Below are 72,089 nucleotides of genomic sequence, written 5' to 3'. Positions count from 1 at the left end.
GCAGGGGTGGGGCACCCCCACCCTGCCCACAGGATGAGGAGCACATTGCAGAGCTTGTGGGTGGGCAGCTTCTCCCCCAGGAGTGACCAGTCACATGCTGGGGACAGGGAGGAGGCGAACACTGATGTTTCAGAGGAAGGGTCATTGTACTTGGCAGTGGGTGGGGACAAGGCTGAGGCCACACGGGCCACTACATCCCCCCAAGTGTCTGGGCCAGTCTGGGGGGGCCCTCTGACCCCCATATTTGTGCAGGGCAAGGGACTGGAGCAGTCCATCCATCATGGTTAGTCTTGTTAATACATTGATCCGTGAGGTCAGCTTTTGAGAGGATACAACACACCAGAGACATTATGATTATTCTAAGCGGGATAATTCCCAATTATTTGAAGCGTACTCCAGGCCATGGTCCCCAAGACCCAAACCAATAAAAATCAAGTAAGTCAAAGAAAGACCTGTTGGAGGAGTTATCCTTTTAAGCCAAGACGCTTGGTCAGTGATATATGTAACTGAGTTTCGACTTCCCCGGAAGTATTAATCCAGATGTAGCAGGTGGAGTTGCCCACAGCACAGACACTTCTTTGCTCAGCTAAAAGATATCCAAGGGATATTCTGTTGTCAAGAACAACATTGGAAGCAGAATCAGGCCTATAAATACAGAGAGCAAACTAATAATTGCCAGTGGTGAGGGGGTGGGGTAACGAGTAAAATAGGTGAAGGGGAATGGGTGGTAAAAGCTTCCAGTTATGGAATGAAAAGTTATGGGAATAAAAGGTATAGTATAGGGAATATAGTCAGTGCCATTGTAATAGCATTATATGGCGATAGACGATAGCTACATTTGTGATGAGCATAGCATATCATATAGGGTTGTTGAATTCTAAAGTTGTACGCTTGAAACTAGAGTAACATTGTGCGTTAACTACACCCAAATAAAAATAAGATAAAATAAAATGTTAACATCTGCTTTAAAAAAACAGACAACAAACAAACTTTGGCCAGAGAATCTATTTGTTAGGCAGCTATCACCTTAGCAGTGGATCCCACAATACTTTTAAGAGTTAAGGAGAGGTTTCTTTCTCCCTTTTTAAAAAATATTTTATTTATTTGTTTGAGAGAGAGAGCAAGAGTGGTGAGGAGGAGCAGAGGGATAGGTAGGGTAAAGCAGACTCCCTGCTCAACAGGGAGCCCATATGGAGCTGGATCCCAGGACTCTAGGATCATGACCTGAGCTGAAGGCAGACGCTTAACCTACTGAGCCACCCAGGCACCCAAGAAGAGGTTTTTAATCATAAGGTCATTTACATTTATTTCTAAACAGGGAAGTAGAATCCTGCTCAAGGAAGTGAATCCTGAATCATGAATGCCTCCTGGTAATTCTTATCTGGATTTGTCTCAAGACTGGAGGTGATAGCCATGTAGGCCAATAAAAATTTCAAGGGTCTGTAGACCACACAAGCAGTTTCATTGTGGTTACCCTTGCCTGTGCCCTTTTTTTGCACAGAGCCTGGGGGCAAAGTTCCCCAACTTTGGGGTTGTTAAATGGACCAGGGACATCTCTGGCACCATGGACAGATCAGTATTTTTTAATGACAGTTCAGCAGTCTGAAAGATTATCCCCCTCAACAATAGCCTGGGAATTGTAGATTCCATTATCTACATTATCTTTCCAGGCCAGTGTAAAGGAAAGAAAGAGAAGAAGAAAGGGTTTCATGTTTAGTTGAATTTTGAAGTCTTGAACCAATGTCTTGGGAGGAAGCAGTCTCTACTCAGGTGGGTGACTTCTCTTCCTTGTCAATTTGGGCTGTAAATTGTGTAACGTTTGAGTTCCTAAAGTTTGGCTGTCATCTGGGTAGTAAGGAGGACCTGATATAGTCCTTTCCAGGGAGAATCAAGGGTGGTCCTGCTCTTAGTGATTCCAAATCAGAAGGGTGAGAGAAAATTGGAAATGTTAGTTTGGAGACTCATAACCAAGTATTTGAGGAAACTAGAAGTATTCAGGATCCAGTCCAATTTACAGATATACAGTAAATCACCAAAGACAATTAATAGGACTAGAATTTAATATCAAAAAAGGTTCAAACTTAATTTTTCTGTCTACAACTGCCCCCATTTTTTACCAAAGATGGTAACAGCACAACTAATTTGTTTGCATACAATTTGGCCTAATTATTTATTTGAGTGCAGCAAGAATACTGATTAACCACATAAGTTCTTCTAAAGACTGCTTTGCTGAAAACTAAAAAGCAAGGTACCAGGTCAATTTTTCCATGAGGCTTTATTGGCTTCATATAAAATCAACCTAGGGGCACTGGGGTGGCTCAGTCTATTAAGCGTCCAACTCTGGGTTTCAGCTCAGATCATGATCTCATGGGTCGTGGAAAATTTATCAGGGTCCCTTTCCATGAGTCTTCTTGAAGATGAAGCAATTGGTTGGAACGCTTCAAAAGCATCAAGGTAAAACAATAACTCTGTAAATGACAAAGACTTAAAAATAACTGTGGTTAAAAATCTGGTGAGAATTCATTGTAATGCAATTGACAAATTTGGTTATTTCTTTGACACATGACATGTCAAGATGACCACTAGAATTACAAGTGATAACATGCCAGGACATATTTGTTTCATACAATTTCTGCAATATTTAAGTAAATAACATGTATCCACACAAATATAATTAAAGAGGGTTTAGCACCACTTATTTGACAATGCTTCTCGTGTCATTTAAGATACCAAATAAATCTGATTAGTGTAATACTTGGTTTTTTATAAAGATAGAGAACAAATCTTTTGAGGTGTTCCAAGGACCCTTTGGAAAATCCCTAAAGTTGTTTGAGGTCAAAAAGACTTTAGAAGTGATTTGGGGGAGGCACGCCAGGGTGGCCCAGTGGTTGAGCATCTGCCTTCCGTTCAGGGTGTGATTCTGGAGTCTCAGGATCGAGTCCCACGTCGGGTTCCCTGTGGGGAATCTGCTTCTCCCTTGGCCGGTGTCTCTGCCTCTCTCTCTGTATCTCCCATGAATAAGAAAATAAAATCTTTTTTTTTTTTTTTTAAAGTGATCTGGGGGAAGTTTGTAGAAAATAGGCAAATGTTTTAAAACACTTGGTCAAATAGGATTATAGATCATTGTGAGACAATATTTAGTTATCCATTTAATCATAGTGGCAATTCACAGGCAGGGACACCTAGGTGATTCAGTCAGTTAAGCATCTGCCTTTGGCTCAGGTAATGATCTCAGGGTCCTGGGAATGAGCCCTACGTGGAACCCCATGCAGAGCCGCACATCAGGCTCCCTACTCGATGAGGAGTCTGCTTCTCCCTCTGCCTCTCCCCCTACTCCCCTTCATGCCCACTGTCTCTCTCTCTGTCAAGTAAATAAACTTTTTAAAAAAATAAAATAAAAAATAAACACTTCACAGGCAAATACAGAAAATTGAAAACTTATAAAAAACAAAACAACCTTAGCTCTTTTAATAGAGAAGACTCTCAGCTTGGTTAAATAATCTAAGATTTGTAAAAAATAAAAAATAAATAAATAAAAATAAATAAATAAATAATCTAAGATTTGATAAAGACAGAGGAAATTATTTGGATAATACACAAAATCTTTCTTTGTTAAGCAGATTACTTAAATGGTAAAGAAAACTTTTGATAATCTCTTATCAAAGGCAGACCAATAGTCCAAGAAAACTTTGTCCTTTTAGAACAGAGGGAAAACCAAATTCTAATTTGTGTCAGCTTACTTTTGATATTAAAATTTATTTAACTTAATGAAATTCATTCCAGTCTTAGCCAGCCCTGACCACACTCATAATATCCCTTTTCGAAGATTCCAGTTCCCTAAACCTTCTACAACCTTTTTCTCTCAACATAAATTGCATTTCCATTTCTCATACCTTTTTTTTTCCCCAAAAAACATGCACCCTATTTTTCTTGGATATGGAGATGTTTCTAAAGATTATTACTTTTTAGTGGCTTTAGTTATATATTAGAATCTTTAACCTAAAATCCTTGGTTTCTAGTGACACTAAAGAGGTAAACAATTATGAACTGTTTTTTTTTTTTTTTTTTTTTTTTTGCATTAGCATTCTGTAGCTTGGCTAATTCATAAATATTTTTATGATTTCCAGAAACCTTTTTTTATGTAAAATTTTTTAGTTTGGCACAGGGCATGTTGATTAATGGGCCCAAATATCTTTAGTTTCTCTGTAAAAGGAAGCTTATGTTTAGTAATTAATGTTCTAATGTTTTATCTTATTCGGAAATTATCTAGATGTTAAATGTCATCTATCATTTAATTTATCTTAGCAAAACTTAAAGGTTTCAGTTTATCAAAAATATTTGGGGAGTTCATCTAAAACATTTTTGTCATACTCACATCCATTTAATGTACTGCTTCTTAACAATGGTGTTTAGATCACGTACTGTCAAGAGCACGCTATGAAGGCACACACACGAGTTGTCTCTCTCTACAATGTCAGCTTTATTCAGTCATAGAGCAAAATGAAATTACATTTATAAAGCAGGTTCAGGATTCCAAACTCACTGACATCTCACCGTGTGATTAGACTTGGCTTCTTACACGGCACACAGAGCAGGACACAAGACAAACCACACGACAAATAAGATAACAGAAAAGTATGGAAGTGAAGGAACCAAACGTGAAGTCAGCCTGTGGGTGCACAGTTGAGGTAAGGCCTCGGCCTGGTCCAGGTCGGCCCTTGGCACCGTTTACTATGTTCAAGCCCTGAAGGATCTCGCTTCTGTTCAGAGATCAGTTGGGCAGAGCCTTCAGCAGCAGTTGCCTTTCTTAAGGGGTCAGACGTAGAGGGGTCAGGTCGAGAGAGTCTGACGGTTTGCTGCCAAAATCCTCCTCTTTTTAAAGGGATTTAATCAGTTTGGGGCCCTCACAGACCTCCTCTGGTCCCTCGTTATCCCCTCTGGGATGTCAGCTGACGCTGGTCCTGGTGCTCTATCCCCACCGCAGTACCTTCACTGCTTGACACAGGCTCCTGCTTGACAGGAGGGACTGCGTTACGCTCTTTACACTACAAAGTCTTTATGAGACATTAGACAAAGCCAACCATCATCTTAACCTATTCTTTTTTTTTTTCTTTCTGACAAAATTTGTAACAGATATCTTCTTGAACTTACTGGACTAGCAAACCTACATTGAAATTGTAGGTCTGCATTATGTCTAATGCTGGTAGCTTCGGAGACATGCTTATTTTAATTCAATCAAGCTTAAACTAGCTTTTATTTTGCTCAAGACTATTCCAGATCATGTGAACATGAGAAATAGTTGGATTCAGTTTTACTGTTTGTTTTTTTTTTAAGATTTTATTTATTCATGAAAGTCAGAGAGAGAGAGAGAGACAGGCAGAGGGAGAAGCAGGCTTCCCATAGGGAGCCCAATGTGGGACTCGATCCTGGATCCTGGGATCACACCCTGAGCCGAAGGCAGATGCTCAACCACTGAGCCACCCAGGCATCCCAGCTTTTACTGTTTTTGAAGATTTTTATGAATACTTAATTTATATGAGGGTTTGATTTTCTTTAGACTAATTAAATAGAGGAGAGCCTGGGTGGCTCAGTGGGCTGAGTGTCCAACTCTTTGTTTTGGCTCAGGTCATGATCTCATGGGTTGGAGACTGAGCTGAGTATCTTCATCACAGAGTCGGCTGGAGGTTCTCTCCCTCTACAACCCCCCCCCCCATTCACACTCTTTCTCTCTCTCTCAACTAAATAAATAAATCTTTAAGAAATACATATAAACTAATTAAATAGAGCTCTTTTATAAATTAATTTTGGCAATACCATTCAGAGGTAGGAAATACCACACATCTACAACACACACACGATACATACGAACATACATACATACCCAGAGACTTTAACCGCTTCCATACACTTAAGATTTCCCATTTGTCCAAATTCCAAGTGACTTTTCCCTTTTTTTTTTCTCTCTCTCTCTTTTTTTTTTTGATAAGAATTATATCCCTGGAGTTTGTATTTTAGCATTTACATCTTAAAGGCATCAGGGAGAATAAGTCTTTTAAAATAACTAGGGCAAGTTTGGAGAATGATTTAAAAAAAAGAAAGAAACAAAAGATAAATTCCAAACTGCCTCTAGAGTTGCATGTCTAGTGTTATAAAGATCTGTAAGGTGAAGGCGATTGCTCTCATTTCCTCAAGGAATGGGGTTGCAACTTAAATGACCTCATAAGTTGATCCATCTACAAATCTTTTTACAAGGGCTTTAGAAAGTTTTTTTTTTTTTTTTTTCTCTGAGTATCTACTTTTATTTTAGCTTGGAAGGAAGGCCTCAAAAAGAAATTTTTCTATCAGGCTCTGTAATTTGACCAATTTTCTGAACACAGAGCTACTTTGTAGTTTTTAGCCAGAACAAATAATAAACATTTCTGACAGTATTGAAGAGGTGTTCTCAAAAAGGGTGCAGAAGATATTTTATTTTCCTCTTTCTACGGGGTACGCAGCAGAGATCCAGGAGAGGTGACTCGGTAAGGACTCTTACCCTTAATCCGCTTCTGCCAGTTTTCCTAGGATCCCATCTGTAGCTCCAGTATTTACCAGAATTTGGCAAGGTTTTTCATTATTTTTAGTTTTAGTTTTCCTTTTGCTGAGAGAATAACGCAGCAACTTATCAGAAAATCCCTGAGTCAGGTCAACTTTAGAAAGGACCCATATAGGGGCCCAGCTTTAAGGATATATTTGAAGGCATTGAGTTGATGTTGAAAAATCTGCATAGGTCTTTGGAGTACAATCTTTTTCCTAGTGTTCTAGCTAACCACAACTGAGATCTGGATCCCGGGCCAAGATTTTAACGATGGACCTCTAGGAGACTGTGATGTGAGGGGTGGAGGGGCAGATGTTATTTTATTTTAGGAGTCTGGCCTGGCACTGTTGTAGCTGTAAAGCTGATAATTTGACAGACTTTTGTTGATGATTTTGTGTCTTTAACTTTTCCTTAGTCTTTTGCGATGAATTTTTTTTTTTTTTTTGCAATGAATTTCTTAATTGGACTATTTTGGAATCTTGAAGTCTTTGGAAGCATCTATATATCAACAAAAATAGGTATCCCATTCCATTTGTTTGATATGGGAGCTCTTACTTTTAAGTGTACTTCTTAAGTAAACAATCTTATCTAATAGCAACATTCCCCATAATGGCCATTGTAATTCTAGATGGTCTTTAGTCTAAATTTTTATAGCTTCCAGGAACACGGTACTTAGACCTAAAAAAGCAGGTGTGCTAGAAGGTGGTGTGCTTAACTTGTTGAATTTTGAGAATACTATTATTGTTGTTGTTATTTTAGCTAAGACTTTGGATGTCTCAAGCCAAACTATTACCTAAGAGGATGTGCCAGGGCGTTGAGATTGTGTGGTGTTTCACAGTGCACCTCATCCCACACAAATCATCTTGAAGTTGGTGGGTGGCCCCTATCCATCTAACCCATTCTGTGTCCAACTAATCCCCACATGGGAGTCTGAGTTAGCTGGCAAGCATTCTAAGACAGGCTTTAAGTATTCAACTCTTGCCTGCCGATTTTTGTGGCTTTTTTCCTCCCAAGATTCCCATTAGCAACTAGCCTTTATCTACACAAAACAAGGCAAACAAACTAATTAGACTAGCAGAAACCAAGAGATGTTACCATTTCCTGGCCAAGAGAATAGCCTGTGTATACCAACAGTAAATCCCAGCATGGATTAAACTAGCAGACTTCAGTAAATGGAGACTACGGACTAGAACTGGAAAAGGGATCCAAACAATTGGGGGATTTTGGACTGAACCAAGGGCTAGAGACTCAGGGTCCAGATGGAACCATCTGACCCCTCAAGTTGTCTGCTAAGCACTGAAGTGGAAAACCAATTAGACCAGGAGCTCAATGTAAGACAGTGGAGCTCAGAACCAAGTGGACTTGCCCATGGCCCTCAAATATAGCAAGGAAGATGTGAACTCAAATGGGTTCACAGAGTACTATGCCTATGTTTTTCATTGTCCCTGAATGCCAAATGAAGTTTGCTTCAGCTCCACCTGCCATCACCAAATCCATTAAATAACAAAAATTCAACCAAGTAGATTTGAAGATCTAACTGGCTTTATTTAATGATTCATAGATCATGCATCATCACATCTAGCAAGCAGAGCTCTGAGGAGCTGTACAAGATGGAAAGCTGTTATAGGCAGAGGGAGAAGGAATAAGGAGAAGGCAATTTCATTCACCTTCCTTTAGGGAATGGAAAGGGTTTATGTGGCAGATTATCTCATTAGCGCTGACCAGAAAATCCTGGACTAACCGATTAAGACTACATTTCTGGAGAAGGTTAAAAGTAAAATTATGTTAGATATTAAGCTTTGGTTTGGTGACATGGGCTTAACACAAGTGATGCCATTTTGGGCCTGTTATTTCTTTTTAACACCTTGAGCCAAATTGGTGGCAGCCCTGCTCACAGCAATGTGTCCCTGGGTTCTGAGTTATTTGAGGTTAAGTAGTGATTCTGAAGCAATATTAGTCCAAGTGGTTTTGAGCTGTGTTGGTGGAATAAAGACACAACATTTGAAAGGGTCAAAAGTGTAAATAGGTATATAATAATGAATGCTAAGTCTGATGAGATAAGGCTACTAAAAATTATATAGAGTTCACCAGAAGAATAAAGAGTTAAATGAAGATTTAGAGTATAGGTTGAGTTTGAGTATACTCAACAGCGTACTCAACTATATTGAACTGTTTGAGCAGTTCAATGTGTCTCACACACCACTCCCTTTTTAGGAAAGCTTCTTTTAGGCTTATTTCTTATTTTTGTTTTTAATTATACTGATACATAGTTAGAGTTTTAATTTTTTTTAATAATCTCAGAATAGTTATAAGAATAATACAAAGAACTCGCATTGACTCTTCATCCAGCCTACCTAAAATAACATCACTATAATGGCACAATTCAAAATTGTGTCTTCTGATGTAAATTGCTGACAGAAACACAGCGTTGCCTTTGTGATATCCTTGCAAAATAAATATATCACATGAACCAAATAATGAGAAGACATCAGAGAAACCCTAGTTACAGGACATTCTTCAAAATAACTGCCCTGTTCTTTAAATAAACCGTTGATTATTCTGTACAATTGATAATTGTGTTTACACATTAAATGTCCTTTTTATAGGAAATATGTACGAAAATATTTAAGGGTAAAGAGGCATCAGAGCTGCCACTAACTTTCAAATGGGCTGTAATCTTAGAGACACATGCACAAACAGACACATATGTATATACATGAGGTGAAACTGATAATATATAGTGAGATGTTAACAATCTGAGACCCCTTTCAACCCGAAGCCCTGAACTTGCTGTGGAAATTGGCTTGCCAGGAGTGGTACAATCACTCCCTCTTCTCCTCTACCTTCTCCACCATAAAGAAGTGCCTGGTTTGGAGTGTGCTTGAGGAGGCTAGGGGCTCTAGCTACAGCCCATAATCTAGCCATGGACCAAAGCTGACTGTCAGGACTGGTTTGAGACAAAGGAATAAGGCCATATGGAAATGGAAGGCATAATAAAGAATGAAGAAAAATGAAATTAATATACAAAGTGAGGAGTTTTATGCAAGAAAGTGATGAGATTAATAACACTGGTTCTCTGGTATGGGCCAAGAACTTGGTTATTCACTTCGAGGTAGTTTTGTGACTCTCTTTGAATTCCCTTCCACTCTCAGCAAAGCATGTTTTTTTCTGGGAGATTTTGAGGGGTGTTTGACCTTGGCTATACAAGAGTACGGTACAGTGTGGGGGAGCTCTTCTACACTTGGAAAGGCAAATGGTTAGGAAAGTCTGGGGCTAAGACTATATATCTGGTAGTTTGAACACAACAGACTCAGGCAATATAATCGCCCCCAAAAAAAACCAAAAAACCAAAAAACAAAAAAACCTTTACTTCTTCCACTATCCCATTAAATCTGCCCAATGAGAGCAATCCTTCTGTTTGGGTGAAAACTCAATCCCTCGGACTTTTCTGATCACTGTGCTGCAAGAGAAAGTCCTATGGTCTTTCAACATGGCAAACAGAAATAACAATGTCTTTTACATAATAATCAAAATTCTAAATTTGATTTCAACATCAAATCTTCACACTTCCCTCGAGCTGAAGCCTTTTTTGAGCTGATTGCTGACAGTAGGAAGGGGGACATGGTGTTCCTTTTCTCTTTTATCCTGTCATACTATTTCGCCCCTTTCCAGCTTGTTGTCATTATGTTTTGGTCCTTCCTGTGTTGACGGGAAATGGCAGAGAGAAGAGGGAAGGTGGATGGAGCATGGGGGTGGGAATCACAATAATCCATCAACAGTCTCCTTCAAAACCACTTGATAAAATTCTTTGTCCATCCTTCTACTTTTTCATATTTCTATTGTGAATAAGGAAAATTTAAGGTTGTTACAAATGAGTGTAGGCTGGTTCCTTTGAAATCCTGCCTTCAAGGAAGTCTAGCACTTGCTTGAATGCAGCACCACCTATATTCTGCTGCTTTATTCAAAAGTTCCAATTTAATATCCTGTTAGAACTGTGCCGTGGAGTATTGGTATCTTAGTTTGGACTGCTAAAAAGAAGTATTGTGGATTTATTAACAACAAAAAAATTCCTTTCTCACAGTTCTGGAGGCTTGAAGTGAGATCGGGGTGCCAGCATGCTCAGGTTCTAATGAGAGCTCCCTTCCTGTTTGCAGGATGCCCACAGCTTTTTTTTTTTTTTTTTTTTTTTTTTTTTTTTTTTTGAAATCTCACGTGGCTAGAAAAGCAAAAGAATTCTTGCAGGTCTTTAATCCAGCTCGTGGGGGCTCTGACCTTATGACCTAATCACCTCCCAAAGTCTCCACCTCCTAATACTATCACATCAGGGATTAGGTTTCAACATAAGAATTTTGGGGGCACACAAACCTTTAGTCTATAGCAGCAGAAGGTTGACATGATTTCTGTCTCCAAGGAAAGAGGTAATCCTAGAATCACATCTAAAGGATTTGTTTCCCTGGAGACATTCTTCAAGGGCCTGATTTATATGGTCCATCTGGTTGTGCTGGTAGCAGTGAGCAATGGGAATGTATGTTTGTCTCAAGAGAGCTTTGAAGAGTATGAAAGACTGGCATCAACTGGCATTCTTAGATGCAGTGTGGTTTGGAGGACTTGAAAATAATAGCCATAAAAACAGGGTCAGCAGATGATCTAAAGCAATCAGCAGATGATCATTTTTAAGAGTCAAGAATAAGGTAAAAACAGGGGTGCCTGGGTGGCTCAGTTGGTTACGCATCTGCCTTTGGCTCAGGTCATGATCTCAGGGTCCTAGGATTGAGCGCCACACTGGGCTCCCCGCTCAGCAGGGAGTCTGCTTCTCCCTCTCCCTCTGCTGCTTCCCCTGCTTGTGTTCTCTCTCTCTCTGTCAAACAAATAAAATCTTTTTTAAAAAAGAACAAGATAAAAACAGAAGGGGAGGCAAACCATAATAGACTGTATAGTTAAGAGGAACAAACTGAGGGTTGCTGCAGGGGAGGTTGGTAGGGGGATACACTAAATGGGTGATGGGTATTAAAGAGTACACTGGTGATGAGCACTGGGTGTTATATGTGAGTGATGAATCACTAAATTCTACTCCTGAAATAAAACAAAACAAGTATATATGAATATATATATATATATATAAGAGAGAGTCTCTCCAAGGCAGTCTAAAATAAAGCCTATGGTTCCAAATCTCAAGGGCCCTCAAGCATTAGAAGATAAAATTCTGTATATTTTGACATCTCTGAGAGTAATATATTAAATGTAAAAATCACAAAATTTCCAGCCCAACATTTCCCTGTCTCCATGCTTTGCTTAAAATAGTCTCTGACAACACTGTCTTCATTCCCATCACCTCTTGGGTAGCTGATTTAAAAGTTTATATGTTCATGCCATATTTAGGAGCTTGCATTTATCTTAAAACAATGGTGAATTATTGAAAGATTTTAAACCAGAAAAATTATATGATCATACTTGCCTTTTAGACATCTTATTCTGGCAAGATTGTAGAGGATAGGTTAGAGACATGTGAGACTAACCAGTTCATCAACAGTTATGAGAAAATGGAGAAAAAGCCAACAGTAAAACTAAAAAAAATGAAAGTGGAAAGGGTATAAGAATGGTATCACAAATGCCACAAGTGGAGGCAGTGATAAACAGTGCTTCTAATCAGTATATGACATATATTAGAAAGTGTTATTTCTCTTTTCTTAAGCTTTTATTTATTTATTCATGAGAGACACACACACACACACAGAGAGGCAGAGACACAGGCAGAGGGAGAAGCAGGCTCCTCATGGGGACCCTGATGCGGGACCCGATCCCAGGACCCTGGGATCACGCCTTGAGCCGAAGGCAGATGCTCAACCACTGAGCCACCCAGGTGCCCTAGAAAATCTTATTTCTATTTAACAAGGGCATTACACACTCCTAACTGTACACGTATCTATTCATGTCTTTTTAAACATAGGAGCACATGGGGGCACCTTGGTGGCTTGGTCAGTTAAGCGTCTACCTTGGGCTCAGGTCATGATCCCAGGGTCTTGGGATCCAGCAGGGAGCCTGCGTCTCCCACTTCCCCTGGCCTCCACTCACGCTTACTCTGTCTCTCTGGTGCTCTCTCTCAAATAAATAAATAAAATCTAAAATAAGAAAAAGAAAACCCATAGAAATTCCTGAATTAAAAAAAAAACTTGAAAATGAAAAGCAAGGACCATATGATATCATAATTCGAGAGAAGGTCTTGGGTTTCAATTTTTGGTGCTTATGTTTTTTCATTTGCCACTCAATCTTTTCTTCAAATGAAATCTTACCTGAAACCCAACACGCATATGTGATCTGGAATGCTTATCTTCCCATTCCCTAACTCTCACATTGACTCCTGGTGCATTCTGAAGGGTCTGTTGATCTCTGTTCTTGTGACCATTCATCATTTAAAACTGAAATGTTATATTGTGAGTTCCATAAGCTGTAGGGAGCTTTTTTGTTTTGTTTACCACTGTATTCCCAATACCCAGTGCAGCACCTGGCACAAAGTTGGTGTCTAGTGAATATTTATTGAACGAATGAGTGAATAAATATTAGACAGAGAAAATTAAGTGACTTGGATGAAATTACCCAGAAAATTGATGAGGGTGGGACTTCATACATGGGGAGTGACTGGGTAGATATCGGTGGCATTATCAGAATAGGAGATAAAATAGAAGAAATATAGGAAAAAGGATGTTGAGTTCAGTTTTAGATATTAGACTTTGAGGCGCTTCAGGGGCATCCAGGTAGAGGCATCCACAGACAACAACAAACTGCTCAGCTTCTTTCTTTCTTTCTTTCTTTCTTTCTTTCTTTCTTTCTTTCTTTCTTTCTTTCTTTCTTTCGGAGGTGGGGGTTACACAGAGGGAAGAGGAGAAAGAGAATCCTAAGCAGGCTTCATGCCCAATGTGGCCATGGGGCTTGATCTCAGGAACCTGGGATCATGACCTGAGCCCAAATCAAGAGTTGGGTGCTTAATGGACTGAGCCGTCCAGGCGCCCCTGCTCTCAGTCTATTTAGCTTAGACTCAATGGTCTAGCACTTCAGCTCTTCTTGTAAAAGGCTTTCATTTTGCTTGTAAGCTCGACATTTGTCCAGGGATGTTTCCCGCCCTCACATAGCCACCAAGGCCGAGTTTCCTAAACTGTATTGTGCACGAAAATCACATGTGGAATCTAGTTAAAATGCAGATTCTGACTCAGAAGGTGGAGTCTGAGCTTTGGCAGTCTTTAACAAGCTTCCATGTAATGTCAAAGCTGCTTATCTACATTTTTGAGAAGCAAGACCCTGCAAATCAGCGAAAATGGCAGTGAGCTGGTTATCAGTTTTTTTGTTTTTGTGACATTCCACAATCTTTATAATAAGTAGAGATGGGTAGACTTGCAAAGTTTTGTTTGTCAAATGAATTTCTTCTCCTAAGCTTTGTTTTGGCTCTTCAAAGAATATGTTTAGGTGTTTTACAAGTTCACTTCGAAATATAATACGGCTTTTATTTCATAAATTAATTCAAGACAAACTTTCTTAATTTTAATGGCGATCCCATAAACCACTTATTCTTTCTAGGAGTTTTTTTTAGCTTTTAGCTTCAGGCTAAAGATTTTAGGCTAAGTTTAGCAGCTGTTGGAAGTAATGCAGCTAGAGAAGTAGGCTCTGTCAAGACATTTTGAAACATCAAGAGCTTAGAAAAAGTACCAATTGCAAAATAGTAACATGGGCTACATCTCCCAAGAGGTACAGCTATTCTTATCCTGAAACATGGAGACCATCCCACTGCAAAAACAAAAGGAGATTTTTATTCGCAACCAGTAGCCTGGTTTCTTAGATATCATTAGATTCATTTAAATTGAATGAATGACGTAGGTATCATCTGTACTTTTATCTAAGTCATTTCTCTTTTACTGTGAAGGTTTCATAAAATTTCATTATTTGTTTTCATTCTTCCATTCCAAAAGTCCTTTTAGGATATATTATGGTTCTGGACACTGAGAGACAGCTGTGAGTTAGACAAAGACCTCGAGGTCATCAGACTTGGTTTTGTAGGAAAACAGACAATCACGAAGTAAATAAATGTGATAGGTTTGGCGCAGCCGTTTAGCGCCTGCCTTTGGCCCAGGGCGCGATCCTGGAGACCCGGGATCGAATCCCACGTCGGGCTCCCGGTGCATGGAGCCTGCTTCTCCCTCTGCCTGTGTCTCTGCCTCTCTCTCTCTCTCTCTGTGTGACTATCATAAATAAATGAAAAAAAAAAAAAATAAAAATAAAAGAGCAATGAACCGGAGTGATTAGGTATCAGGTGGTATTCTTAGACTGGATGACCCGGAAAGCCCTACTTAGGGAGTAATGTCTGAGCAGAGAGAGGAGTAAAATGAGGGCATGAACCATATTAATACGAAGAGAAATAAGAAGAGCAGAGTGAAAATGCCATATATTAAAGAATCAGCTTGGTGTGTGGAAGGGAGATTAAGACCAGTGAGATGAGGGACACAAGGGAGCGGAAAGCAGGAGATGGAAACAGGAGAGAGAGCAGCAGCCAGATCAAGTGGGGCTGGGAGTCTGGATTTTATTCTAGGGTGACTGCAAATATTTAGGGTCTTAAACCGAACATTGCATATGGTTTCTCTGTCTTTAGCATTGCCATTCGTACATTCCCCCACTTCAGTACGTGCTTCTACTAGAATACATTTCCGAATGAATACCTGGGTATTTTAATTGTTCCCAAACCTATGTTTCTGTTGTAATCTTTCTCTTGGATTCCAGTCTGATACTTTGAAATGCCTACTGGTATTTTCAATGAACTCTCCAATTTTCCCCTCAAACTCAACACCACAAACTCATCATCTCATTCCAACGTCTCCACGTTTATTGGCCATACCAACTTCTCTCTAGTTTCCTAGGTCAGAAAGGATTCTTCTGACGTTGGGGATTTCCTTTACTCTATTACACTGACTCTAACCCTGGTTCGGCCTTTTCATCACTTAATTCCTGGAAGCACACAACAGATTTTTACCTGGCTGGAGAGACATTCTTTTTCTTTTCTTTCTTTTTTTCTTTTTTAATATTCTATGTCTTTATTTTCATGGGAGTTTAGCAGGCAGGGTCCATATTTTTTGGTCAGTTCTTCTTTCTGTCCTATCACATATATAGGAACGGTTCATTCATTTTTGTTTTTTAATTGGAGTTCAATTTGCCAACATATAGCGTAACACCCAGTGCTCATCCCGCCAAGTGCCCCCCTCAGTGTCCCTCACCCCAACCCCCCTGCCCACCTCCCCTTCCATTACCCCCTGTTGGTTTCCCAGAGTTAGGAGTCTCTCATGGTCTGTGTCCCTCACTGATATTTTCACTCATTTTCTCTCCTTTGCCCTTTATTCCCTTTCACTAATTTTTATATTCCCCAAATGAATGAGACCATATGATGTTTGTCCTTGGAGAGACATTCTGACTTGAATTTCTTCTTTCTTCACATTCATACTGCATAGCTCTCCAAGACCATTGCTGCTGAAGTTCATCATTTTGTTCATAAGTGTATTCCTTATTCTTTTTATTAATAATTTCTCACACTGTGTATGAAACATGCCATCTTCTTGTAGCAAACCTTAACTGGTGCTCATATGAACTAAGGGAGATAATATTTTTATCTCCATTTTATAGGTAAGGAAAAGGAGTGTTAGGTATGTTAGGCCATCTGCGGAAAATTACAAGGACACCAACAGGGAGACGGTAGGGCTTCGATTTGAACACAGGCCTATTCAGCTAGGAACACGGAGCTTTAGTTAATGATTGCATAAATAAATAAAAATCTTTTTTTTGAAAGATTTATTCATGAGAGAGACACAGAAAGAGAGAGGCAGAGACACAGGCAGAGGGAGAAGCAGGCTCCATGCAGGGAGCCTGACATGGGACTAGATCCCCGGGTCTCGGGGATCACACCCTGGGCTGAAAGTGGCGCTAAACCACTGAGCCACCTGGGCTGCCCTAAATAAATAAAAATCTTAAAAATAAATAAATAAATAAATAAATAAATAAATAAATAAATAAAGAATAAATTCCTGCCTCTCTTTGGAGGCTTTCCAGGATGCAGGCCTGCATGTCTTACCGAACTTGCAGGCTGTATTCCACATTTCAAATTTCTTTTTTATTTATTTATCTTATTCATGAAAGACACAGAGACAGAGAGGGAGAGAGAGACAAAGACAGAGACCCAGGCAGAGGGAGAAGCCGGCCCCACGCAGGGAGCCCCATGCGGGACTGGATCCCGGGACCCCGGGGTCACGCCCTGGGCTGAAGGCCGATGCTCTACCGCTGAGCCCCCCGGGGGTGAGGACCCCGTCACAGGTGTCTCTAGGTGTGTGCTGTGCATGACCTTTCTCCTGCAGCCGTGAGCTCCCTGCGATGCCATGCGTCACTCGGGGCTCCAGGAAGGGGGGCTGCTGGGGTGCGCGAGGCCTTCTCCCCGGGGGGGGGGGGGGGGTGCTGGGGCCTTGGGCACGGCCCTTGGCGCACCGCGTGCCTCGTGAAAGGTAAGGACCCGGGGATCCCCGGGGGGCCCAGCGGTTCGGCGCCGCCTGCAGCCCAGGGCGCGATCCTGGGGAGGGGATCCAGTCCCACGTGGAGGGAAGGGGAGGGCAGGGCAGGGCAGGGCAGGGCCCTTCTAGCTGTCCTGGCTGGAGGGGCGGGCGCACCGGCCTGAAGTCCTCAAGGGAGGCCCCGGGGTGCCGACCTCTGCCTGCAACGAGAACGGGTCACGTCCTTGACCCCGGGTCACGTCCCGGCTGAGCCTCCCGGACCCCGGGTCCCGCCCCCCGCGGGCAGCAGTAGCCCCGCTGGGTTCACGTGCCTGCCGCCCGGGGAGCCACCTTCACCGGCCCTGCGTGGGGCACCCGCAGCGTCTGCTGGAGCTCCCCGGGTCCGCGGGCCGCGCCCCGCCCCCCCCCGCCCCCCGAGCTCCGGGGAGGATCCGCGCACACGCCGTGGGGGAGTCGGGGCCGCAGCGGCAGCTCCGAGGGCGCGGCGGACCCGGCGGCCTTAGGACCGCGCGGCGCCCGGCGCCCCGAGGCCCCGCCCTCCCCCCGCGAGCGCGTGCGCGGCCGCCCGGTAGCCCCGCCCCCCGGAAGTGCCGCGGGCGGGCGGCGGGGCCCGCGTGTGGCGGTCGGGGACGGCGGCGGAGCCCCGCGCGGGAGCCATGGAGGTGGTGGAGGCCGCCGCGCAGCTGGAAACGCTCAAGTTCAACGGCGCCGGCCTGGCGGACGGCCCGGCCCTGCAGTCGGACGCGGCGGCGGCGGGCGGGAGGCGGGAGGCGGACGCTCAGCCCGCCGCCGCGCAGCCGCCTCGCTCGGCCCCGAGGCCGGAGCCGGGAGCGGGACGGAGCTGCGTCACCGGCCCGGGCGCCGCGCTGGGGGCCTCGGGGTCGGACTCGGACTCGGACTCGGACAGGTAGGGGCGCGGGGGGCGGGGGAGCCTGGGGGGGGGACCGGGGACCCGGGGGGGGGGGCCTGGGGCGGTCGGGGCCGTGGGGGCGGGGAGGGCGGGAGGGAGCCGGCGGCCGAGCGCGCACGTGCGGGACCCCTGCGCCCCGCCTCGCCCCTGCGCCCCGCCCCGCCTCGCCCCTGCGCCCCGCGCTGCCGTCGGCCTCTGCCGTCTTCAGCTTGGTCCTGGAGGATCCAACGTAGCATCGCAAAAAAAAAAAAAAAAAACAAAAAACAAAAACAAAACAAAACAAAAAAAAACCCCACCCCCCCAAACCCAAACAAACCCTGAGGATATTGGATTATTTCGACAACCACTCAGTATGGCGTGGCGTGGCCCTTTACGGTCCTAAACTTTGGGATTTTGTGTTAGATCTTCTTTTTTTTTTTTTTTTTTTAAATATTTATTTATTTATGATAGAGAGAGAGGCAGAGACACAGGCGGAGGGAGAAGCAGGCTCCATGCAGGGAGCCCGACGTGGGACTCGATCCCGTGCTCCAGGATCGCGCCCTGGGCCAAAGGCAGGTGCCAAACCGCTGCGCCACCCGGGGATCCCCCAGATCACCTTTTTATTAAAAAAAAAAAAAACAAAGGTCTAGAGCGTGGCCTTGGTGTTTGAACCAGTGAACTGGGGACCAGTTAGAGGATTCCGCACGCTTGTTCCCGCTTTGGCTAGAGGCGGTGAGGCTGGGGACGCCGCCTCCGCCTTGAGGTCTGGGGGAGGACCTGCCTGTAGGGTGTCCCTGGGTCACACGGACGGTGCCGCCCGGGATCCGAGTGTGTCACGTGGGCCGCTGAGCGGACGGACAGGTGTGCCCCTGCCCTCCATCCCAGGAGAAGGACGGAGGACGGAACTCCGAGCGTTGGTGTCGGAATGAGAGGCGGCGGGAACCACAAGGCCGACACCCGGAGAGGTCAAGGGAGAGCCCGGCTCTGGGGCCCCGGTAGCCCTGCGTCCCGGAGGATGCAGAGGAAGGGCGCGCCCCGGTTACCAGGGTGGTAAGCCTTGCTCTGTAGAGCCGGGCTGAGCAGGGTTCAAGGGTGAAAGCAGGGCCGCCTGCAGCCCAGGGCCTGACCCTGGAGACCCCGGATCGAGGCCCGCGTCGGGCTCCCTGCATGGAGCCTGCTTCTCCCTCGGCCTGGGTCTCTGCCTCTCTCTGTGTCTCTCATGAACGAATAAATAAAATCTTAAAAAAAAAAAAAAAAGTGAAAGCAGAGAAGCATGAGTGGGACGGGGATTGGTGTGGAAAGAGTCGGAAAGACATTGCGTGAGTTCAAGATGTGACCGTGGGTCTCTGGGTCAAGTGTCTGGAAGTCGTCCTAACAGATGGGGCGGTGGGCTAGACAAGGAGGCATCAACCGGGTGGAGGTGCCGGTGGTTGGTAAGATGGGGAGTAACCCATCTGGGACGGGGGCTGGAGACCAGCAGGTTTAACTTGGACGGTGAAGTCGAGGTCTGTTGTGCAGCTGATGGGACATTGAAGCAGCGGGTAATGACCTGAGAGTTCAGAGGCCAGCTCTGGACTGGAGACGTAAATGGAGACCTCAGTTTATGGAGAGGATTTGCTTTTTTTTTTTTTTTTTTTATTATAGATATTTTCAGATTTATTAAAGGTAGAGAGTAGTATAATGAACGTACATGTACTCATCACCACACTTACACGGTTTCCAGTATTTTGTTAATGTTGTATCTAGTATTTCTAAACATTTTTTTTTTAACCTCAGATTTTTAGAGCAAATATCAAACACTATGTCACCTTGTCCACGTCCTTTACTATACGTTTCTGACTGATAAAGTACTTGTCCTGTAACCACCATGTCCTGATCAAACAGGAAGAGTTAACCTTAATTCCTTAATACCACCTAATAGTATTCATATTTCTCTAGTTGTCTTTTGACAGTTGGTCTATTTGAATTGAAATTCAAACAAGATTCTCAGGGCATTTGGATGTGATGTCCGTTTAGTCTCTTTTAAGTGAAGGTCATGTTTAAAGCCACGAAGACGGGGATCCCTGGGTGGCTCAGCAGTTGAGCGTCTGCCTTCAGCCCAGGGCCTGATCCTGGAGTCCCAGGATTGAGCCCCAGGATCGAGTCCCACGGCGGGCTCCCTGCATGGAGCCTGCTTCTCCCTCTGCCTGTGTCTCTGCCTCTCTCTGTATCTCATGAATAAATAAAATCTTTTAAAAATAAAAAAAATAAATAAAGCCATGAAGACACAGGAAGGCACCTGAGGGTGGAATCCCACGGCAGCTTAGTGAATGCCAAAATGTGGAAGTTTTTTGAGGAAGTAAGTGGGAATCCTGTCAGATGTTGCTCAAAAGTTCAGGTGACAGATGTCTACTAGACGGAACACCTTGGATGTTGTCGATGACCTTGTAAAGGAGTGGTGACGGAAGCCACTTTGGGGTAAAGACGGAATGGGACGTGAGGGAAGAGATAGCACATGTTAATGACACTCAAGAAACTAAGGGGAAAATGAGGCCATAGCTGGAGGAATTGAACAAGTACTACAGGGTTTTGCTATGCTGATGAGAATGATCTGGGGTAGAATATAGTAGTAGCAGGAAAAAGTTCGCTTGTGAATGGGCTGCCCATTGCCCCTGTAACAAGGAAAGACTGTAGGTGCCAGAACTAATGCCTTTGTTTCAAAAACTTGATAACCCATCCGAGAAGACGTGTTTTTCATGTTTGCTGGAGAGTATGAGACAGGCTGTGCTCTAGGCATTGTTTAAAAAATTGCTGTGAGAGGAGATGGATTGTGGAGGTTAACTAGGAACCTGACTGTAAAGGGCTCTGAGATGGCCTTTGTCTTGTACACAATATAGGTTTATGAAGAAACTACTAAAGCTTTTCTCTATGTCTGATGTTTTCTTAATGAAAAATGGAAAGAATGGTACAAACAGAGCCATCAGCTTGATTTAATCCTTATTAACATTTCAGAACTTAGTTTCACATATGTATGCTATTACGACCTTCTAAAGTCGTTAAGTGTTTCAGCATGCATCTCTAGGGGACATTCTTTTACACAATCACAGTTGTTACACAACAGAATGGATAATTCCTACATATATAATGTCTAGCCATAGTTTTTTTTTTTTTTTTTCCTTTTAAGCAAGTATGTGAACTGATTAAGATGGAAGGTCATGAGAGGGTGAAGATAATAGTAGGAGGAAGGGTTGATTTTTGTGGGAAGACTGATGTCAGTGATACTACAGGAAAATAGGTGAGAAATGAGGGGAATCCCTCTCTCCCCTTACCAAACAAGGTCATAGTAACAGTGGAAATGGGATTGAGAAATTGAATGAGAACGATGTTTGCCTTCTGAAGGTAGGATTTTATCATTGGCTGTGAGATGGCGTTCATAAGTGCCAGATGGCTTAAAATGATTCCAAGGTTTCTGCCTATAGTGACTGAATTGAAGACTAAACAATGAAAATAAGAGGTTCCAGGAGAGGAGCAGGTTCTGTAAGGAGAATGTTTTTTTTTTTTTTTTTTAAACTTGTTGCTAGAATGAAGTAAGTCTACGTTACTCATACAGAGGTAGCCAGTATGTAGCTAGGGATTAGGGGTGAAGCTTAGAGTTACCAGTATCAAGGCTGACGATTTAGGAGTTATCTATACATGAGTGATCATTGAAATCATTTGAGTGGATGACAGTACCCATGCGAAGAGGACAGAGAAGAGAAAATGAGCTTGAACTTTTAAAAACAGCACATAAAATGGGCTAAGGGAGTTTGTAGAGTAGAGTTGACATGGTTGAAAGCTTTCAGGAGTTTCCAAGTTGTATGAAGATTGAAAGCATTTTATTGGCTATTAAGTGATCTGGTCATTGATAACTAATAAAGGGTACCTTGTCCAGAGCTCTCTTTTGTCAGTTATTTATCACATGCTTGATTATATTAAGACAAATGTGTGATGTGTGAGTCTATAGTAATAATAGGATTTAGGTCACAGCAGGGATTTTGAAAATGTTATCAGTGGATTGAAGACTACTTTCCAAATACCATAGCCAATCTCGAAATGCTAGGTTTTGAATTATATCAGCACCAGTAACTGTGTAGTAGATATTTCCTAGTTGAAAAATTGTAATTTAATACCATTAAAATTATACTTTACGACTAGGTTTTTTTACTTTTTCTTCCCTACAGTGACACAGATTCAGATAGTTCAAGCTCCTCCTCTTCCTCTTCCTCCTCATCTTCCTCATCGTCTTCCTCTTGTATATCACTTCCTCCACTGGTGTCAGATGGAGAAGATGATTTACAAACTGAGAAGGAAAACAAGAATTTTCCTCTTAAAACAAAAGATGAGTTACTCCTTAATGTAAGTACTTAGATTTGTTATTAAACCTAATTTGAATGTTAAAAATACGTTATGATACTAATACTGATCTCATTTGGCCTATATCCAGCTCTGTAAATTTGAAGACTTCTCAACCTCTTACTGGGCATATACATTTGCTGTGCCTTTTTTTTTTTTTTTTTTTTTTTTAAATAAAAGAGAAGATTGATCTGTTTGCTAAGGTTTTTTCTAAATCTAATGTTTGATTATTGTTCTTGATGGGCATCAACTTCAGTTTGCTATTTTTTGTTTTTTTATCTTTCCTACAAAGATTTCTTATATATATTTACCACTTTTGTTTTTTTGTTTTTGTCCACAAGTCAGAAAATTTTGCTCAGTAATAATTGAAATCTTTTTAATTGATTGCATTTAAGAGATGTAGAAAGTGAAATTAGATGGGTTGAGTTTCTTAGACTCCTCTTAGCTTGAAGTTTTGGGAGCATTTTTGTTACAGATGGAGGAAACTTACTTATGATAGGTTGGTATTTATTGGCACTTGACAGGTTTGGTTTGTACAGTTGATCCTTACATGGTTCTTTCCTCTTCTTTCCACCCTAGAAGGATGAAGGATAGTAGTTTGGTTGAAACCTCATGATCCAAAAGGAATGTCTCCTCAGAATTTCAAAATATAGGCTGTATTGCCACATTATTTATTCTCCCTACACCCACATGTACTTCAGGTACTACCGATGCTTTTTCAAAATTTAATGATCACTAATTACAATTATTATGTAATACTTAAATCTACGAAACAGTTTAATGCAGGGTTTGAAAACAGTTTGAGTCTCAAGGTAATTTTCTTTTCATGCCAATATTTTTCTTTTTCTCTACTTGTAATAAGAAATTTCCTACCTCACTCATGCTTTATGTATTGAAAACCCCTTGATTTTTATACAGTTTCATCGGTGGTTCTTGTTTTCATACTACAGACATTGCTATCCCTTCGTGGTCTTTTTACGCAAAGGCTCTCCCAACTTACAACTATTTTCTGAAAGCATTAGGAGACTTCTTTGGTCTTTCTCTTGTACCTTAATCACCTCTCTACTTAAGTTTTCTTAGAGTATAAAAATCAACAAATAAAGGACCCACAGTACTTGTTATATGTGTCATTTTCTTATGTCTCTTACTTGACCTGGAATTTTTACCTTGTGAATCTCTTGAAATTTAATTCAAAATCTTAGTCTATATATTTAAGTATTTTTCTTGGTTACAGTGCTCATATTTTCATTAGAAAACTAAAAACTAAAAAAGTTCCTCACACAGAGGCCAGGAACCACCTTCTGGAGGGCTGAAGGTGGTTCATATCTGCTCTTTTTAGCTCCCAGTGTCCAATAGGATGCTTGACAGATAGTGGGTTGTCAGTCAGCAGTAATGTATGATTATAGAATGAGTGAGGAAACGACAGGCATCTTACATTCATTCATTCTTAAACTGTTACAGCACACCATTCATATACAGGTGCTGTAAGCAAGACCCTCCAGTTCTGTTCTCATAGTGCCTGGTGGAAAGAGACAGTAAATAAAGCAGAGACAAATATAATTTTGGAAGTGCTGTTCAATTGTGAGAGTGTATGTTTGGCTCATAATCAGAAAATTAAATTTTTGCTGGAAAGGTATGTTAGCTTTTGAAAGTTGAACAGTGAGCCAATCTGTTCCTTTTTTGTGCCAGTTCCGAGGGATCTTTGGGAAGGATGGAAGAAGCAATTATAGTCTTTATTTTTCAACTTTGGATTCTTGAGTAGCTGTTCACTTTATTTTATATTGACATGATTAGGAAGTCAACTTACTGGAAGTTCCTAGTCCTTTAGACCACTGCTACTGGAGTTAGGTAGAGGAATGAGTTCCCTGGATTGCCACAGATCTTTGACTTAGGGCATATATGAGGACTCCTTCAGGACTTCAACTCTGAAGTTCACGGGAGGAGAATGACTTGGCCCTGCAGACCAAGAATGGTATGGCCGTGTATACTCAATGTCTTTAGGACTCTGCTGCTTTCTCCACGGGGCTGGCAGTTTGGTCATTGATGATAGTCCTATATGAAAGTCTTGGGGGATATGTGTACCGGTTTACCTGGGGCCTGGTACACAGCCCTGAACTCATCATTGAGGCTAGTGGGATTGTATTTAGGTTGCTTGGGCATGAGTCACATAATCACTCCTGTTTGCGTGGGAGGATATGTAGGAAAGTGAATGCTTTAGAGAACACACATGGGCAGGTGTGAGGGTGGGAACACGTAAAAGCCCGTTGACAGGAAGGGAGTCCAAATGTGTGTGTATTTTGAGGAAGGAGAGGTTTGGGTGGGTGGTACCAGCCCCTTGCAAACCACAAGGAATTGGTTCTCTGTCGCAGGAAAGAAGTCATCTTCTCTCCACTTCAGAAAGGGACGCTGTTCAGTCAGTAATAGTCATCCCATTTAGAGAGTAAAAGGGAAATACTTGGAAGAGTTTATCACATAAGAGTTTCCAACATGTGACTTGTGTTGGACTCTTGTGGTTGTCCAACCAAAAAAGACTCAACTTACCTCAAGAGAAGGGGGATGCATTGTAAACTGACTTGGATGGGGAAGCCAATGGGAACTAAGGCAGCTATTGAGGAGGAGATAGCCAGGCTCTTTCTTTTACAAGTCTTTGGATATTCTCATAGTTATCTTGAGTGTCTTTTTCTTGCTTTACTGACTGATTTCTGTTTACCTATAGATTAATCTTTTTAGGGATCCCTGGGTGGCGCAGCGGTTTGGCACCTGCCTTTGGCCCAGGGCGCGATCCTGGAAACCCGGGATCGAATCCCACGTCGGGCTCCTGGTGCATGGAGCCTGCTTCTCCCTCTGCCTGTGTCTCTGCCCCCCCCCTCTCTCTCTCTCTCTGTGACTATCATAAATAAATTAAAAAATTAAAAAAAAAGATTAATCTTTTTAAATTCTAGTTTGCATGTAGATTGCTGTGACCCTGGCTTCTACTTCGATTTTCCCCTTGAACCAACCAATTAATGCCAGATTTCTTTGCCGACTTTTGAGACAATCCTATTGGATTTGTTTTTTTTGTGTGTGTGTTTTGTTCCTTTCCTTTCCTTTCCCTTTCCCTTTCCCTTTCCCTTTCCCTTTCCCTTTCCCTTTCCCTTTCCCTTTCCCTTTCCCTTTCCCTTTCCCTTTCCCTTTCCCTTTCCTTTCCGACAATCCACTTTTCCTGGGAACTGTCCCTTGTTAAAACCAGCTCTAGCCAATGTCAAATATACCATTTTGTTCGGGTCATACTGGTATACCCTCTTAGCAGGGATTGTGCATGGAGGTTTGATCTATGTATTTTATTTAGTTTCCTAATGAAATGCTGAAGAAAATTAAGGAAACATTGTAACCATGTTGGACTTGCTAAGAGGTATACATAAATTAAAATGGGCCAAACAGTTTTATCAATTTCAGAGTTTGTGCTGGATCTTTAGAAGATCTCTAGAATAGACCTGCCCAATTTAACCCAATTTTATGTTCATCTCTTTATAAAATGTCTCATATTCTAGGTTGTTTCCTATTGCCATTCAGGCATGCTGACCTTAATTTTTACCTCCAGTTAGTCTGTCAAGCAGGAATGTCACCTCCGTGGATCTAGCTTTTTAAATCTTTTCCATCCTTGGCAAGTTAGATCCTGGTGATCTAACTACTAACTATCGCCGATCTTTAATTGTAAGTATATAGGAGCCACAGTGAAATAATCTCAAGATTGTTCTTTTAGAATTAAACCTTAGAGAGTTGTAACAGTCCCTTGGGATGACAAGATATGGTTGTATCTTGATTTTAAAGAAAGGGAATGGTTAGGTACAGAGGCATAGAAAAGGAAAGTAGTCTTAGTTGGCTCTTTTTATAATGTCATAGTTATGTAATATATGCTGTTAAATTTAACCAAGTGGAATTATTCTTTTGATCATAAACTCCTCTTTAATGCTGAGAAGATTTATATAACACCTACACAGTAAATAGCAGCGTACCTATTACAGCTTTGAAACTGTTTTAAACCACATAGGGTTTATTCAGTGTTTCAGTAAACTGGAAAATTAGGTCCTTTTCAAAAAATTTTCTCAGCAATTGATGTCCTGAACTCTTTATTTAAATAAATCACGTGTAATTAAAATCAAAAAAACATTTATGGGATTGTGACATTTCAGAACCTTAATCAGAAATGAATTTTATGGGACACCTGGGTGGGTCAGTGGGTTGAGTGTCTGCCTTTGGCTCTGGTCATGATTCCAGGGTCTTGGGGTGGAGCCTGCGTCAAGCTCCCTGGGGCTCTCTGCTCAGCGGGGAGGCTGCTTCTCCCACTCCTCTGCCCCTCACCCCCCCCTCATATGTGCGCATGCACCTGCGTGCTCTCTCAAATAAATACAAATCTTAAAAAAAAGAAATTAAGTTTTTAAATTAATGCCTATTATTTTCTTTTCTGAAAACTTGGAAGGCTTTACATAACATTTCAAAGTTATGGTTACCGTGCTTATGGTGATAAAAAACTGACAATACTGCAGTAGGCATATTAATGCATATTTATACACATAATATAGCATTTCTTGGAACCTTCATAGTTTGGAGATTGCCTATGTTATATTGTAAAACGAAGGCATTTTGTAGTTAGGTTGAGTACATAGATTTTCTTTCTGATTTTGGCAGCGCAGACAGATACCCTTAAACATCCTTACAGGATATAGAAGTATCTGGGCCACCTCAGGTGGTCAGAAGTTACAGCAGATTATTTCTTAATTTTTGATCTCATCATCCATGTATTTGCAGTGTACCATAGTCTTCACTTAATAATGATTGAGTTGAGTATGTTGTTTTTAAGGGCTAGCTTACTTTGTAAGCTTTGCCCTAAATACAGGCCTCTTTCAACTTAGCATTTTATGACTCTAAATGTATTTGAAGTTATTATGTATCATAGAATACTGATAAAACTTAACATTCTTTTCCAAATGTCTGATATTTAAGAAATGGCTCATATACTTGAGGTGTTTTTAAATTAATGCTTGGTGCTTTTTAAAAATAGTGCTCAGATTTTTAAAAAAATTTAAATTTTGTGCTTCATTATACAAAATTATTTTAGTAGAGCTTATAGCAAACAGAAATGATCCCTTAAGCTAAAAGAATATTTTCAGATATTCTTATGAAGATAGTGTTTTATTCGGTAAAGTAACCATGTATGTTCTGTGTATATATGTATTTATGGCTATTATATAAAAGTATTCCATTTTATTAGATTTCCCTATTCCTCAGTAGATTTTAATAAGTTCTGATTGCTTTAGAGGATAAAGACAAATGTCTGTTAAAAGGGAATCTAGCTAGAGAGTGAGCATACATACTTTTGCTAAAAGCAAAGTGACACCAGAAAGTTAATGATTGAATGCGGGATGAATGGTACTGGACATACAAAGTAGTAGGATTGAGTGGAAGAGGAGATAACTGGCAGTGCAGGGGTCAAGGAAGTCATCCTGAATTGTAAGACAGATCAGATGGGTATGGAAAGGTGACAGGTGAAGAGAATTTGAACTATCTCACTCATTAGATAGAGTCTGTGGCATGGCACTTGTATTCCAGTGTTGCTTACATAGTAGGGGCTCAGGGAGTGTTTCCTTGTTCATTGATTTATTATCCATATGCCTAATGTTGTTAATTAATGGGCATTTCTTTCATTTTGAAATTTGGGACTAAAAGTTGATGACATTACAGTTATTTGGCAGTGCTTATATCTTCGTGATATATAAAGTCAATGCCTTAGATTTGATGAAACATGGACTCCTCAGTTAACATAAAAAAAGATATTGCTTAGGGACACCTGGGTAGCTCAGCGGTTAAGCATCTGCCTTAACTTGGTGGCTCAGGGCATGGTTCTGGAGACCCGGGATCAAATCCCACATCAGGCTCCCTGCATGGAGCCTGCTTCTCCCTCTGCCTGTGTCTCTGCCTCTATCTCTGTGTCTCTCTCATGAATAAATAAATAAATCTTTTTTTTTTTTTTTTTTTTTATAAATAGTGCTTAGAGTTATATTGTTGAAGGTTGTTTCTTATTTAGATAGATTATATTTTTATGTGAGTCAGCTTTTGAAGATAATTTTTTTTTTAAGATTTTATTTATTTATTCATGAAAGACACAGGGAGAGAGAGAGAGTCAGAGACACGGGCAGAGGGGGAAGCAGGCTCCACTCAGGGAGCCCGACGCGGGACCCAATCCGGGGTCTCCAGGATCACACCCTGGGCTGAAGGCGGCACTAAACCGCTGAGCCACCCAGGCTGTCCTGAAGATAATCTTAGAAACTTTGTTTCTGGCAGTAATTTTAGAGAAAAACAGGGTAAGAACATTGTATTCATTTTAAAAGAAAAATACAAAGACACTGCAAAGAAGTGTTGAAAAGGTCAACCAGGAAATTAAGGAAGAATTAAAAAGATTCATGGAAACTAATGAGAATGAAGATACAACCATTCAAAATCTTTGGGATACAGCAAAAGCAGTCCTGAGGGGGAAATACATCGCAATACAAGCATCCCTCCAAAAACTGGAAAGAACTCAAATATAAAAGCTAACCTTAACAGCTAAAGGAGCTAGAGAAAAAACAGCAAATAGATCCTACACCCAGCAGAAGAAGAGAGTTAATGAAGATTCGAGCAGAACTCAATGAAATCGAGACCAAAGAACTGTGGAACAGAACAACAAAACCAGGAGTTGGTTCTTTGAAAGAATTAATAAGATAGATAAACCATTAGCCAGCCTTATTAAAAAGAAGAGAGAGAAGACTCAAATTAATAAAATCATGAAAAAAAAATAAAATCATGAATGAGAAAGGAGAGATCACTACCAACACCAAGGAAATACAAACGATTTAAAAAACCCATTATGAACAGCTATATGCCAATAAATTAGGCAATCTAGAAGAAATGGACTCATTTCTGGAAAGCCACAAACTACCAAAATTGGAACTGGAAGAAATAGAAAACCTGAACAGGCCAATAACCAGGGAGGAAATTGAAGCCTCCTGGTTCAAAAACCTCCCAAGACACAAAAGTCCAGGGCCAGATGGCTTCCCTGGGGAATTCTATCAAACGTTTAAAGAAACCATACCTATTCTACTAAAGCTGTTCGGAATGATAGAAAGAGATGGAGTCCTTCCAAACTTGTTCTATGAAGCCAGCATCACCTTAATTCCAAAACCAGAGAAAGACTCCACAAAAAAGGAGAATTATAGACCAATATCCCTGATGAACATGGATGCAAAAATTCTCAACAAGATACTAGCCAATAGGATACAACAATACATTAAGAAGATTATTCACCATGACCAAGTAGGATTTATCCCCAGGTTTCTTTTTTTTTTTTTAGGTTTCATTTTTTTAGGTGAAAATATTTAGGGAAGCCCGGGTGGCTCAGTGGTTTAGCGCCTGCCTTCAGCCCAGGGTGTGATCTGAGTCCCAAGATCAAGTCCCACGTCAGACTCCCTGCATAGAGCCTGCTTCTCCCTCTGCCTGTGTCTCTGCCTCTCTCTCTCTGTCTCTTTCTCTCTCTGTCTCATGAATAAATAAAACCTTTAAAAAAAGAAGAAAAAATTTGTGGGCTAGTCTGAATCTTAAGTTTAGTATACTCGATAGGGTAATTAATGAGGGCAATTAATGTGTATTGAGCTCTATGGAACATTATAAAAGGACTTTTGTAAAGTTGAAATATTGGACTAAACGTTATATGTGGTCTTAGCTACCACACAGTGTACAGATCTAATCCATTCTTTTTTCCAATATGTTTTACCAGCTATAGGGGAAAAAAAAAAAAAAAAAAAAGTTTTCAATCATGGCTCTCAGTACTCCAGGGATTGGATCCTACTTTCCAACCATATCTGAAAAGTGAAGGCTCACCTAATAGCATCAGGTAATTGGCTGCCACATGCATGTCCTCTATTTTTGGGTAATATAAGGAAAGTGGTCAGATAATTTTATTCCACTTTCCGCACTTTTAAGAAAAGTCTCCCCAGTCTAGCCAATTGAATTAGTTGTCATTTGGAATCTTTAATTCTTTTTCCCATTACTGCCTGCTGCCCTTTTTCTAGATTTATAAGTAAAAACCCCAATCAAGGTTCTTCAGATAATTTTGCCTCAGAAAATTATAAATTACTGACTTTTTTTTCCTTACTGATTTTTTTTCTTGCCCAATAGTAAATCTTAAGAGCTGGAAAATGCAAGGTCATTGTAATGCACAAATGTCACCATTTCAGAGGGCCATTTTTGACCCATTAGCTCCTTCCATTTTTGCACTGGACGTCTCACATCCATTTTTTAACTAACGTGTCTACAGTTTGTTTTAATAGGTTACATTTGAATGTTTTGCTTAACTGAACAACCTTGTAGGCCATACAGATGTTCAGAAATCAGAATATAATAATATTCTTGTAACATAAACAATAATTGCTCTTTCATGGATATTTCAGAAGTGTGGGTAGGACCATGCATTTCTTTAATGCCATAGTTATGGGAACCTTTTATCCAGAATTACAGTAATTGTGTTTGAGGCTGGAATATAATTTGTATCTAAATGTGCTGTCTCTTTGATTACATGCAGTTAAACATTTTTTTAAATTGTATTATTGGCCATTTGCATGAAATATTCAGAACTTTGCTCAGTTTTCCCACTGTTCAGAGAGAAGAAAACTGATTCCCAGAAAGAAAGTGATTTGCCCAAGATAGTGGGAGAGCAGATTCACAACTAGTAACAGGTAGATTTCGGTGTGCTGTGTTTTTAGTACTTGTGTAGACCTGCGTAAAAAGCAACATTAGAATTTGATCATTTGAGCTACCTGGTTATTTGGTTTCTGAATAATGTAGGATATTTTGTCTTGGTGATAGATGATTGTATCATAATGTAAGCTTTCTTAAATTGCATGTGCTTGGACCATATTATCTTTTAATAGAGCCTTTGACTTGGAACTGTGTATTTAGTATGTTGAATTTTAGTAGTTCATTTACCAAATGGCACTATGTATCTGGGGATTTTAATTTCCTTTTTTTTTAATATTATATTTATTTATTCATGAGAGACACACAGAGAGAAGAGGCAGAGACACAGGCAGAGGGAGAAGCAGGCTCCATGCAAGGAGCCTGATGCAGGACTTGATCCCGGGTCTCCAGGATCACACCCTGGGCTGAAGGCGGCGCTAAACCGCTGAGCCACTAGGGCTGCCCGGGATTTTAATTTCCATGTGGCTTTTTCTTTTGCTAATAATGTGAATGAAGTCTTTTTCTTTGTTTCCTTGCCTATTTTTTGTTCTTACAAATAACATTTGTTTTGAGTCCTTATACATAATATTAACTTTATTTAAGTGATAGCATGGATATTTATCTCTAGTTGTAGATATTGTACACTTAAGACAGGTTTTAGTTTTTTTTTAATTTAGGGAAATGACAGTGGTAAAAATAGAGATTTATCACAGATCTTCATTTCCCAGGCAAAGTATTCAGGTTATCATTAAGACTACATAGCAATATGTTGTATGTTGTTAAAATGTGGCCTAAAGTTGTATCTGTATTAATGGCCAAAAATAGAGTGGTGCTATTAATCCCTAGGTGTATGTTTTGTAATGGTGGGCTTTTTGTGTGTATGACAATGTAAAGCAGTGCTGTTCAGTAGAGCTTCCTGCAGTGGTGGAGATGTTCTATGTCCATGCTGTGTTAATACTTTAACAGTTGCGCATTTGAAATGTGGCTAGTCCAACCAAATATTGAGTTTTAAATTTTATTTAATTTTAATTAAATTTAAATAACCAAATGTAGTTAGTGTCTGGTATAAGCAGAATAACAAGAGCCTTTCTTACCCACTTATCCATCTTTCCATGAGGGTTGTAGGGTAATCCAGGCTCATACTTTAATCTTCTTACCTGAAGTAAACAGCCTTCTTTTATTTTCAGTATACCTAGCTTTTACTTAAATGGTGGAGAAGGTCTTTCTATCCCAAGTTTCCCTCATCACCTCTACCTTTGTTTTTTTAGTTTTTTTTTTTTTTTTTTTTTTTAAGATTTTACTTACTTATTCATGAGAGACGCAGGGAGAGAGGCAGAGACATAGGCAGAGGCAGAAGCAGGCTCCCTAAAGGGAGCCCGATTGGGGACTTGGGGACCCCGGGATCACGCCTTGAGCTGAAGACAGACGCTCAGCCACTGAGCCACCCAGGCGTCCCTGGTTTTTTAGTTTTATCACTATGCCTTTTACTTTTAATTCTTCATATCCTGTGTGTCCTATCAAGAGTGGTAGTGTCTGTCCAATGTGTGTTCTGGCTACTGTTTTTTTTTTTTTTTTTTCTTTATTGGAATTTGTGTGTTTTTCCTCTTTTCTGTGATACAAACACATTCTTCCCCTACTCATGGAAAAGTAAAGTGATGGATTTTTATTTCTTAAAAGGATATTATGCAACTGAGCAGATTTATTCATTATCTTACTGGGAACAGCTGCTGAACAGCTGCTATGTTAACAGGGAGCCAGATTTTAATCTAATGATTGTAATACTGTTTGCTGCTACAAACCGAGGTATCTATGGATCAGTTCTGGACAGTGAAGCTTCCTTAGAAACCTGCCTTTTTAATTTTCATTCCTTGGGGATTCTGTTGAATTCTGGGAATTATGTTTTCATTATCTGATTTTGCTCTGATTGAAAAAGACTGATTTCTTTTGAGAGTTTTGTTTAACTTAGACTGATGAGATCTAAGTCATTTCATTTAGTAAGTTTATGCTAAGCACCTACTGTATGCTGGTCATTGTCTTGGGTGTTACAGCAATGAACAAGGCTGGCCAAGTTCTGCTTATTGTTGGATTTATTACCTTGAAATGGCTTTAAGCAAGACAACACATAGGGTGTTAGACAGTAATGTGTTTACAAAAAAGAAAATTAACAGGATAATTTAATAAAGAGTAACTAGGCATGGTGGAGGTACAGTATTTCAGATTCCATGGTTAGGGCCGAGAAAGTAACATTTGACATACAGATATCAAGACAAGATCATGTACTGCCCATTCGGACACGATAGTCCCAGGAACTTTCCTTTCGAACCTTCTAAAGTTCTGCCTCTTGAAGCCTGACAAAAATCTTTATGGAAAGCATGCTTGTTTAAAAGGAACAAATACACATACTCTTTGATCCAATTCCCCAAATATCTGCCATTTTCAAAGCAACTATATTGCTTGGCTTGACTGGACTTTCAAAGGTAAACTCGGTAATAGGCCTTTGGTCTGGAGTTGTACTAGGCTGATTTCATTTATTATAGGTTTTATGTGTAATATTTAGTTCTTTATATACCTTTTATGTTCTGCAGAGTATTTGGGATAGAGATTTCATGCACATCACTTTTTCAGGTAGGTCTGTTAACTATCAAGAGGCAATTTAATGCCTTCATTGGTCTTTTTTTAGTAATATTAGGAATCTAATTGTATATACATTCCTATGTCATAAGATAGTGGGATCACTGAATTGGAATGAAAGGTATGGTGGTGATCACAGATAACAGTATTTCTCTGTTTTTTTTTTCTCTAAGTTTGGTTCTATATGAGACAGATCCTTCCCATTTGTAGGCAATTTCATCCTGTTAATACATGGGTAAGAAACAGGATAACAGGAAGTAAGGAATCCTGGCAGACTCTGCCTTTGGCCACAGGAGTGGATCCCTGCCTCACAACAAATATTCTTTGTATATCTTCACCTGTCTTCCTCATTGCTAGATGTGTCTCATAGACATCCTTAGAGAACATCGAGATTTCATCAGACCCTGGAGCTGACCTGCTCTTCTCAACTTAGAGTAAATTTTGTTTTATAATGATCTCAAAAGATGATGAAAAGGAATTAAAGTTCAGCAGTCTGGTTTTAAAAACACACAAATAAGAACACAGTAGGAATAGATGGTCACTTTTTGTTCACATTTTTATAATTTTTTTTATTTATTTATGATAGTCACACAGGGAGAGAGAGAGGCAGAGACATAGGCAGAGGGAGAAGCAGGCTCCATGCACCGGGAGCCCGACGTGGGATTCGATCCCGGGTCTCCAGGATCGCGCCCTGGGCCAAAGGCAGGCGCCAAACCGCTGCGCCACCCAGGGATCCCTGTTCACATTTTTAAAAAGAAATTTCAGTCAAGATGCATTGTTATGCTCAACATTTGAAACATTCCTAATAAATAGTCATACATCATGTCCACTATCATTACACTTTCTTGATGCCTGATATTCTGGACATACCAATCAATATTTGAAAAATGAAAAATATGATGTAATAATTGAAAATGAGGAGGAGGACTTACTTTTTTTGGAAATACACAAGAAAGTCATTAGACAAAAATTTCAGCATGATGCTTTCTTATGTTCAAATGATACTCTATAAAGGATACATTTATAATGGCAATAAAAGCTATTAAATAAATATACAATAGCAAATAAGGTATAAGATGGGTTCAGATAAACCTATGGACTATTTAGGACTTGAGACAATCTAATTAAATGTGATTTTAATCAATACTATATGATATGACAAAATGGTTCTAAAGTTTGCTTAGTGAAATAAGCATGAGAATAGTTAGAAGAATTCCAAGGGGAAAAATATGGATGGAATGGATAGAGGACCTAGCCTTATTCCCAAATATTAAAGCATACAATGAAAGGTACAGTTGTTGAAATAGTTTATTACTGACACTGAAATAGATTAGTAGAACTGAATGGAGATTTCAGTAAAAAACCCAAATATATGAATACATTTAGTATGTATTAACATTTATTTTTCATATTAGTAGGGAAAAAGATGGATTATTCTATAATATATGGTAATAATTGGCTAGTAATATGGGTAAAGATAAAGCCAATCTGTGCCTTGCCTTTTTACAAGGATAAAATTACAAATGGACCAAATATACAAATATTAAAATTGAAATTGGAGAAGCAATGAAAATAGTGAATTTAAAAATGATTTTGGTATAGGGAAAGTCTCTCTGTGACATAAGTCTCAAAAGCCAATATATATAGATATATAGATATAGATGTATTTGACTATATAAAAATTAAAATGCTAAAGTTCATTAAGCAACTTAAATGCTAAAAACCATTCTGGGAGAAAAGGGAGTGGATGTTTTCATATTTGGTGAAGGGCAAATGTTCTTTAACCCAAAGTTCTCTTATAAGTTAATAAAAAAAGAACCTTCTGAAAGAAAAATGTGTAAAATATACAAACAATTCATAAACACAATTAGAAAGCCAGGAAACATGCAAGAATGCACAGTCTTTCTTTTTTTTTTTTTTTTCAGTCTTTCTGATTAATGAAGAAATTAAAATAAAAGCAAGATGCTGTTTTATATTGTCAACCTGTCACCCTAGCAGAGATTGAAAGTTTGCGTCTCAGTGATGGCAAGAGTGTGAGAAAATCTCTCATTGTTTGTGGAATTGTTAATTGACAACCTTTTTGAAAAGAAAGTTGGCAGTATCTGTCAAAACTATAAAGGCATTTGTACCTTTGGGTCTAGCATTTCGACTTATGGGGATTTATCACAGGAGTGACTTGAAGATGCATGTAAGGGATAGTTCACTGTATCATTGTGTGTAATGATAAAAGTTAAAAAGAGGCAGATGTTTTATCAGGTGATGTGTTAAGTTATAGTCTACAGAGATACACTGTAAGAATGTCTAAAAAATCAGATGTTTGGGCAGCCCCGGTGACTCAGCGGTTTAGCGCCGCCTTCAGCCCAGGGCCCGATCCTGGAGACCTGGGATTGAGTCCCACATGGAGTCCCACATGGAGTCCCACATCAGGCTCCTGCAGGGAGCCTGCTTCTCCCTCTGCCTGTGTCTCTGCCTCTCTCTCTCTCTCTCTCTCTCTCTCTCTCTCGTCTCTAATAAATACATTTTTAAAAAATCTAAAAAAAAATTAAATGTTTATGTTTTGGTGTAGAAAGATGTACAAAATATAGAAAAGATAGCTTGCAGTATAATGTGGATATAAGTAAAACATTTTACAATTAGAAATAAAGTTTATATCTGCATGGTAAATGTATTTGAAAGGTACTGTTAACAGAGCTCTATGGAGAGGAATTGGAAGGTTGAAAGTAGTAAAATAGGGAATTTTTGCTTTTTACTCTGAGTCCCTCTGTACTACTAATTTTTTCCTTTTTTAAAAAACAGGAGCATGTATTTTATATTTTAAAGTTAGAAGAAATCAACAGTATCAGAGTTATAATCTGTATGAAATCATAATATATTGCATGGCCTTTATTCCTCTTAATAGAAAATACAAAACAAGAACTTTTAATTCTGTGGCCAAATAGCATTTATTTATTTGAAAATAACATTATTTTGTGTTCTAAGCATTAATGACATACCTACCCTCCTCCTCCGTTCAGAGGTTTTCCGAAAATATCTAACAGCACTTCCTCTTTGAAGATTTCCTTATCCTTTGTTCTACCTACATGATCCTGACTTTATTTTAGTGGGCTTTATTGCAGTCCAGAAGTAGGGAAAGTTTTTGTTCTAGATTTAACTGTAATTTGCTTAGTCAGTGGGGCAGATTTCAGATTTCATCACTATACTTCGGCATTAGAAAATGCCATTCTCTACTTATTAGGGGTGCCACCCCTAGAAGCAGAAGTCAGTGTGATTTGCTCTCCACGTCTGCTATCTCCCAGCATCGTAGTTCTCCATTCTCGTTTTCAACTGGGTGTGGGATTTCTTTAGCTGAAAACTTCTTAACAAGGCTATTCCATGTCACATGTTCTTTCCCAGTTCTAACAACTGTACTCCCTTCTCTATTTTAATACACACATGGACCAATTTCAAACCATGGTCTTGCCAAGAAAAGACTATCCATATTTAATATGCAAAAATGACAGGTGGTTGTCCTCTCCCTAAAAGTACTCAGAAAAAATTCTGACGCATAAAACACAATCATTTCCTCCAGCACCATTCAGACTAACCATGTAGAAGTTAAGTCTTCTGAATGGAGTTTGTTGAGACCTTCAGTGTGGTTGTTCATGAGTAATTCTCAATCAGAAAATAGCATCTCCCAGAAGCGAATTATACTTTAACTCTGGTTATTTGATTTGTTAAAAACGTTGAATCCTTGAAGAGGAAAATGATTACCCATGATATAGTCCTCTGTAATACACTGTACTGTTTAGGGTTTTCCCATATTTTTCAGCATTTCTTCAAGTTACCTTTTCCTTCCAAACCAACTCCGAACATGCCAGTAATAGGATCTTTACACTTTCAAGCCTTCTAAAAGTTAGTTGTGGTCTTTTGGCAAAGGTCAAAAATAGAAAATTCTGTTTATTTCGCTTAAAGCCTAAGGTCAGTTTTATTCTTAGACTTCTCTTCAACTTCATCTCTACTTCAGCATCTAGTTTCTATAGCAACTGAGATTACTATAGTAGCTGGGTCAGAAAAGAATTTTTAAATGTAAAGATATTTAGTTTTTTACATAGAGAAAGAAGATACTAGGCAACATTTCACAGCTTTTCGAGGGAGCCTGTGTTCTGTTTCCCAAGAATTCTAGATTTTTTTCCTGAAGAGGCCAGACACTCTTTTTCAAACAGTCCCAGGAAAGATTGCTGTTGCTGTTTTCAACTACTTAATCTCTGTCAAAGTAACCAAATTAAGACAGCTAAGAGAGAGAACTCTTCTTCTGTGGAGAAATTGTAGTGGTCAGTAGAATTATTTCTCTGGGAATCACTATGTGAAATGTCCTTTTTTTTTTTTTTAACATTGGATTCCTTAACAATAATAGCTTGTTTTGTTTTGTTTTTTGTCTCACTCAAGTATGATTGAAAAAATGTAGGTATTTTGTCCATGTTCTTAGTCTAGCTGGATTAAGGTATAGATGCTGTTGCGTCACTCATGTGGGGAGATACTGGAGGTGGAAGAAATACTGTCAGACACTAAAAACGATAACATCAGAGATGGAATAAGTGCTTAAGAGACCCCATCTTCAGGAATGTTTATAGTGCTTTAAATGGAAATGATGTCCCATTTTTTTTAGTCGTTGAAGCTGGAGGAAAATTAATGCTTTTTTATATTATAGGAACTACCTTCTGTTGAAGAACTCACTATTATTCTGCCTGAAGATATTGAATTAAAGCCTTTTGGGATGGTTTCAAGTATTATTGAGCAATTAGGTATGTAAATAATTTTACAAATAAAATTCTTTATATCCAAGTTTGTACTCATCAAATCAAAGGCTTATGACAAGTGCATTTTCTGTGACATATGTAATAATACTTCATTTTATAGTAATTAAGTTTGAATAAATTCCGTTTTATATATGTAACTCACAAATGCATTGTCTTTAAAAAATATAAAGTCTGCTTTTACTGACATTTCTCCAGAATTTTCTTTTATTTGGAGTATTTGTTTTTTATTGCTGTTAAGTTTCTTCAAACTTAGTGGCTTTAAACAACACAAATTTATGGTGTTATAGTTCTGTAGGCCAGAAGTCTGATGTGGGTCCCACTGGGCTAAAATCAAGGGGTCCATCAGGGCTGAGTTCCTTTCTAAAGGCTCTAGAAAGGAACTCATTTTCTCCTTTTCTGCTTTATTTTTTTTTTCTTTTTTTTTTTTTTTTAATTGGTGTTCAATGTACTAACATACAGAATAACACCCAGTGCCCGTCACCCATTCACTCCCACCCCCCGCCCTCCTCCCCTTCTACCACCCCTAGTTCGTTTCCCAGAGTTAGCAGTCTTTACGTTCTGTCTCCCTTTCTGATATTTCCCACACATTTCTTCCCCCTTCCCTTATTTTCCCTTTCACTATTATTTATATTCCCCAAATGAATGAGAACATTGTCCTTTTCTGCTTTAGAGGCTGCCTGTATTCCTTGGCTCATGGCCCCCTTCTTGCATCTTCAAAGTCAGTAATATACCTTCTCCCACCCTTCTCCCTTCATCACATCTCTCCCTGACCAAAGCCTGGAAAGATTATTTACTTTTAAGGACTCCTTAGGAGGGTTGTAATCTGGGATAATCTCCCCATCTCAAGGTCCTTATTCTTAATCATATCTGCAAAATGCCCCCCCCCCTTTTAATGTAAGATAACATATTTATACGTTCAGGGTTTAGAGTTTTGGGTGTTTTGGGCAAGGGGGACATTGTTCTACCTACTGTCCTTGATTTTTATTTTAGAAACATGTAAATTAGAAAGTTCTGTCATTTAATGTCATGAAATATAAAGCTATTGGTTAGAAAAGAACTAGATATTATAGATTTCTTTTAGCCGCAGGATGTGAGGTAAGTATACTAAAGCCCTTGAAGTTAATGTAGTTACCATTAGCTCTCATACCAAGATCCATCTGAAAGTAGAACTCAGAGTTGACAAAGTCAAAGGATATTTGAACTGGATAAAAGACCTAGATTGTCCACCAGCCCCCTTAGTTTACAGGACTTAAGGGACCCAGAAAAGCCTAACTCATTTGCCCTTATGCTCAGTTGTATAATGGGTCAGTGGTAGTCCAGAAATTGACTTATGACCTTTTTCTAACATTGTCCATTCCAATATTTTAAAAGGTTTGTAATTACGTAATTTTGTACTTCTGCAATTCATTAATCAAAATTTTGATTAAAGTGAAACTTTCTTTTAATAAAAATCATGATTATTAAAACTAATTCTTGAGTCATTACATTTACTGGTTTTTGAGTTATCTTATGGCATTTAATAATATGCATAAGTAAGTCAAATAAGTAATAACTTGATTACATAGTGAGTTGAGCATTTATTAGACTTGATGCATATAGAAAAAGGTTGTAATGTTTCTCAAGAAAAAAATATGAAATATATGATGTGCAAGGAATAATGCTTTTTAAAGATACTGGTTTCACTAGCATGCCCTAATAGACTAACAAAATTCTCAAGCTGTTGGGAATAAAGATTGACTCAAAATCAGCACATGCTACCCTGTTTTGAGAGCGGAAAATATTGAACGTGATTTGGAGCAAATTACAAAAGAGAAAATATAATAAGTTTTAGTACATGAAGCAAAAAATATGTGAATTCAGATAAGAGCCTAAGGAGAAAAAGACAGGATTTGGCTTTGTACTCTGCAGTTATTCTACAATGCTGGCTTGTTTTTCTTTCTCTCCCTTTATTTACTTTGGAAAATGCAAGAGGCTATTTAGATCTTATCCACCTGGGTAGAAGTAGAGAGATTTCAGGAAATTAAGGATCTTATACTGGTACATATTTTGGCTATTGATAGCCTTGGAGATTTTTATCAGCGTACGGTACAAACTTTAGGTTTATTTGTACCCAACTACCTGCAACTGCCACCTAGAAGGAAACACGGTCAGAAGTCATGTTGTTAAAGGAAGAGGATTGGAACTAGGGATCCAGGTTACTCTAGGTTCTGGGGATGCCTTCGTCTGAAATTGGCCATGTGATAATATTAAACCCTTAAATCCTGTTTTTTTGTTTTATCTTTCTATGAAATGAGGGTATTGGATTAGGTGATCTTTTATTTTCATGTAATTTGATTCTTGGGGAGGGGATTAAGGTGGAGAAATGATTGAAAATGCTGTGAGTGCTCACTGTCACCATCAGTCCTTACTCATCATCTATTCAAGAAACAGACCTAATGCAAAAACTGTTGATCTGTGCTCTTTTACTCCATATATGTTTAGAACTTAGAAGCACTGTTATAAATAATTGAATACAGTTGGAATTTTGTAAATGAATTTTAATAACCTGAACGTATTTCATTTCTCAAGTGGACATGCCATTATCTGTATAATGTGGCAAAGTATGCTTACATGTTGCTCTAATTTTCTAAGAGCCTATTGTTTGCTTTTTTTCTCTTTGCTCTGGTAGCTTGGTTGTTTAACATTTGTGGCACTTACAGGAATTGGAGATTATGATAGACTAGTGGGATAATGCTTTTGCTTTTTGAGAAGGAGAATGATAAAAATTACTGTGAGTTCCATTATTCTGCATCTGTTCAGAGGAAGATGCTTTTGGGAAGTCTTTAGCTTTTTCATTGATCAGTGAGTACTCAGTGCTTTGTAGAAAGAATTTCTAGAGTGAGAAAGAAGACTAATTTTTCCTAAAACAGGAGTTTTGTGACTAAATGTGATTATACTTTGAGTAAAAATTGCTTGGGAAAATGTACATAACTTGTTTTATTGACTTCTTAGTGGATGATACCAATTTTCTGTGAGAATTTTTACTTTAGTTTTTTTTTTCTTAGAATTGTAGCTTTTTGTTTTAAATTAAAATATGTAGAATCTATTTCCGTGTGCCACTTGATAATAGACTGTTCTTTTAAGAGTAGTTATGAGGTATATTAGCTCACCTTAAATTTCATTTTGTTGAAGTTAAAGGCTAAATTAAATTCTCACTTAAATTTTACATTATCTTGTGATTAAATCTTGAAATAATCTCCTTTGTTTCATTTTTCAGTAATAATTGAATCTATGACTAACTTACCTCCAGTTAATGAGGAGACTGTAATTTTTAAAAGTGATCGGCAGGCAGCAGGAAAGGTTTGTAAAAAAAATTCAAATCTTACAATTATTTCTGTTTCTTTGTTGATTGGTTTTTCTGACTTTATCTGTCTTAAAAAGAATTTGTTAATTTTAGTAGATGAGCAGTATAGAGCTCTGAGTTTTATTTTTTTATTTTTATTTTTTGAGTTTTATTTTATTCTTGATTTTTTTCAATACTTCATGCCATTTTTTCCTGTTTGTCAGGTACTCTGTGAGGCGGTGGGTCTGCATATTGAATACCTCCAGGTACCCAAAGTTGAGTGCAGGAAACTTTCTACAGTAAGAGTTCTTACTGTAAGAGTTCTTAACTCTTTTGGTTTGTGAGTCCCTTTGAGTGGTGGCTCTTAAAACTTTTTAAACTTTGGCTTCCTCAGGTAGAATATTAAGAGTGGAAAGAAGAAACAGGGGAAAAAGATTTCAGCAATAGCTACAGTGTCTCTGTAAGCACATTCTAGGGAATTATGAGTCTGTGTACTTTAGCACTTGCCATAAAGTCAAATCCCTTATAACATTTTTCAAATGGAACACTCTGCATGTCCATCTTTAATATGGGAGACTATACATTTTACCCAGTAAATAGGCAATGCTGAGAGTCAGCAGAGAATGTAAAATCTCTAAGATCAAGAATATAAATACTAACCAAGTGTTCCTTTTTTTGGGTAGACGGGTAGTTTATTCACCTCAGCATTCTCCACTCTAGAAAGTACAGTGCTTTGTAAATTATAAATGCTAAGTAAATGTGTACTGTGTTGAAAACAAATAAAAATAAGAAAACAAGAAACCAGCTGTTATCTTTGGGGAAGTCCCTTTTGGGGTTTAGTTTTTCCCAGATAATCTACCAACAGTTGGCTTCCTTTTTGTTCTAGGAGATACAATTAATTTACACCTGATCAGAAAAAAACATATCTTTTTAATTATATTATTGGGTCATTTATATATTTTCCGTTTTATCTGCTATTTCCTACTGTCCCATTCACACATATTAGAAAGAGATCAGGTTTTTATCAGGGTCCTGCCTACCTTGTACTACCTACATATGTTTGGTTTTGTTTTTTTTTTTTGTTTTTTTTTTGTTTTTTTTAGATCAACAAGCTAATTAAAGAGAAATGAGTGATTTAGGATTGCAAAGCAATCAGTGACAGAATTAGTTGGAGCCCAGAGCTGATACATCTTGGCAATTCTTGAGAAAGTTGGTGAGAGGAAAAAAAGACTTTAATGCCTAAAGGATGATGCTGTACTTTTTTCCCTTTCAAATACCAGGGCTCAGTCCTTTTGTTTCAAGTATCGGTTCTGCTGGTGCCTGTGTTAAGTGGTTAGAGATTCACTGGGGGCTTAACCTCAGAGAAGGTGGAGAGAGAAAAGGAATAGTAAACGAGTCAGTGACTGCCTTGAGTAGCTCTCCATGCCCATCGGTATGTGTACTTCTTTAGGAGAAACCAGTATTCTGCTGTGGTACAAAGACCAAGCATTTCTCACTGTCCTCCAGGAAGTAGTAGAAGAAGAGAAGGGAAAAGAGGGAATGGAAACTTCTTTCTTGATTTTCTGGATGAGTTGAAACTGATTATTTCCATGATTCCTTTTATTTATGATTTTCATGACAGTTGCCTTTTTCTTTAAGTAGCTAGCTTAGACGATTTTAATTTCAAAGTACCCAACACTTTGCTAATTAAAAACCTCTGAATTCACATTTCTTATATCTTGATCAGATACATTTGAATTTTTAGTTCTATAATTGTGGCTAATGTTAATATTCAGCTCTTTTGTCATTTGACATTGAAACTAGTCAGATAAAAATGTAACATTTATGCCTCTAACTTTAGTTATGTGACATAAGTCTAGAGAAAAAATTAAATCAATTTCTCCATTTTACATAGAGAGCTTTGTATATTCAAGAAGTGACAAGCCTTTAAAAAATGTTTGCTTATAAATCTAAATGCCTTGATGTGATTCCCCCAAAATAATGGTATAGGCTGGGGTGGGTAGAGTTGGGATTATTAGTTGAACCAGTGACCAGAAAATGAAATTGAATCTGTTTTAGATCTTATCTGTATACTAAATTAGTTTTATCTTCAATGTCAAACCTTTGCACATCCTTTTCTTTTCCCTCTACTCTTGAACATAAAGAGACACAGTGATAAATATTCTGTATGTCTTAATTCATTGATGCTTAAGCAAGTGGAATTTTCCGCATTTACTCAAAAATCATAAAATCTTAAAAGGGAATAAAATGGAGTTTCCCACCTAGTCTGTCTGCCTGATGCATTTTCCTTCCACCTTCCTCCCCCTTCCCCACTGATCTAAGGGAGGTGTCCTTGGATTTGTGTTCTACCCTTTGCCCTTTAATCCTAGGAATGATTAGTTACTCTTGGTAAATGATGAATGAAGTTTTATTTTTAATATTTAGGTCTTTATCAGGGGATTAAAAATTGACCAACCTGTGCAATTTATTATCCCTGTACAAGATGAATTACTTATTTGTTTTGCCTTTACTTTTCATTATTTGTTAGAGTTGGGAAGGAATTTTTACTGATTTTTTTAAAAGAATATATTACAATCTTGATTGGTAGTATGTGCTGAATTTATGAAAGTCTCTGTATTATTTTGATACAGTGTTTATTTTTCCTCCCTCAGCAACTTATGAAGTAGTAGTAACACAGTGATTAGTGTAAAGCGATTGATAAGAGAGAATTCTGGATGGCTGTGGGGGCTCATTTCCCCCTTTTCCCTTTTGGTACCTTAGCCAGAAGCTGGCCCAGCTGGAACCAGCTAAGGCCTTTGGCAGGTGGCATTCTTAGAAGGCTGTTCTCAGAGCAGCAGTATGCAGATCTCGGCTCTCCATTTGCAGTTTTCCAGCATTATCCCTGGGCCTGTTTGATCTGTTTCCTTTTACCTGTAGAAATGAGGATTACCTGATCCCTCTTAGGCTAAGCAAGAAATATGTAACGTGTGTGTGGCGAGGGGAGTGTGCAGCTTCTCTCTCTCGGAGTGCTTTGTGCAGGTGTAGCCCTCTGACTGTGGCAGGCCCCCAGCCACTACAAGTTGTGCCATGCAGCTTACGGAACATCTAAGCCTGGACTATGCTGTGGCATGAGAATTTGGGGGAATGAATTTACTGCTCTTCTTGTCAGGTTTTTTTTCCTAACAGTCCTTATGCTACATCTGTATGACATGGTAGTGGTATGGTAAGTATAAAACATAAGTTGGATTAAGTATTCATGATAATTTCTATGGAATATATACTTTTATTTAAAGTGTAAGGAAAGCTTCTCGCCTACCTTAAAGTAAATATCTTAGAGACATTATAATCCTAAGTTTTGTTTCTCACACTGCTGTCCTCAGCCACTCCTTCCTTTCCGTTTATCTGTTGTCAGGTAGTTTGGAACTTGCAGGATCCTCAGAGGCAGGCCTGAAGAGTGAGCTGGGATGCAGGGTTTGAGGAAACTAGGAGATGAAAGGGGCTGGCCTGAGCCCTACTTTGAGGTTGCTCTTTAGAGTTTATTTAACTCTCAGGTATTAGCCAGTCTAAAATCTATACTTCGTAATTGATAGTAGTTTAGAATATTGTTAAACCTTTTTTTCCTATATCTCTGGATTAGCTAAATTGCTTATGTCAACTCGGTCAAGTATTCCATGGCTCTTGGAGGTAGGAGCATAAATACCTCACCATTTTGATGTAAGCTACGTATGCATTCTTTAAAGTAGCTTCCTGTTACCTGGTGTTATTTTACTTAAAACCTTATAATGATTTTATCATAGGTATGGCTCATAAACACTTGAGATCTTAAGAATAGTTAACTAATAAGTACACTTTGATTTTATTCAAGCATTTTGTATGTCACTTAGCTTTTTTGTTCAAACCAGTCCCTGTGTAAACCTGAAGCTGTACAGGCATTTCTTTAGTGAAATCATTTCTCAGGAAATGGAATTCTTTTGTCCATGAAACCAATCCGAGGGAAAAACAGCTTTATGTATCAGGTTGCAAACAATGACTATTATAATACCTTTATGGGAAATTTTTCTAAACATATTTCCTATCCTCGTCCAAACTTGAAGAATCAGATCTGTCTATATTTATCAAAGGAGTTCAAAAAAAAAGAAAGGTTTTTAACACTTTTTAATAAATGACAAGACAGTCTATTACTGTATGTAATGTGAGCCAGTAAGAGTTGTGCTGCAGTATTTCCCTCTGTCCTTTGCTGTTCTGGTTGGAAGAGGTCTACTCTTTGTATCTAAATCCTTTCAAAGTAAATTTGCTATTTTCTTTAAAATTAAAAAAGAAGTTACATTTTTAATGCTATTAGTGTTACTTCAGAATATGTTGGCATTTTAATTGTATTGAATACCTCTAGTTATTTGGGGGTATTCATGTCTTCAGAATATTGGTACCCTGATGGGTGAGCTGTTTTATTGCCTCCCTGAAAATTGGTAAACTGTCAAATGGTATAAAAAATAAAATGAGAATATTTACTCTCAAAAATGAAGATCTGAGAACGTACTAAAACAGTGCTTTTGGTTTAAAACTTTCAGTGCAGTTGGTTTAAAGTGGTCCACGCGATTTGGAAAGTTATGTAGTAATTTATATCCAGTTTTAATAATCATACTCTTGGCTCCAATAATTCTGCCCCCTTACAAATGAATTTTTGAAAAACCTAAAGTACAGAAATTTACATTTAGAAGGATGTTCTTCATGGCACCATTTATCATGTTATACAAATTGTAAGCTCCCTAAGTGTCCTGTTAAGACTAGTTAAATCATGCCAGATCTATAAAGGAGTGTAATATAGCTACCGAAATTACACTGCAAATAATATTTATAATGTGGAAAAACTTAATGCAACTTTCGGTTTTAAAAGCGGACAGTATACAAAACTGCAGTGTGATCTCAAAAGAAAAAAATTATTAGTAGAAAAAGGACTAGAAAAGTTGACACTGACATTGGTGATGGTCTAGTTTCTATGACATACACCTATTATCAGAAACATTTTTTTTTTAAATTTGGGTATTTTGAGAACATTTTGAAAACAAGAGATTTCCTTTAATTATTCATAAAACATTTTCAGAAATAAAATACGTTTACACTAAAAGCAGTTCCTTTACATAAAAGTTAAAGGCTGTATAAGCTTCTTTGGTTTTGGAGAAATAAGCAACTTCAAGTTCAAATCTACTTTTTCTAGGTTTTGAATTAGAAACAGTTGTAGTTTAATTTTATCAAAATGTTAACCACTGTATGGAAACAGCAGAAATGATTGAATACCCATTAAAGCAGAAGCTTGCTTTTGAATTGTGTTATAAGATTCCAAGTGACAACATTTTATTTCTCACATTATAATTCTTTTCTTCATACTTGACAACTTAAATGAGGAATAATAAAAAAAAATTCATTATTTGTATCTAGTTGGTATACCACCAAGATGATTTGAATTTAGCAAGGAACAAACTTGTTAACTTGTTTTAAATTCATAAGGAAGGAAATCTGGAATGAGTTGGTATAATCAAGACATGAGGACTTTGTGAGTAGGCAAAAGTAACTTAAATATAAATACAGTTTTATTGCTATGACATGTCAAAATTACCTTGTAACAATTATTGGTTTTAAGAAATAATACTAATTTTTTGAGTTATTATTTTACATATTAAGGAGGTCTTTACGTTTCTTCTATTTTATAGATATTTGAGATATTTGGACCTGTTGCACATCCATTTTATGTGTTACGGTTTAATTCTTCAGAGCACATTGAGAGTAAAGGTATTAAAATAAAGGACACTATGTATTTTGCTCCATCAATGAAAGACTTCACCCAATACATATTCACAGAAAAACTTAAACAGTAAGTATATTACTGATAATGCTAGTTGTTGTCTGCTTATCTAATATTTATATTTTAGGAATAAATTTCAGTGAAGGTAGTTTCTTGTTAAATATCTGTGTTCCAAAGCGTTCATTCATTTTCCTAATAACCTCTCTGAAAGCAACAATCTGTTAGATTTTACACGTAGAGATGATTTATATCTTTTACCCAAAATGAAATAATCAACTACTAAGACTACATATGGGCCATATAAAGTTTCTGATTCTAGTTCATATTTTTTTCCATTACATACTTTTTTTTTTAATAGACATGCTACTTCAGCATTAGTATTACCACTTAAATAGAATTCTTTTCCATTTTAAATAAAACTATTCCTTAGAACATTATAGGCTTACCTATTTAATAAGACTTCATAATTCTCCAGAAAAAAAGAAAATGAGTAAATTTCAGGTGGCTTTTTTTTTTAAATATTTATTTATTCATGAGAGACACACAGAGAGAGGCAGAGAGAGAAGCAGGCTCCATGTGGGGAGCCTGATACGGGACTCAATCCTGGGACTCCAGGATCACTCCCTGGGGCGAAGGCAAGGGCTAAACCACTGAGCCACCCAGGGATCCCCTCAGGTTGCTTATCAATTGTAGATTTACAGAAGAGACAGCAAAAATGTGTCCCTAAAAAATTGTGTATTAGGTTGATAAACAGGGTTGATTTAACCAACAAACTACTGCTTTCCCTTTTGTGGATGCTAAATGATGCCTTTGGCATGTGGGTAGTAACATTCCTCCATGTTTACGCAACTCATTAATTGTGCATTTTCCATGTGTTATTTGTGTTGCCAAGTGTTAGCTGTAGAGCTGCTTATATAACAGTTGAACTTGTTATTATAATCATATAATTTATTTATAGTAAATGAGTAATATTTAGTTCAAGTAGAATAATTTTTTCAGGAAAGAAAAAACAGTTAAATGTTTTGGAAAGATGTAATGAGTATGAGCCACTAAAAATATTGTAAAATTAGGAGTGGAAGAAACACTGCAAAGGATTGGGGGTGGGGTGGGGATCTTAAATCCAAAAAGACTTTGTACTCAGTTTGGCACACAAGTCCCTTTTAGGTCTAAGCTCTCTTTGATGGGAAACTTGAAGTGTAGTTGAAGCGTTAGGAATGTGGTTTTTGCAGAACATAGAAGGGAACTTGAGTCCGTGAGTGGCCTTAGTGCTGCCTCAGTACTAGTCCCTGTTGCATGGCGTAAAGCCTCTAAAGCACATATTAAATCCAGTCTCTGAATGTCATTTATCATAATTCATCAAACCCATGTTTAAGAATCCACATACTCCTGAGGAACATTTTGCCTAAGTCGTTCTTTGTGTCGGTAAGGTTGATTTTTCCAAACAGCTGCTGAAAAGAAAGGTGGCTTATATAGAAAAGTCACGTTTTATCATCATGCCTTAGACAGCGTTTCCTTCTGCTTTTGACATTGATGTTGCTCTGGATGTCCCTTTTTTAGGCGTTTAACAAGTAAAATATTTTAGCTTTAAAAAGATAAACCTAAAAAAGCTTCTCTGAAGATATTTATTAAATAGATGTTAAACAAAAGAAGTCTTCTTGATTTGCAAGAATAAGAATTTTTTCCTAGACAGAAACAATAAACTGAAGAATTGGGAAATTAGGTCCACCTGGCAGACTCCCCACCCGACAAGATGATCAAGTTTACATCTGCATGGGAACTCGGGGAGGACCTTGCCTTTGAGGTAGAGAAGTTTTCCTCCTCTCTAGTTCAGCCACCCCAGTAAGCCTGTGTTAACTCTAGCTTCCCATGCACTTACTCTCTTGTTAAAAGTGCTTTTTGAGATGTGGCTTGATCTCTTCTTTAGTAGGTTTTGATTTTCTCTGGTAAATGCACTGATGGGGAACTTCCTCTTTTTACGTCCTTAAACCCCACCCCTGCTAAGGACACCATAGGCCAGAGGGTGGCACGTCTATGCACAAGGGAGTCCTGGGGCTATGTTACATGCACAGGCGTGAACTGATAATTAGTGAGTAAAAGCTTTTTCTTTTTAAGTGGTAGAAAAATCTTTGGTAATGCCTCATATGGTGTCAGAGTTCTGGATCAGACTTAATGATTTTCATATTTTGCCAGCCCACTGACATCTGTACACTGATTTTTATGGATTGTGGATTAGTGTATTAATGATTTTAATGAATTAGTTCCCGAGAATCTCATTTTTGAGATCTGTATTAAAGCAGAGAGGACAACGTCTAATATTTTGTAATATTTTAATTAATTGAATAAGAGGTATTGTCAAACTTATAAAATCAAAACGATTAAAGAGATCAAGATGAGCTTCAGAAATCCTAGTCATACTTGATAATACATGTACTTTTGTTGGTCATAGAGTATAAAACTTCCCACTAAAAGTAGTTAGTGCATGTGATTTTACTGCCCTCCAGACTCTTCAAAATTCTTTCTCATTAGCAAATGAGATAGCTGTTATTCCGCCCACTCTGCTCGGAGAACTACTGTTGGACTAAGCTCCGGTTACCCATGGAATATTGTTGATATCCCGCAGGCAAGTAGAGGAAGAAGAATTTCATGTTGTTACCTCTACCCTTAAATCTACAAAATCTTAAGGGAATGTCTCATGGTCATCTTGTACCCTTAGCACCTGGAACAGTGGCTGACGTATAATCCGTGTAGAATAAGCATTTGTTGGAGTGAGCTTTATACAGTCGAAGTCGTAGCACCTGGAGATACTTATGAACTGCAGAGCCCCTTTTCCTCTGCACACCATCGCCTCGGCTTCTCCTTCTGATTTCCCCTGGTGCTGATACTTATATGTGTCCAGATCTTGTGTTTTTCTTAGGAGCTTCCCACATCTTCTGAAACAAGGTGAACATTATACGTGGTCCTTTATTTTTTGCTCTTACTTCCATGTGTATTACAAAATTAAAGGTTGAGCTCACGTCTTCTACTTCATTATTTTCTGTACTATTAAGTTATAAACACAGACTGTTCCGTACTTATTTTCTTCTCACTGTTTTCTCTTTTAGGGATAGGGGATCAGATGCATCATGGAAGAATGATCAAGAACCACCACCGGAAGTAAGTAAAAGTCTCTACACAGTATTTTAGGAAATAAAGCAGGACTTAATTTTTTTTTTTTAAGATGTTATTTATTTATTCATGAGGGACACAGAGAAAGAGGCAGAGACACAGGCAGAGGGAGAAGCAGGCTCCATGCAGGGAGCCCAATGTGGGACTCGATCCCAGGACAGGACTATGCCCTGAGCCAAAGGCAGACGTTCAACCGCTGAATCACCCAGTAGTCCCTTAATTTTTATTTTTAAGATTATTTATTTATTTTTTTTGAGAAAGAGCATGTGCCCAGAGGGGAGGGCCAGAGGGAAAGGGAGAAGCAGGCTCCCCACTGAGCAGGGAGCTGGGTACGGGGCTCCATCCCAGGATCCTGAGATGATGACCTGAGCTGAAGGCAAACACCAAACTGACTGATCCACTCAGGCACCCCAGGATTTAATTTTTTAAATTCATCTTGACCTTAGGGAGGTCCTTAATGCTACCTGGCAGTCATACTGCCATCTGTGGGAGCCTGTATTCTCCCCCTTTCCCAGTGACTGTTTTATACCCCTCACTAAGAGTTTTTGATTGATCATTTTAGGGGAAAAAATATTTTCAGTAATATTTCAGTTTATCATTTTCTTGTTTTTCCTTGTTCCTGTTTTTTTTTTTTTTTTCCCCTACTGGTAAAGGCAGGATTGTGATTATTTTTAAAAGTTTTATTCTATACTTAGGATATTAACCATATGGGACATGAATACATTTAATGGTGCTTAGAATAAGCTACCTTTCTTTTGGAGGTACAAAATCCTTAGAATGTACCCACTTCTTCTTTTTTTTTATAACGATAGTCCTAAAAAGAGAATTCTTGATTTTCTTTCTTGATTCCATGTCAGTGTTGGTTTTATGTCCCAAATAGCTTGATACACAGTTTTTCTAGAGATGTGGAATAGTCCAGAATAATCTGTAGGATTATTTAACTTTACATGGAGATGTTTAAGCATATATTCTTTTTTTTTTGTTATTAAAATACAGAAAATGCAGCAATGAGTATATCTTTTGAAAATAGTATGAATTCATACAATTTAAAAGAAAAATATAATTACTATAAGTGAGAGTTTTTAAACATACTCAGTAATTCTGATTCCTGATGAATCAGTTTCTTAGTATTGATTGATGATATTTCTTAGTATTCTAAATCCTTCTTGGATTTCTAGAGTTAACTTTGTTCATTTTAAGTGTTCTTAGGCAGTTCTGAAGATTCATGTTAATTTCTAATTTTGCTGGGGCATGTCATGAATCATGTGATGGTAACTTAGAGGGTTACTTAACCAGTGAGTGGTCCTAGTTTAGTATCCACGTTGCCGTGGGATTATGCTTTTCAATTTATGTTATGTACAGCTGTGATTTCTGTTAAGGCTCTGAATCAGGCTCACTTACCATTGTTCATTATGTTCAGGTCATCTTACTCCTGAAGTGATATGTTTTTAAAATATTTGAGAAAATTCACCAAAGTCTTACACCATGTATCTTGTGAAATGAAAACATCCCTATTGTTTTAGTACTAAGCTTTGCAGTTGCAAATTATGGTAACGTTAATTGTTTGTAAAAATCCACGTGATTAGGTTAATTTCAAAATGAAATCCCGGCATGCTTCATGGTGTGTTTTGTTTTTGTATTGTTTTTTGTAGTTGACTGAATGCCCCTTATTTCTGTAGTAAGGGAAAACTCTCAAGATTTTAAATTTTAGTTTATCATGGTGAAATTTTGTAGTATATAATTATTGCCTGACGTTACTCATTGATTATGTATAAGGCATATGCCTTTTTCATTTTGGTATTCATTTCTAGTACATGAATATGTAATTTGTAGTTGAATAAATGTGTTTGAGTGCAAATTTAAATTAATATGTCTACAAGAAATATGTGAATTTTTTTCTGACTTTACGAGGTGATAGCAAAATATTGCCAAACCAGTCTCTAAAATGAACCAATGCCAATTAAAATCCTTTAATATTTCCATCCTGCTCTTAGAACGTGCCTGATGACTTTCTTCTCCGATTCATCATCCCTGACTTTGCTATATAAGAAGCTTTTGCTTTGCCTTTCAGAACCAATTTCATGCCCCTTTTATACCATGCCTTTGCACATATTCTTGCTCCTTGAAATTTTCCTTTCCTTTATTTTTACTGCTAATTCATCATTCAAGATTTATCTCAAGTTTATCTTCTAAAGATATAAAGATGAAAATAATATCTAAGCCTTTCTCTGCAGTCCAATCTAAATAGCATCCATGGTGATTTTTTTCTTCCTTTACTTTGCTTTATTATTTATAGCTCTTACTATATACTCGACGTTATATTATTAAAAGAATTAATACCTATAAAGTGTCTGGCATATAATGGGTACGTATAAGTTTTTGAATGAGTGAAAGATAAAACACTCTTCTATTTTATATTAGATCTAATAATTTGTTATTTGCCTATTCGCAACTATTCCTTTCCTTTACTGATAGCTGATGCTATGATGAATCTTGACCCTTAAGCTTAATTAAAGTCAGTCTTCTAGCTAGGGAAGGTTGTTAAAGATTGGCATTTTAAAGTTACTACCTATCTGGGCACAAAAAGAATTACCTGATACTTTTTAGGGGAAAAAAAAAGCCATGAATACTCTGGCATGTATTAATTCAGAGTCCCATGTGTAGTTAACTCAGATATTACTAAAAAATATTATGTATCAAAAAAAGTAATATTCTTTCAGGGTCAATGTTAAATAATAGGCTTATTCTTCTCACTTCCAAGAATGTACCAATGAATTGGTAAATCCATGTGACATAATTTATATATTTTTCTTCTGCAAGGCCTTAGATTTCAGTGATGATGAAAAGGAAAAAGAAGCCAAGCAGAGGAAAAAATCTCAGATTCAAGGCCGGAAAAAATTCAAGTCTGAATCTAATGAATCAAGTGAGTAAATACAATATATAGTAATTTTTTATCTTCATATACATTTATATAAGTCGATAACTAATAAAATTGAAGTAAACATCTAGGATCTCTTTTTACCTCCTGGCATCCACCTAACATTAGAGGCATTGCACACTGCAAGATGTGGCGGACGAGAATATGAGGAATAGCAACGTTTGTTTTTCAAGATAAGGATATAAAAATGGCTTCTGGGGTAAAACTAATAAGCCTTGTTAGTCATTTGTGCATATAGGAACTTTTTTCTTAAGAAACCTCTTTGCTTCCATGTTTAGAATTCAATGATACGGTATACTTAATACCTAAATCAAAGTATTTTATAACCTGCATTTCCTTTTATTATACTTTCCTATTTTTCCTTTTTTAAAACTAAACTTTTTGTAGAGTCACATGCAGTTGTAAGAACTAATTGAGATTTTCTTGCAGGTCCATTACCCAATTTCCAGAAATGGTAACATCTTGTAAAACTGTACATTACAATACACAATCAGGATATTGACATTCAGACAATCAAGATCCAGAATATTTTCACCACAGAAAAAGATTCCTCATGTTCCCTTTTTATAGTCACCCTCACTTCTCTCCCTCCCACCTCCTTAACTCTTGGCAATTACTAATCTGTTCTCAATTTCTGTAATATATTTTGTCATCTCAAGAATGATTACGTAAATAGAGCCATACAGTATGTTGTTACCTTTAGGGATTGGCTTTTGATGCTGAGCATAATTTCCCGGAAATTCATCCAGATTGTTTTATGTTTCAAGTTTGTTTCTTTTCATTTAGGAGTGTAGTTTCCCATGGTAAGTTGTTTACCAGTCATGCATTGAAGGACATCTGGGTCATTAACATTTTTTGATTATAGGAATAAAGTTTTTTATGTATTTGTGAACAGGTTTTTGTGTGAACACAACTTTTCATTTCTCTGGGATAAATGTCTACGAGTAATTGCTGGATTATACAGTAGTTAGATTCCCATCACTTAGTGTATGAGTGACTCAGTTTCTCTGTATTCTCCCCAACATTTGGTTTTGCCACTATTTTTTATTTTAGTCATTCTAATAGGTGTGTAATGAATGATATCTAATTGTAATTTTTTTAAAGTTTTTTTATTTATTTATTCATAAGAGATACAGAGGCAAAGACATGGGCAGAGGGAGAAGCAGGCTCCTGCAGGAAGCCCAATGTAGGACTCAGTCCCGGGATCATGACCTGCCTGAGCCACAGGCAGACACTCAAGCACTGAGCCACCCAGGCGTCCCTCTAATTGTGATTTTAACTTGCATTTTCCTAACGACTAAGGATTTTGAACATCTTTCCATGTCCTTATTTGCCATCTGTTTATTTTTCTTCAGTGGTATATTTGTTCATGCCTCTTGCCCATTTTCTAATTGTATTTCTGCTCTTTTTGCTCTTGAGTTATTAGAGTTCGTACATAATTTGTTACAGCCTGTAGCTTGTATTTTTATCCTCAAGAGAGCCATTTGCAGAAAAAAAGTTTTTAAACTCGATGAAGCCCAATTTATTGTTTTCCTTATGTGGAGTCTGAGAATTTCTTGTCTAGACCTACATTCTAAAATTTTTCTTCTTTTTTTTTCCTAAAAATTTTGAGTTGTTTTAGCTACTCTAGTTTCTTTGCTTTTCCATATGCATTTTATAGTAATAATCTCTATATTGGCAGCAAGTCTTGCTGAGATTTTGTTTTTTTTTTAATTGCTGGGATTTTAATGGGAATTGTGTTAAATGAGAAAAACAGTTACCTCTTTACTGGTTTGGAAAGAATTGATATATTAACTCTTTTGAATCTTCCATTGCATAATAATGGTATACATCTCTACTAATTTAAATCTTTGGGTTTTTTTTTCCAGCAACATGATGTTTAGAATACGAATCCTGTACTTTTTGTTGTTAGTATATACTTAAGTATTTCATTTTCAAATTGTTGTAAATGGTTTTGCATTTTTAATTCCTGTGTCCAAGTGTTTGTTGCCAGAATATAGAAATAAAAATTAATGTTTATTATGTTTAATTTCTATCTTGTGACCTTGCTGAACTCAATAGTTTTTCTACTTAGCCAATAACATCAATTGCAAGTAGAGATGGTATTCTTTTTTGTTGTTGTTCAAACTGTATTGTATTTTTTTTTTTTTTTGTCTCCCTTTTTACTTTTACTAGCTCTAGCCCCTGGCACTATGTTGAATAAATGTTCTTTGTTCTTGATTACAGGAGGGAAACATTGTTCTTCATCATTAGGTATAATTTAGGTATAGGGTTTTTGTAGTTGTTCTTTATCCTGTTAAGGAAATTTCAGTCTATTCCTATTTCGGGGGGCTTTTAAGAAATTATGGCTGAGCATTAAATTTTGACAGTATTTTTTCTTTTCTTTTTTAATAATTCATTTTTTATTGGTGTTCAATTTGCCAACATACAGAATAACACTCAGTGCTCATCCTGTCAAGTGCCCTCCTCAGTGCCCGTCACCCATTCACCCCCACCCCCCCGCCCTCCTCCCCTTCCACCACCCCTAGTTCATTTCCCAGAGTTAGGAGTCTTTATGTTCTGTCTCCCTTTCTGATATTTCATACCCATTTTTTTTTTCTGTACTGATAAGATGACATTTTTTTTGTCAGCCTGTTAATGAGGGAGATTACACTGTTTTTAGAATATTGAACCAGCCTTTGCATCCCTGGAATAAACCAGAAGTGGTCATAGGGTACAATTCTTTTTATGTATACTGTTGAATTCTCTTTTCTCTGTCTTTCTCTGATGATTTTCTCTGTTCTGAAACCTAATGTTTTACCGGATATTAATGTAGCTATCCCTTTCTTTTAATGTTTGCATGTTGTATCTTTTGCTATCCTTTTACTTTCTACCTGACTTTATCCTTTGAAATGAGCTTTTTGTCGACATACAGTTGTAGTGTGTTTTTTAATCCACTCTGCCAGTCATTCCCTGTTTTAATGGATATATTTAGACCATTCACATTTAATGTAATTATTGATATGTCAGGGCTTAAGTCTATCTTTTTCTGTTTGTTCTCTCTGGTTTTCATTTCTCTGCCTACTCGTGGGTACTGTAACATATTTTAGAATTCCATTTTGATTTGTCTATAGTGTTTTTGAATGTATCTCTTTGTATAATTTTTTCAGTGGTTGTTCTGGGTAGTATATGTACGTTACTTATCAAAATCTACTGATGTCATTGTTTTGCCAGTTTGTGGGCAGTGTAGAAACCTTATGTCTTAGAAACCTTACCTCTTTATGTTTCTTTCTCTAATTTCTAGTATAAATTGCTTTAAATAGTTCATATATACAATTAGAATCACTGTTACCTATTATAATATTTGCTTCAACCATCAAACGTAATTTAGAAAAATCAAATGACGTTTGATTATATTTACTCAAATTTTTGCTATGTTTCAAATTTATTCTCTTGTTTCTTTAGAGAACTTGTAGTTCTATCAGTGTAGGTCTGTGGGAGATAAATTACTAGTTTTTCTTCATTGTAGAATGTCTTTAGTTTCCCTTTTTTCCTGAGGATATTTTTATTTAGTTTAGAAGTCTAGATTGAGTTTTCTTTCAGCACTTGAAAATGTTGTGCCACTACTTCTGTCTTTCGTCGTCTTTGATGAGACATCTATGGTCCTTCCTGATCCTCTGGCCTTTTATAGTCATTTAAAATTGGTATTTGAAGCCTTATGCTCTCTTGGCTACCATAAGGTAATATTGGAAGTTAAAGAAAAGACATTGAAATTTTAGGCAGTGTTTTTTGATGTATTAAAACTAATTTTAATTTTGTTCTTATGCTTTTTTCCTCACTCAAAGGTGAAAATTTTTCAGAAGTACATCAGAATTGGAATGTTCATACTTCTGTTACAGAGCATTCAAAAGGATATCGTAACAGAGAATTCACACGAGGATTTTCCCGGGGTAGATATCCTCGACCTTGCCATGGCACACCTCCATCGCCACGGTTTTATAACTCAGAGCATATGGTGTTTCAGGAGCCTTCAGGATTTCTACCTCAGAGACAAGATAATCCTATCATGCCACAGTATCCCTTTCCTCCTCCAGTGTTTGATGTGCACAATTTTTCACTCCCTCCTCCTCTACCACCACTTCCTCCACCTCCACCACCTGCATCTGTAAACCTGGGTTGGGCTGCACCTAACATGGCACCTCATCCATTAATTCCCTTACCATACTCCATACCCCCACCCCCTCCACCACTGCCTCCACCCCCCTCTTCTGGAGATAACAGTTCTTCTCATTTTGGATCCTACTACTAGGTGAAAGTATGCTAATTTCTGGAGAAATCTGGACTTTTTATATGGAAGGGATTTTTTTTTAAAGAAAGTAATTATGGAACTAGATTTTTAACATTGTAAAATACTAAATGATCCTTCAGTTGTAAGTTGATGTATATTTGTAACCTTTGTGAAATTGTATCCTTATGAAAATACCACTTTTGTGGAAGAGAGAATCCAACTATGTAATATTTAATTAAAACAATCCATGTTTACCCTATCCCTGCTCAATTAAACAGTGTATATAGGTCTAATAATAGCTCTGGAGCAACTTTTATCATGAGTCAAATATATTAAACACATTGATGTCTTCTTGGTATATCTGAAAACAAGAGGTAGAAGTCCTGTTGAGAGTCTTTAAAATAAACTATTTTTACAAATGTAAACTTGAAAAGTGGTTTTGATTATTAGTGAAATTTACCAGTAAATTCAAATATCCTATTTTTTAAAAATATTTATTTATTTTAGGGAAAATAAGAGTGAGTGAATGAGGTAGGGGAGGGGTGGGGAGGAAGAGGAAGTCCCACCCACACTGCACTGAGTGCACAGTCTGACACAGGGCTTGATCCCATGACCCTCAGGTCACAACCCAAGCTAAAACCAAGAGTCAGACATCTAACTGACTGTGCCACCAAGGTGCCCCCCTCCTTTTTTTTTTTAATAAATGAAGGGTACAGAGAAGAAAAGTCTTCAATATTGGTAGAAATTCTGGCTATAATTAAAGTTAACAGTGATTATGCATAAGCAAGCTTTTCATTATGCAGGTTCTAAAACTTAGTCATTGTTCAGCAGACTTTACTATTTAATTAAAGGGACATAGGAATTATTCATAATAAAATGTTATTTATTCACAATAAAGTGTATGTAACCCCATATTAGGACACTGTGTTTTCTATATCTATTTTCCAGATTCTCACATGCCTGGCACAGATTAGGTGCTTAATAAGTATTTATTGAATGACTGACTCAATTTAGAGCTTTTAATTACCACTAAATGTTATTTGACATCATGAAGTGTAAATGCAAAGAAAATAATGGAATTTTAGAAACAAGAGGCCTTAGACGTAGTTTAAATGAGTCCTCATTTAACAAATAATGAGGAACCTAAGGGTTCCAAGTTACATAATTAAGATTATTTAGTGGGATGACAAGGAGTTGAACCTAGTTTTCTTGATTCTCACATCAGCACTTTATGCCAAACTGTTGCTTCCCCATCTTTTATTCCTTGACATTTTTAGAAAATAATATTTGTAAGTACATCATTGGGGTAATCTGGAGATCATTCATCACAGCCCCATGGACTCTGGTTGCACCCAGAGGCCCTTCACGTCCCTGTAGGCTGGGGAGACTGCAAGATTCCTGGGGCCCAACTGAGAAGTTTTTGCTTGGGTATACATTGACTTTACCATATGTTTGTACTTTATTCTTTCTTGAAATGAGTTTGTAGCTTCTCTTTAGGAGTTAACCTTCATAGATTATGGCAGTCTTTTTTTTCTGGTTGATAGAGTATTCTTAAAATTGAGATTATATCTAGAAGCGCCAAAAATTTTTTTTCTGTAAGAACAGAAAGATGTTAAAAATTCAATTACAGTATATCAATAAGCCATTATAATTACCATGGCACTTAAAAAGCCTCTGAACCTCAGTACCTCAAGTATTGTTATCTGACTGTAGGTTTTTATTATCGGAAAAAACATAAGACTGAATGATGCCATTTGGTATCTGCCTTCAATTAAGTTGCTGCCTTAAACATTTCTATTCAATTTGCTTCCTCCTCATACATGATTGAGGGATTTTGAAACTTCAGGGTGCCCAGAAATCACCCACAGTGATCACCTAAGGTTTGGAAAGCTTTCTAAAAATGCACATTCTTGGACTTTATCCCCAGATTCCAATTCAGTAGATCTAAGATGAGACCTGGGAAACATTTTTTTTGTCTTCTACTTTTCAAATGTTCTTTATTTTTTAAATTTTCTTAAGTTTTTAATTTCACTTCCAGGATAGGTAACATGTGTTATATTCGTTCCAGGTGTACAATACAGTGATTCAACAATTCTCTACATGACTCAGTGCTCCTCATAAGTGTACTCTTTAATCCCCATCCCCTGTCTTTAATATTCCCCCACCCATCTCCCCTCTGGTAATGATCAGTTTGTTCTCTGCAGTTAAGAGTCTGTTTCTTGGTCTCTCTTTCCCTTTGTTTTGTTTCTTAAATTCCATATATGAATGGAATCATATGATCACTTGTCTCACTCTAAATTATTTCACTTAGCATCACACTCTCTAGATCTAACCACGTTGTTGCAAATGGTTGCAAAATTAAAATGATTGCCTAAGCTAATATGTATGATTTATTAAGATGAATGATGAAGAACTCTCCTTCCTCGCCACCCCCCACCCCCCGCCATAAAAGATAGTGAAGCTCGTGATAACTGGATGACTTGTCTACTTAATAGAAATAGGTTTTGAAAGAACTGGGTTGAGACTGTCTAGAGGAGACCTGGAATAGAACGTGTAGTTTCAGGAACTACAGAAGAACATCTCTCAAAAGCTATGTAGTTAAGTTGTAAAGTTAAATACTAAAATGTATCCATCTCTTCTGTGCAGCTAAATGATTACTAGATCTGATTGTCAATACTAATTGGAAGTAGGGGAGATGAATAAGCAATGGCCGGGGGTGGGGGGCTGTGTGCCTAGGTCTCCATTGTTTTGGGTCAATGAGGAATATAGAATGCTTTCCCTTCTTTTTCCCTCTTCCCACCTACATTCTGATGTATTCTTCCCTGCCCTCCACTTCGGCTACTGTTTGTGCTACATTATTTTGTTGCTGGCTTAGAGTTGGTGAACACTAAGTACATTAAAAAATTCATAACATTTGATGAATAAGGAATGAGTAGAACCTAAGTTCTAGTCTACTATAATTTTAAACTAATAAATAGAAGTGCTATTTTAAATCCCCAGGTGCTGAAAATCTTTGTATTTTTGAAGGTCAAGACTTCTTAAGATAACAATCATGATTTAGGGAGACACAATCTCAGACATAATGCACTTTTTTTTTTTTTTTTTTTTTTTGAAAGAGCACAAGCGGTGCGGGAGGGGCAAAGGGAGAGAAAATCTTTTTTTTTTCTAAAATATTTTAGAGAGAGGGCAGCCCAGGTGGCTCAGCAGTTCAGCGCCACCTTTGGCCCAGGGCCTGATCCTGGAGACCCCGGGATCGAGTCCCACGTCGGGCTCCCTGCATGGAGCCTGCTTCTCCCTCTGCCTGGGTCTCTGCCTCTCTCTGTGTCTCTAATGAGTAAATAAATAAAATCTTAAAAAAAAATTAAAATAAAATATTTTATTTTATTTATTTATTTTTTTAAATAAAATATTTTAGAGAGCAAAGCAAGCATGGTGGGGGTGGGCAGATGGAGATGGAGAGAAAATCTCAAGCAGACTCCACTGAGTGCGGAGCTCAAGGCAGGGCTGGATCTGGCGACTCTCAGACCATGACCTGAGCCAATACCAAGACTCTGTTGTTTAACCAGCTGAACCATGCAGGCGCGCCTATATAATGCATCATTTTTATATGTTCTTTTTGGACAATAATGTTAGTGTTTGCCTTCAAGTGTATAAAATTTACATCTCAAATCTTAACTAGTTCCAGAGCTTTCTACTAGTACCTTATACGGTGTCCCATCACTGAGATTTTTTGTTGTTGCAGAAAAAGGCAATCCTGCCTCCCCTCTGGGTGACACAAGTCAGGGAGGTCAACCACTGGAAGAGCAATAATTCCTTATTTGTATAGTTCTCACCCATTCCCCGTCTCTTTCGCTAGGGTACCTGAAGTGGCTTGAGAAAATTTTTTGCTTAGGCTGCTACCTTCACATGTTCAGGGTATTCAGAATTTTTGAAAATAGTCATGTACTCCTATAATTAAGTGTTAGGGAAAATAAATCAGTCTATTGTTAAGTAGTAGATCCTTTTAAGAAAAATTTACAAATTTAAATTATTTTTATAGAATGTATGTTCACATTGTATATTCATAAAATCTTTGTTCTGGCGTTGCATATTTGGAACCAATGATAATTTGGTACCAGTATAACTAAAAAGAAGATATTTTTAATAGAATGCAAGCTGGAAAAAAATTATGAGAATTCATTGCCAGGTAATGTTGCAGCCACACTATTTATGATTTAATACCTTTTATACTATTTATAATTTAATGCATTTAGAGTAAAAAAAAAAAAACCTGCACATTTGTATCTTTCTCTGCAGATAAATTGCCAGAATTCCAAAAGCCTTTCTCTACTTCTCACTCTGAGACCCAGTCTGATCCTAGATTTATGTGGCAATTATGTTCCAGAAAACCAAGGAAACAATTACTGTAGTGTGCCTGAAATTAAACTTGAGAAATATCTTCTTAATATCTTCTATCAGACCAAAGTACTTGTTTTGAGCTGCTTGCAGCAATGAAACTGCATCTCATTTTTGACTGTGTGGGCTTTGTACCTAAGTTGTTATTTTTGGTGTATTAGACATGTACAGTTACTTAGTGCCCTGGAAACAAGGGACGGATTTGTACATCAAACTAAAATAATGAAAATAACCAGTGAAGAAATTCTTCTGCACATTCAATAAAAACATATATGTACTTACATGTATATATGTACATATACACGTGTGTATACACACACACATTTGAAGGCTAGCACAAAAAGCCTGATTATTATGCATATTTTAATACCTTTTGTTTCTACTTATAAGGTTGATAAAATGGGAATAAATATTCCGTTGGGTTTTTTTGGTAGTTGCATTACACCATCCCCAAACAGAACAAACTAACCTTACATGGTAAAAGCTTTTTATTTATATTGAGGATATATGGGCTAAACATTGTTTCCAATAAGAGATATGACCCAAATAGTGATGAAATACAGCAAATACAAATGAATGGAATCTATTAGGATAGAATCCCTGTTAAAATGTGATAAATAGATGATGGTGGTCTGTGGTGTTTGGATGATAAAGATGGACTTCCCAAATGTTCTCAGTATCAGTAGCTACTACACTGCAGAACCTGTTATTGCAGCTTTTTATTTATTTATTTATTTTTTAATTTTATTTATTTATGATAGGCACACAGTGAGAGAGACAAGCAGAGACATAGGCAGAGGGAGAAGCAGGCTTCATGCACCGGGAGCCTGACGTGGGATTCGATCCTGGGTCTCCAGGATCGCGCCCTGGGCCAAAGGCAGGCGCTAAACCGCTGCGCCACCCAGGGATCCCTATTGCAGCTTTTTAAACTATTTATTGTGTGCTCCCATGACATACAGGAGTGCTGGGAAAACATTTGCTCTCTCCCCCATCTCATCACTCTTGCAAATGTCTGTTTGTCTAGGCGTCATGCAGTGTTTCATCTTAAGCAGGATTTGAGACTGTCAGGCTCGTTTATGTAAGCTGTGTTAGTAGCTGATTCATTCAAAGCAAATAATTAATTTTCTTTGGTGTTAGTTTGGTTTCTGACCAAGTATAATTGCTAGTATATTTGTTGGCAACAACATACGCTCAAATGAATTGTTTGGCAAGATTATGAGTAGAAAGATATTTAAGGGCAGAAGAGAAACGAGGCTTTAACTTTATTAACACATTCAAATACAGTTAGTTTGAACCATATGAAATTCCCTACATAGTAGACATTTCAAATGGTTCAATGTCATATATGGACTATAAAATATATAATTTCTCATATTTATTTTTCTTCATAGAACATTTCTCTATGTCTTTACTTTCCAGAACACATTTTGGGAAATACTTGTCATGGATGACAACTGGCAGAAATCAAGGTGGTGCACATTTCTCAGAGATAGCTCTGGTCTTGCTAAGAAGACAATCTATGAGAAGGTCATGGGGCCCAGAAGAACTGTTAAAATATTTTATATTAGATTAGGAAAATACTGTTCTTTAGTATAGACTTCATGGTTCTTAACCTGGAGTTTGTCCCCCGGTCTTCTAGAATCCACTAAAAACCTGTGAGATGTACGTTTTTCTAGGAGAGAGGATCCTTGACTTTCATCTTGTTTTTAAAGTAGTATCTGAAGAGAAAGAGAATGGAGAGTCTTTCAAAAGGTTTTCTCCTTTTGGAGCAGCATAAATGTTTCTCAGATTCGATGACACACACGTGTCATTTAATTAATGAGTGTTGTGGATCCCCAAGAACATATCCAAGGACCACAGTTTAGGAAACATTGAGTTATGAAACTAAATCTCATGCTATGCAAATCTCCTTTCAGTTTCTTATAGAATTTTTATACCTGCAAGAATATGTCTGTGGATCTCAACTTAATTCTCTTAGGTGATGTTGGGTTTCAAATGGCTGTATAGGAAAAACTTCGAAATGATCATAGCCAGAAATAGAGGAAACATTTAACAGTCTTAGATGTCTGGAAAATGTCTAGCTTCTATGTCTCTGCGCAATGGGGGGATTTCTTTATAATTTAGACTAGACAGGAAACCACTCTGACACTACTAGAAGGGGGTAGTATCTTCAGTTGGACGAATTTAGTAGTGTCTCCATTTTACAGGGCTCGTTCTAGCCATATTGTGATCAGAGGTGAAATTTGACCAAATTGACAAAGTCTAAGGACACTTCTACAAATACTGTAAATGTCCATACATAAGAACGACTGAAAAGGGAAGGACCCAAATGGAACACAAAAAATGGTCCAGAAAAATTTCTGGAGAGAGAAATGGAGACTAAGCCAAGATGAGGCCATCCAGGCATAATCAATTTCGACATCTCTCCATTTCCTCCGGACAGAGGATGTGGAAGATGAACTATCTCTTATAGTTGTATCATTTATGTTTGTAAAAAAAAAAAAAAAAAAAATTATGTTTGTTACAGAAAAGGAAAATGTATAGATTGCTCATTGAAATGCAAGTTCGGTCATGCTAGTTGATAGACTTTTTTAGTTTTCGTAAATTTTTAGTCAAAATAGTACATCGAGATACTTTTACATATAACTCTCTGACCTAAGTGGGCATTTAGAGACGGTTCCCATTGTGGTCAAGCAGCATTATCCCTTTCAAAATGTTCATCTAAAAAGTTTCATTTTTGTGAACGCAACATGAAATATAGGCTTATTTCTCATAGAGTGTTTACATCGTCATAATATGCATGACCTTTTATTATAACTGATTGTACTGATCTCCCATATGGAGGGTAATTTCCTTGAGGACCAGCGCGATGTGATCACATCCGTCTGTACTCTGAACACGCAAAAGGTATTCAAGAGACAGGAATTGCAGCCTTGTTGCCAGATGCTTCTTGTTGATTCATAACCTGTGGGATTCTTCTTTGTGTTTCTAGAATACAGTGGTTTATGTGTGTTCATTCCAGTTGAATGCCACAGCATTAGTGATGATTCTTTTCATTTAATAACTTGAAAGTATTTCTTAGGATATCGAAAATCTATTTTGGCAAAGATTTTCACATCGGATGGGCCTCAAAAATGGCTCAGAAAGGTCAGTAGAAAATGGATTTACTTGTTTTCGGAACTGGTTCTTATAATACCCTATCAACACTAATATGGAAATTGGAGCATTTTGACAAGCAAAATTAATGATCTTTTTTCTCGAGATACTAATGCTTAAAATTCATTCTTTAGATGATATCAAAATATGGCTCAAATTCTTTATTAAGAATGATAAGTTTGGGCAGCCCCGGTGGCTCAGTGGTTTAGCGCCGCCTGCAGCCCAGGGCGTGATCCTGGAGACCTGGGATTAGGTCCCATGTCAGGCTCCCTGCCTGGAGCCTGCTTCTCCCTCTGCCTCTGTCTCTGTGTGTGTGTGTGTGTCTCATGAATAAATAAATACAATTTTTTAAAAAATGATAAGTTTACTGTAGGGTTTTTGGGCTGATCTCTATTTTGGTCATCCAAGAAGGTTGTATACACATGCTGCTCTATCCAGGAAGATACCTTTCAGAGAGCTAACCTTATAGATAGGAAAGAATAATGAATGATATGCGTATGCATATATAATAAAGTTTCCAGAGAATTTAAAAATAAAGATTGAGAAGGCTAGTATTCTGGCAGTGATTTGCTTTCCCTTCCAAGTTTACTTTGTAAAATGGCTTCAGGATGAGAAAGCCACTTGAGATCATGCACTAGGTTCATTTGTAAATATGAAAGAAATCTGTGACTCTCTTGTAACAACTGATAGGGAAGTACATATAATTTGCCGTTAATATTTCTTTGGGTTAACCACCCAAGTGAAATTGGGGTTACAGAGCTATTGAGCTTTCAACTGCTCATTTATTTAATAGACATTTGTTTGGTGCTTACTATTGATCGTCCATTTGATGCTGGGTCACAACCCTTAGAGTGCAATTGTAGGAAATACACAAAGAAGGGTGCCAGGTGCTATCACACAAGTATATGTTTGTACAGAGTATGGTGGGAACATAGAGGTGAGAGAGGTCAATTGCACCTTGGGTAGGAAGGGGAAAGGGAGAAAATAGGAAACAATTTACAGAGGACATGATTCTGGAGCTGATTCTTACAATATAAGGGATAAACCTGAGAAAAACTATGGAACTGTGAAACAGGTCAACATGTTTAGCATCCAGGCAGGCAGATAGGTATGATGGATGCAGAGGAATGGCTGGAATGGAGGAAACGAATCCCAGAAGCTGGGAAAGAACTAAAGGCCAGATGACTGAGAGCTTTGGGGGCCTTAACCCGTAAGGGAGAGCCCTCACCCCATAGTTTCACCCTGGGTTAGTAACACTTTTTTTTTGTTCCCCCATAACTTGGAAATACCACTAACTGGGAGAACAAGTTGCAGGGATAAAATGGAAGGAGGCAGATCGGGAAATTATTGATGAAAGCAGTGTGGGAGAGTGATGATGAAGACTTGCTAGTGGTTGAAATAGGGATGTGATTTTGGATGATAGAAATATCAGTAATGTGAATCGATAGGACTTGGAATGGGGTTGAGAAGGGAAGTCCTCTGTAACAACTCTCAGGCTCCGGTTGGAGTGACTATGGTCAGTCTTTGAGAAAAGGGATATATTTTGCATGGTTTATATCTATTAATCTTTTTGTGAGATAGGAAATACTATTATAATTTTGTAAAGAAGGAAAAGGAGGCCTTGTAGAAAGCAAGGACTTTATCCAGTTTCTTACAGGTAGAAATAATGAAACCATATTGAACACACTGTCTGATGCTGGGATCTGAGCTTGTAACCACCATTCAAGGCTGCCTCATAAGGTAATGATAAACTGCAAGATTTTCAAAAGTTAAAATTAGAGGAACAGAAAAAAGAATGGTTACAACAAAACCAAGAAGATAAGACTATTAAATTTATGTTTAAGGGGACATTAGTGCTGAGAAATTCTGCTAGAAAATTATCAGTATATATATATATACCCTTGATATAAGGTCAGACAGATGCACACACCTATGCACACAAAGTTGAACAAAAATAACTCGGGATTGATTCAATGATACAATTTTCTGTTCACCCACTTATAATTTTACTCCTCTCAAGATTCCATAACAAGAATATTATAGCATTTTTATAATTAAGTACGATATTTCCAAGAATTTCATTCATGTATACACGGTGGGCTGAAACTTCATAACATTCCTGTACCTATTAAAGTAATTAGTTGGAAATGTAAATTGCTTTTTAAATTAGTTGTAAATCAGTTGTTTTAAAAATTGATGTAATTAGTAGAAATATAGATTATTTTTAAAATTGGTATACGTTTTTCAGTTTACTAAGATCTGACTGTAAATGTCAATCAAAAACTGATGAGACCTGTTGCTGTATTATGTCAGTTTTAGGAATTTATTTTGAATATTTTTAGCAACAACTTAGACTCCTAAGATCTGTTGAATTCAGTGCATCCCTTGCACTTTCATTTTATTTGTTTACTATAGAAGCAATTTTGTGATTAGAGGCAATTTGGTATCATAATGATGATTTTAATTTACATGATAATTTGACAGACGTTTATATGTAGTTTTTTGGTTTACCTTAAAAATTATGCATAGAAATCAATCTCTATAAAGTTGGTAGAGAAAAGTTACATAAAATAGCTAACTGCAAAATTTTATCATACACATAAAAAATACACAACTTTCAATATTTTAAATAAGAAAATATCTTATTAGTAACATTCTTTGGTCAGTGCTTATATTGATGAGAGTTTGACACATTTTTTCTTATTCGTAGATTTTATTTATTTATTTATTTACTTACTTATTTTTAAAGATTTATTTTTTTATTCATGAGAGACAGAGAGAAAGAGGCAGAGACACAGGCAGAGGGAGAAGCAGGCTCCTCGCAGGGAACCTGATGCAGGACTCCAGGCGCTCAACCGCTGAGCCACCCAGGCGTCCCAAGTCTTTTAAATCAAAGTATAATTTATAGGATGTGGTCAGTCAATTCACAAAGAAATATATACAAAAATAAAAATTTGGAAAGAAAATACTCAGCCATTAAATAAACTTAAAAAAATCCAAATAAAATTAAGTAGATTCCTATTTATAGTATATCAAACTGGCAAAAAGTAGATAAAAAGAAACACGGTTTCTAAGTGTGGCTGAGGCTACAATTAATTATGCATTGTTCTATATACCAATAGTATTAAGCTTTATGAAAGGTAATTTAGTAAAATGTACAGTCTTTCACTAGCCCTTGGTCCTCATGATTCTGCTTTTTGAAATATATTATGTTATTATGAAGAAGTCTCCTTGAACATTATATTTACGTAGTTAAAATAACCATAATACTAATATTAGATAAACAAAAGGATATTGTGAATAACTTTATACTAATATACTTAGGTATATTTAAGTATCTATGAAATAGATACTTTTCTAGAAAAATAAACTTTTAAAAATGAACACAAAAAATATTAAGAATAATCCTTTGGTTATTAAGTAATATCAGTATGGAAAAAAAATCTTTCTACACAAAATACTCTGGGCTCTGATAGCCTTACTAGTGAATCCTATTAAATATTATAGGAAAAAAATATGCAATCTTACACAGATTTTACCAGAAAATAGAAGGAACAATGTGAGAATTTCTGCTTTTATGGGACCGACATAGAATCAATGCCAAAATCTCACAAGGACATTACAAAAAAGGGAAAATTGTAAGTGAATCTCATTTATAAGTATAGATATAAAAATACTACTACTCCTCACAAAGTATATTGGCAACATGAATTCAGCAAATAAAAAGAAAAGGACACAACACTACCAAGCCGGGTTCCTTCCCGTGAATGTGAAGTTGGTTTTATATGTGAAAATCAATCAATATTGCTCATCACATAAACAGATTATTCCGAACTTGCCAACTTAGTACTATCACTCCTATTTAAGTCTAGGAAATACATTTTCCAGGATCTCCCTCCTGCAAGGTTCTGGATTAGAAGTGATCAAGGGGACATTTTTGCAAGACTAGATGAGGGGAAGTGAAGGAGAGGTAGATTCGAGTTACCCCTGGGCTCAGACATGGTTGACATAGAGGTGGGTCCCAGCTCCTAGCTCTGTCCAGCTCCTGGCCCTGCTGACCACCAAGTGCTTTCCTGCGGTTTCCTCAGAAGTGGTAGCTCCCCACAAACCCCCAGATACCCCCGTTGTGGTTCCACTTCTGTGCTGGACGTACACAACTGGAGTTTTCCTGCATGCTCCTACCTGTCCCCCACCACTGTCCTGTTAGCGACCTGCTATTATTTCTCAACTCTCTTCTCCCTTTCTTCCCTTTTCCAGAGTCCTCCACATTTGTGTATCTTTTAATTTCTATAGTAAACTTCCGATGCTCATAATACTTTTAATGATTCTATTTTCCGATTGAACCTTGAATGGAATTGAATTTGAATAGAAGCAATAGGATTTTACGGTTAAGAATCTGGTGGTGTTCTTCTGACTAGATTTAAAGATAGCATTGACCCCATTGTCATAGTCAATAAAACAGGAGTAGCCCTCGGCCTGCAGAACTAAATAGTTAGCTAGTTGTTTAGAGAAGACAACATTTTAAGTGATCAAGTAGTTGCTGCCATAAAACACTGTCCTGGGAATGAAGAATAAAGACTTTGCCTTGAGTTGATTGCTTCTAAGTGTCCCTGAGGGTATGGAGAGAGGAAGAGTTAAGCTCTGGACTTTAAATTCTAATCTCACAGGGAGTCACAGGCATCTGCCTTGGGCTCAGGTCATGATCCCAGGGTCCTAGGATCAAGCCCTGCATCAGGTGCCCTGCTCAGTGGAGGAGTCGGCTTCTCCCTCTCCTCTAACCCTACCCCTGCTCAGGCTCTCCCCCCCACCCCCATAAATAAATGAAATCTTAAAAAAAATAAATAAATAAAGTATAGTTTCCAAATCTGGGTATATATTCAGAAAATTTCTATGTTGCTTAAAATAAAAACAAAACTCCATAAAACTATCTTCTATAGCCGCAGGCCTAAAATTTCCGAAAACCAAACCCAGGCCTGATCCTGTGGTTGGCTGAATTTACAAACGCAGCAGCATGAGTGAATCTCAGAAACACAGTAGGAGGCAAAAATATCAGACATAAGAGGTATATATTGTTTGATTCCATTTATGAGACAATAAAAAAAAAAGTAAAAACTAGCTAACCTAATCTTTAGTTTCTAGAGACACAAAGTTTGATAGCACAACCATTAAAAGAAAAAGCAAGAAAGCAATACCATAAATTTCAGAAGACTAAGTACCACTAACAATGCGGAAGGGGATAATAATTGGGAGAGGGCAAAAGTGGGCCTGTCCCGGGACCGGTCATGCTGTTTCCTGACCTAGTTAGGGTTATGTGGGTGATCACCTTGTGATGATTTAATGAGCTGTCCATTTACATGCTATGCAATTTCCTATGTATGTATTACTTTTCAAAATAAAAAGGATTAAAATAACCCTGAAATGGCTTCTCATCTCCCAAGAAGACTGGGTCCTTAAATGGCCTGCGAGTCCCTCAACGATCTGCCCTCCCCCATTAACTGTTTGACTTCTCAGTTCCTCCTCCCTCTCTCACTCTTTTCTACATATAGACTTGAACGTGATTAGAGAAGACTTAACTGCCGTGCTGTCTGATGTAGCTTGAAATTCTTGAAGTCCTAATGTAAAATGGACATTAAAGCTGCCTGGAAATGCGCTGTATTTCCCTAGTCCCTTCCCTGGTCTCTCACCTGGGTGACAGTGTCCTACCTCTTCTCTATCTTCAAGCCCTCCGTTTCCCCCACCCCCAATTTCACTGTCCTTCCTCACTCCCAAGGATCCATTTCCTTACCTCTTCATTCTGCAAAAATGCAATGGACATAGAGACTTCTTTCCACACCCCCCTTCAACGAGAGAGCCATTAGCACAGCCGCTGGGAGAACTATGAGCACCGATGCCCCTGCAAGCAGCTGCTGTAGGATCCACCTCACCTAAGAAGATCCCAAGAGTGCACACCTCCAGAGGAAGCCCAGGTCCAATGTCTGCATGGGGCCAATGGAATGGGGGTGGCATACAGGCCCTGAGGACAAGTTCAGAGCTCTCTCTGGAGGAGGTTAAGGCTTTGTTCGGCGTGCATTGTTCTTCGAATTTTTCTTCCACCCAATCTTGTTTCTTCCCTCTCCCTTGCATAGGTCTTGATCCCTAATATATATTCAGTATTCCAGACTTCATGTCAGGTTTGCCACCAGAGAACCCAACCTGGGACACCTCACGAAGCAACGCATCGCCGTGACCATCTCAGACTCCCATTACCATGTTCACGAACCAACAGGCATCTGTTCCAGTCCTCTGTGACTGTCTTCTTTAGAGAGTGCTTGTATTTAAAGGCTCTCACGTCATTTGCGCACTGTATTGATTACTAAAGACATCTCTCTAACAGTTTTCCCTACCCCCCTCCTACATCACCAATCTTTCCTCACTAGAAATAACATAATATCACATATAATATATAAGAATATATAATAATAATAACATCTACTGGAATAACAATAGATTATTTCTATTATTTTTTCCATCCTAGAATTTAAAAGAA

At 38.0% G+C, this 72,089-nt stretch overlaps 1 protein-coding gene across 1 annotated transcript; it reads left to right on the top strand.

The window, feature by feature from the left end:
- Window positions 1-17,681: 17,681 nt before the first annotated feature.
- On the top strand, window positions 17,682-58,437 carry NAF1 (nuclear assembly factor 1 ribonucleoprotein). The gene is made up of 8 exons (XM_025439002.3): window positions 17,682-18,013; window positions 22,195-22,369; window positions 38,433-38,526; window positions 41,798-41,880; window positions 47,551-47,711; window positions 50,744-50,795; window positions 53,628-53,730; window positions 57,570-58,437. Exons 1-8 carry the CDS (start codon window positions 17,763-17,765, stop codon window positions 58,031-58,033), a joined length of 1,383 nt encoding a protein of 460 aa, XP_025294787.1. The 5' UTR covers window positions 17,682-17,762; the 3' UTR covers window positions 58,034-58,437.
- Window positions 58,438-72,089: the final 13,652 nt, after the last annotated feature.

Source organism: Canis lupus, chromosome 15, assembly GCF_003254725.2.
Source record: "Canis lupus dingo isolate Sandy chromosome 15, ASM325472v2, whole genome shotgun sequence".
Classification (NCBI taxonomy): Eukaryota; Metazoa; Chordata; class Mammalia; order Carnivora; family Canidae; genus Canis; species Canis lupus.
The sequence above is the reverse complement of the archived record's forward strand: the minus strand, read 5'-3'. Positions and strand labels throughout refer to the sequence as shown.

Coding starts and splice junctions, on each gene's coding strand:
- NAF1 (XM_025439002.3), top strand. CDS start 17,763: ATGGAGGTGGTGGAGGCCGCCGCGCAGCTGGAAACGCTCAAGTTCAAC. Junction 38,527..41,797: donor AAGTATTATTGAGCAATTAG/GTATGTAAATAA, acceptor TTCATTTTTCAG/TAATAATTGAATCTATGACT. Junction 47,712..50,743: donor TTCACAGAAAAACTTAAACA/GTAAGTATATTA, acceptor TTTCTCTTTTAG/GGATAGGGGATCAGATGCAT.